Raw genomic sequence first — 72,089 nt, 5'->3', positions numbered from 1 at the left:
TTAGCTGAGAACTAATTGTTATGTGTAAGTATTCCGGGGCCACATTTCACTGTTGCCCTAGAGACTGATGTGATGTGCAACAGAACCAGTTCAAACCAGTCCTTCTTGTATAGAAGGCAGCATGGACGTTAAAGATATAGAGTTCTGATCTTTCCAAGCTTACAGTGGGATTATTGACAATATAAGGAAACGCAAAGTCAACAAGAACACATAGCACACAGTAAGGAACCTGATGGGAGGTTTGGAAGGGTTGGCTAATTGGACCAACAGTCTCCTGCTGCCTGAAACATTGGGATTTTACAGCTGATGAAGAGCTATTTGTTCTGCTGAAAAAGATCATACATGACACCTTACGTTACAGTTTCTGTAACAGTATCATGAGCAGCAGAAGTAGGAAATCAGGCGCTGCCGTTGGGTAAACACCCTAAGGGCTCAGTTGGTTGATGTGTTAATGTATTGTGGGATTGAATCATACAGCAAGGTACATAGGTGGATAACTAGCTAATGTTCACACCCCCAACCATTTAGTCCAAGTGAGTTCAGATGGAATCCTGCTGGAAAATCCATGGATATGATCATTGAGCTTGGCGGCGATGCCCCACATGGTCAAATAGCTATAGTCAACGCTCAATCTAAGCTCACCTGGGTAAAATGCCAGAGTTTTGTGGAATACTGATCCTGTGTGGATCAGTATATATTCTGAAGAAAATGGGAGAAAATTGATGTTAAAATCAGAAAAAAACAAATTTTCCATTGTCTTTGGTCTTCACGGTACAGAATACAAGAGTACGATACAAAAGCTCATTTAGATTAGGAGTTGGTTTTGATAACACTCAGTAGCTCATGAACTTCACAGACTCGGGCAACTCAACAGAGACATGGTTAAGAAAATTCAGACTCATTGTGCTTGTTCACAAATTGATCTCAAATACTGTCGAGTTTGCTGGTAAAAATGGAACAATCAAGTACCCAGTGAGTTTGCTGATTGTATCTGTGTTATCCATCAATAACATTCGATGAACACCATTTACAAAGTCTAGTGATCGCTGCAGATCTAGTTTTGTTGTCCACTACTAACAAGCTGGTGGGGTTTATGCCACATAATGCAAGACAGACACAGGCATATTCCTCCCTAGTTTTGCCCCTCCACACCTATCTGAAGGTCACTGAATCCTTACGGTGGGAGGGGGTGTGTGGTTGTCCTCTGGCTCCTTCCTCAAGGAGGTGTTGCTCCGGTGTGGGCATCGACAGTGATAGGGCTGCAAGGTTCATCGAAGCTCAGTCCTGTCCCCCTCATGGCTTGCCTCACACATGCGCTCCCACCAGGGGAGGCTGACAGCAGCTGGGACCTGGAACCCTGGCCGATTTCACCCTTACTAACTTGGGCCACAAAATGTGGAAGCGCGTACTAGGAGGGAAAAGACAGTTACCAATCAATGCCACCCAGTCTGCCTTGTCCTCTGTCTCTAACTCCTGTGGCTGCAGGTGCGCAACAGCAGCATCTATTCTTCCATTGTTGTGTGGAGCTCCTGATGGCTGACCTCCAGTTCTTTTCCCTCCTAGTATCCACTTGCACATTTAGTGGCCCAAGTTAGTAAGAATGAAATCGGCCAGGGTTCCAGGTCCCAGCTGATGTCAGTATCGATGGTGCAAGATAAATGACGATGATGATGATTTTCTTTTATTCATTCACAGGATGTGAGTGTGCTGGCCTAATTGCCCTTCAGAAGGTGGTGGTGAGCTGCCTTCTTGACCCGCTGCAGTCCCTGTGGTGTAGGGAGGGAGTTCCAGGATTGTAACCCAGCGACAGTGAAGGAATGGCGATATCGTTCCAAGGTCAGGATGGTGTGTGGTTTGGAGGGGAAATTGCATATGGTGGTGTTACCATGCACTATGCAGCCCTTGTCCTACCAGGTGGTAGTGGTCACTTGATAAATTTGAGCCAGGGAGGCTAATTGAAATGCTCCTTTCATTACCCTGATTGGGAGAAGTTAACTCAACAAAGAACCTGGCACCACAGAATCACAGAATGTTACAGCATATCTTGCTTCATTCTATATAAGAGGCTGTGACCACTAAGTGACATAGCTAGGGGAAAACATATCACACAATACAATCCTTGTATTTTATTCTTACCGCCTTATTCAGGTGCAGGAGAGAGAAATCAGGTGAGGTACATCATGGAAGTTGTGCACTATTTTACATGATCCTCCATCCCTCTCTGTTCAAATTAATGCATATATAATCTGGTCATTATTCAATTTATGTTCAACATGATCCCAGCACCGCTAACAGCAGGTAATATCACATAAATAATAGAGACCCTATTAACATGTCAGTCAAGGTTCAGTGGGTACCACTCTGAGTCAGAAAGTTCTGGATTCATTCATAATTTAAATTCTATAAATTAACAGGGAGAAACTTCCAGAAACACTTGTCTAACTGAAAAACCAGCACAAATTGCTTCCCTCTACCAGCAGTCATTAGGCTGTAGTCATAGAAACCAGAGCACAGCAAGGAGGGCTGAGAATATGAGCTAGGCGAGGACTGGGGGTGGGGGCATGGGGCTCCAAAGACTTGAGCGCATAATCAAGGCTGATGCTTCAATATTGAACCAAGAGAGTGCTGCACTGTCAGGGGTGTCGTCTTTCAGGTGAGAAATTAAATGGAATCCCCATCTGCTCGAAGTATAACAGATCCCAAGGTACTATGTGAGGAAGAACAGGTGAGTTCTCCCCAGGATTCTGGCCAATATTTATCCTTAAATTAACATCACCAAGGCTGATTACCTGGCCGTGGTCACATTTCTCTATGTGGGATCAAATTAGCTGCCATATTTCCTACGTTACAACAAAAACTTCACTTCAAAAACGACTAAAAATTGGTAATAAGGCACTTTGGGATGTCCTGAGGCTGTGAAAGGTGCTATGTAAATGCACGTCCTTTTATTTTGTTGGTTAGTTGTTGCATGGTGGCTGAGGAGGGACTGGAGGTTCAATGTTGAAGTGATTAAATAACAGATTCCCGAAGACTGGGTAGGAGGAAAAACCCGGAGGAGCGAACTATCCAGAAGGGAACTCCAAGGTGCAGCAGCGCTTATGAAAAGCTTTTGGGATTTATAGAGGGAGACAGCTGCCAGGAGAGCTGTGCAGAGATAGCCATGGAATGTGGTCCCACTGTCCAGTCCACTCCCATCGATAAATTGGTGTACGGCAGCTACTAGGCAACGAGATATTTGTTTTGATAACATTGCATCACTGAAGCATGTGGTGCAGCTGTTGATCCAGTAACCAACTGCTTCCAGCCACCATACCAGCTGTAACTATACTGCCAATTTCTGTATGTTATCAGGAGCCTGAACTACATCTGAGCAACGTCCCCTTACTCACAGACAGCTCCTCCTTGCTGGATAATCTCAATCATTTTGCTGACAAATGTCACATAAATAAGTTTATCAGACAAGTTCCTTTAATTAGAGGGTATGTTAATCAGAATTAAGTTCCAGCCTTTGGTTGCGGTTATTCAAGTGCATTATGGAAGCTGATGCAGTAACTACAGTATGTGAAAAAAGTGTGATATTTACTGTTGCTGTCTCTTCTGTCTTGTCCTGAAGGAGCTGGCTCTGGCTGCAGTTTAGAATTCATTGGTACATAGCACTTTGTAACTGTTAGCGAGTGGGCATTCTTCAGCTTTATGCATAGACACTGAGGATCAGGGGATTTCCTCATCGAAGGCTGGGCTCCTCACTGCCCAAGTCTGATCCTGTCTTTACCCGATATTTATAGACATATTTCCAATTGTATTCACCTAGCACTCTTGTCTGGTTCCTTTTTTTTCAGTTCCCATCAGTCTGCGACTTTGAGGCCCATTGTATCCACCCAGACTCCTGCCCCTGACTGAGGTCAGCAAACACAGCACAGACCAAAATTTAAACTCGAGATGGAGCATGATTCCTCTGAGCTCAGTTATGGTCTAAGCAGGGATGGTGGTAGGTGCAATATCGGCTGGACTCCTGTCTCTGACCATTATCCAGTAACTCTTCTCGCATATTCAGACAATGAAGCAGTCTGTGCCCACATGCAACAACAGCTGGCGAATATTCTGGCTAAGGATGATAATGGCAAGTAACATTTGCACAGCACAAGTGCCAAGCAATGATCATCTCCAACAAGACAGAAACTAACCTTCTCCCCTTGACATTCGATGGCATTACCTTCGCTGAATCTCCCATTATCACCATCCTGGGGGTTACCATTGACTAGAAACTGAACTGGACCAACCATATAAATACTGTGGTTATGAGAGCAGATCAGAGGCTGTGAATTCTGCAGTGAGTGACTCATTTTCTAACTCCCAAAGCCTGTCCACCATCTACAAGGCACAAGTCAGGAGTGTGATGGAATACTCTCCAATTGCCTGAATGAGTGCAGCTCCAACAACACTCAAGAAGCTCGACACCATCTAGGACAAATCAGACAATTGATCCATCACTTTAAACGTTCACTCCCCCCACCCTCCCACCACTGACACACAGTAGCAGCAGTGTGTACCATCTACAAGATGCACTGCAGCAACTCACCAAGGCTCCTTCGACAGAACCTTCCAAGCCCTACCACATCACTTTATAGGTGAAGAATGGATAATTGGGTATGCCACTAATGAACCAAGTCTAGAAGACAAGGGCAGCAGACATGTGGGAACACCATCACCTGCAAGTTCCCTTCCAAGTCACTCACCATCCTGACTTGGAATTATATTACCGTTCCTTCATGGTCACTGGATCAAAATCCTGGAAATCCCTTCCTTACAGCACTGTGGGTGTACCTACACCACAAGGACTGCAGTGGTTCAAGAAGGCAGCTCACCACTACTTCTCAAGGGCAATTAAGGGTGGATAATAAATGCTGGCCTAGCCACTGATGCCCACATACGCAGAATGAATTTTTTAAAAATTAAGAAAAGAAATTAAGAAAAATGTGGTGCATTCTCCATGGCAATGTCTTTACCAATCAAATTCCACTTGCCAACCGATCAGCCTCTCTTCTCATGAATTGTTGTTCCCTTTACATTGGTATGCTTGCAAATTGTCCTGATCAGTACAAGACAAAAAGCTTCCACAACATGTGTCTTTTTTCAGCAATGCTCAAGTTCTTACTACCAAATGACTAAAAGTAATTATGGGCATGAAGTAAGGGCAATCTTGCTCTGGGCTGTGATGCCACCCTTGGTTGAGTAGTCTGCTTGACATCACTTTACAGGTGAAGAATGGATAATTGGGTATGCCACTAATGAACCAAGTCTGACAAAAGCTAAGAGAGGAAAGATTTCCAGGTGTTGACAATAATTTTGTTTCGCCGGAAGGAAAGAGAAGCTGCTGGGATGAGTTCTAAATTATTTATTAACTGGTGCTCCAAAATAATCAAAATTTGATTCATGTTGGGCAATTTTCTGCATCAAAGAGAATTAATTGGAGGAAATGACAGCTGCAGAATCTGTCAGCTTTGTGATGGCAGAGGTAAAGTTTCCATGAAGGGAATGATGATGATGTGTCAGCTGGGAGTCTGTGGGCAGGACCTTGTGCTTTTGAGTCAAAACATTCCAGGGACTAGGCTGACACTTCAGTGCTATAAGTTGCTATAACAATCCACGTGGGGTATTTTCATGATTAGTGGTTCCTGTACTCAGCAATCTGCTCCTGCTTTTTAAAAGGACTGGAACATTAATAAGTTCTGCAACTGAGTTGCTTCAAGGCCCGAGGACACAGCCAACAACAAAGACTTTTGATAGCTAAGCTGATGAGGCACTCCCTGTGGCAATCAGCTGAAGTGTTATTCTGGGGAGGCAGGAACAGTAATCCACAGCCCCTGGTATTCAAACGGGTGAATTGAGGGCTCAGGGCACAGTGTCCTGTTCATGCAATCCATTCACCCTGGGTGGAGCAAGATCTTAGCAACTATAAACTATATTTTATATAACTAATTGATCCCCTGTGTCATAGCTCATGTTCAATCAGAGGATACTTGGTTTGTTAATGTCAGGAATGTTATACCATGTAACACACAATCCAATATGGTTGATTCTGCCAATAAAATGCATTTTCTGCCTGCAACTATCTCGCTAATTGTCTCCCACTGTCCAATTCCTTCTTCAAAAGCATCATGGGATCTTTTACATCCACCTGAGAGCAGAGAAGACCTCGGGTTAACGTTATACCCAAAAGACAGCACCTCCAGCAGTGCATCATCAGCCCGGGGTGCGTGACTTTGCAATATGCACTCCCAGCACGTGCTTGTTTTTACCCTTCAATTTATCTCATCAGTTGGTTCATGTGATATGATGAGCAGGCGCCTCCATGTTACATTGGGATAACATGCAATACACAATTTAAGAACCGTCATTCACTGCGTTTAAAACATGACATTGAAAGAAAGGCTCTTAACACAACACATCAGACCTAATTAAGCCTCTTATTTGTACGTATTTACATGTAGCTAAGGATATAGAGTTCCCAGTTGGTTGATCCCATCTGAAACACACTATATTTACCATTCATAGCCACCGGCTAAGGAAGGTAGATTAGAGTTTCTACACCTGATGGCTGTGTAGTGATGTCTGCAGGGAAATGTGTATGTACATAGGTACAATAGACCAGTCAGCCCATCAAGTCTGTTCCATCATTAATCAGAACAAGGGTAGGCCATTCAGCCCCTTGAGCCTGTTCCATCTTTAATTAGATCATGGCTGATTTGTATCTTAACTCCATTTACCCACCTTGTTTCCATGACACTTTATGCCCTTGGCCGACAGAATCCATCAATCTCAGTTTCAAAATTTTCAATTGACCCTTAACCTCAACAGTTTCTTGGGGGAGAGAGTTCCAGATTTCCATTGCCCTTTGTGTGAAGAAGTTCTTCCTGGCATCAACCCTTGTACTGCCTAACTCTAATTTTAAGGTTATATCCCCTTGCTCTTGACCTACCAGCCAGAGGAAATGGTTCTGTCAAGAGTAAATGAGGGGGAAAATCTACCCTGCACTATGTAGGCTCACACATGATGGTGCCAAAGAACTGCTGGACCCATAGAACTGGGTACAAGATAAATCAGGAGCATTTGCTAAAGCAGCTGTACATCAGTATAGAGTGCCTCTCATTTTCCCCCCTCCCTCCTTACACTGTCATTGGAGCAAGGGATGGAGAATAAGGAAGAGGGGAGAAAGCGGAAAGAGAAAGTCGGGGTGGGGATGAGGATGAGGAGGGAGGAAGGGAAACAAAGGGAAAGAAGCATCCCATGCTCTGCCTCCGATACTTGGCTTTCCAGGTAACAGGTTCTTTGCTGGTTGGTACCTCTACCAGTTTGTGTCTTTAGCTCATTGTCGGCCTTTGTGTTCACAGCAATCAGATGTATCACAGAGTAAATACACAAAGCCTGTTTGAAACAATATTAAACTGATGCGCAGACAAGCCCACTCTGGAGGCAGATAAATGTGTACGTCGGTCCTTTTTATGCTCGATATGACTTGCATACTTTCCTCTCAAAGGTGAACACTGTTCTTGACTGTTAAGTATATTCAATCTAAAATGTTCATATCTTCATCCCCATTAAGCTTTACATCTAAATCATTTTGTTTGGCAATTATCTTAGTTCCTTCTCTGAAGGCTCTTGCTGGGGTACAGTTCCACAGGTGCAGCTCCTTTTCTGCTACCTTTTCCAATTGGCCATTTTTCCTAAAGCCGTCAGCAGAGAACATCACACTGGAGCCCAATCACATCCTTGGCAGTTGTCACTGGATAGAGGTCAGGAGTGGAACCCTGCATAATTTCACCCCATCCTATGTTTGAGGCACTGAGGCTAATTCCTACAGTCACTCTGACTATCAGCTAATTCAGCATGGATTTAGGGCGGAACCTGGGACACTTTCTAGTTTGCGTAGATTTAGCCACTCACTGGATGAATTTGCTGACATCTTAAGGAAAGGCTGCACAGCGCTGGAATTCAGCAGGGAGAGTGACTATTCTGGAGAAACATTTGTGGTGCATTGTGCCCCCTAGTGATACCTTTGATATCGCACAAGGTGGTTCAGCATTGATCAATTTAAAACTTCCCATGCTCACATTTTATAAAAAGGACCTATCATCCATGACCTCCCTCTATCCTGTCCCTTTCTCACTCTTTCATGCCTCTTGGCTGGAGGCGAGCTTGGAGTGGAGGGGGAGGAACCCGTTATTGTGGTCCACATAGGTACCAACAACATAGGTAGAGCAAGGCATGATGATGCTGAGAGATTTGAGGAGGTAGGGTGAAAATTAAAAAGCAGAACCTCCAATAACCTCTGAATTGTTACCTATGAGCTATGCGCCAATTGACATAGGGTCAAGCAGATTGGTGTATTAAACGCGTGGCTAAAAGAGTGGTGTGGGAAGAAAGGGTTTCAATTTATGGGGCACCAGCTCCAGTACTGGCGGTAAAGGGAGCTGTTCCATTGGGATGGGCTCCACTTAAACTGGGCTGTGATTAGTGTCCCGGCGAATCATATAACCAGGGATCTACATCGGATTTTAAACTGAAAAAGTGTGGAGGGTGGGGGAAGATCCAAGCCAGTTGGTGAAGTTGAAACCAAGACACAGAGCTTTTCTTTATTGAGTTTATTGTCTTGTTCAGTCTCACAGGTCTCCTCCCACACAACCCAGTGTCCCAGCTATCACCTATTTATATGCTCTTCTGAAAACAAACAAAATAAACAAATTAACTAATAAACAAATTGAATGCCCCTTAAAAGACACTGTAACAAAAAGACAAAATCTTAAAGAAAACGTATCAAATTAAATTAATGTTCCCAGGGCTGATGATGCACTGCAGCCCCTGTGGTGTCCACTGGTCCTGGAAAGCCTTAGCGTACCATTAGACACCGCATCTCCATCTCCAGGGACACCCAGGTGTAAGGTAGCCGCAGAATAAGAGCAGTCAGATCTAGCAACCCCCTCCATGGCCCGGTGCCTGGACATGTTAAAGGCCACCTTGGCCAGGCTTGGGAGCAGACCCATGAGGTCCTCCATGGGCAAGAAAGCGGAGTTGATGCAGAAGATCAGTCATGAGCAGGCTCGATGGGCTTAATGCTCTACTCCTGCTCCTATTTCTTAGCCTCTTCCCAACTCTTCCTGTTATATCGCTCTTGCCCCTTCACTGCTCCCCTCTCTACACATCCCTCTCTCCTTTTCTTCCTCCTTATCTGTCCCCTCCCCACAACCCACTTCCCTCCCCCATTCCCCCCACCCCCTTCACCTGCAATCCTTCTCCCTTCCCCATTCCCTTTCCCCGCAACCCTTCTCCCTCCCCCCTCCACCACCCCCATTCCCCGCAACCCTTCTCCCTCCCCCCTCCACCACCCCCTTTCCCGCAACCCTTCTCCCTCCCCCCTCCACCACCCCCTTTCCCTGCAACCCTTCTCCTTCCCCCAATCCCAATTTCCCCATCCCCTCCTCAATCCCCTATTTCCCCATCTCAATCACCCATCCCCATTTTCCCCTGCTCCTCATCCCCCATTTCCCCTGCCTCAAATCCCGTCCCCCACCCTCCTGCATTTCCCCTCCCACTCATCCCCCTCCCTCAATTCCTTCCTCCCCTCCCTGATCCCCTCCTCCACATCTCCCCCCATCCATATCCTCCCCCATCCCCCTCATCCACCCAATCCCCCTCCATCCTGCCGACAGATCCCCATCCCCAACCTCCCATCCCCCTACATTCCCCCACCCCATTCCCCCCCTACATCCCCCCACCCCATTCCCCCCCTACATCCCCCACCCCATCCCACATCCCCCCACCCATTCCAGCCCCCCCTACATCCCCCCACCCATCCCATCCCCCCTACATCCCCCCTACCCCATCCCCCACTACATCTCCCCACCCCATCCCATCCCCCCCTACATCCCCCCACCCCACCCCCCTACATCCCCCCACCCCATCCCCCCTACATCCCCCCACCCCATCCCCCCTACATCCCCCCACCCCATCCCCCCTACCCCCCACACAATCCCCCCTACATCCCCCACCCCATCCCCCCCTACATCCCCCCATCCCATCCCCCCCTTCATCCCCACCCCATCCCCCCACACAATCCCCCCCTACATCCCCCCATCCCATCCCCCCCTACATCCCCCCACCCCATCTCCTACATCCCCCACCCCATTCCCCCCTACATCCTCTCATCCTATCCCCCCTACACCCCCTACTCCATCCCCCCTTACATCCCCCACCCCATCCCCCTACATCCGCCCATCCCATTCCCCCCTACACCCCCCCACCCCATCCCCCCCTACATCCCCCACCCCATTCCCCCCTACATCCCCTCATCCCATCCCCCCTACACCCCCTACCCCATCCCCCCTTACATCCCCCACCCCATTCCCCCTACATCCGCCCATCCCATTCCCCCTACACCCCCCCACCCCATCCCCCCCTACACCCCCCACTCCATCCCCCCCATAGTCCCCCCCACCCCATCCCCCCTACATCCCCCCACCCCACCCCCTACATCCCCCCACTCCCATCTCCCCTAAATCCCCCCATCCCATCCCCCCCTAAATACCCCCACCCCATCCCCCCTACATCCCCCACCCCCCTCCATCCCCCACCCCCTACATCCCCCCACCCCCACTACATCCCCCCACCCCCATCCCCCCCTAAATCCCCCCACCCCCACTACATCCCCCACCCCCACTACATCCCCCCACCCCCCTACATCCCCCCACCCCCACCCCCCTGCATCCCCCCCACTTTCCCCCCATCCCCCCCCACATTCCCCCCCCACACTTTCCCCCCATCCCCCCCCAACTTTGCCCCCCACCCCACCCCACTTTCCCCCCCACCCCACTTTTCCCCCCACCCCACCCCACCCCACTTTCCCCCCACCCCCCCACTTCCCCCCCGCTCCCCACTCCCCATCCCCCCACTTTCCCCCCACACTTTCCCCCCCATCGCCCCCCCACTTTCCCCCCCAACCCCCACTTTCCCCCCACCCCCCCACTTTCCCCCCATCCCCCCAACTCCCCCCCCACTTCCCCCCATCCCCCCCACTTTCCCCCCATCCCCCCCCCACTTTCCCCCCACCCCCCCCACTTTCCCCCCACCCCCCCACTTTCCCCCCCCACTTTCCCCCCCACCCCCCACTTTCCCCCCCCCACCCCCCCCACTTTCCCCCACCCCCCCCACTTTCCCCCCCCCACCCCCCACTCCCCCCCCCACCCCCCCCACCCCACTTTCCCCCCCGCCCACCCCCCCCACTTTCCCCCATCCCCCCCCACTTCCCCCCCATCCCCCCCCCACTTTCCCCCATCCCCCCCCCCACTTTCCCCCCTCATCCCCCCCCCACTTTCCCCCTCATCCCCCCCACTTTCCCCCCTCATCCCCCCCCCACTTTCCCCCCTCATCCCCCCCACCCCCACTTCCCCCCTCATCCCCCCCACCCCCACTTTCCCCCCTCATCCCCCCCACCCCCACTTTCCCCCTCATCCCCCCCACCCCCACTTTCCCCCCTCATCCCCCCCACCCCCACTTTCCCCCCTCATCCCCCCCACCCCCACTTTCCCCCCTCATCCCCCCCACCCCCACTTTCCCCCCTCATCCCCCCCACCCCCACTTTCCCCCCTCATCCCCCCACCCCCACTTTCCCCCCTCATCCCCCCACCCCCACTTTCCCCCCTCATCCCCCCCACCCCCACTTTCCCCCCTCATCCCCCCCCACCCCCACTTTCCCCCCTCATCCCCCCTCACCCCCCCCCCACTTTCCCCCCTCACCCCCCCCCCCACTTTCCCCCCTCACCCCCCCACTTTCCCCCCTCACCCCCCCACTTTCCCCCCTCACCCCCCCCCCCCCACTTTCCCCTCCCCCCCCCCCACTTCCCCCCTACCCCCCCCCACTTTCCCCCCTCATCCCCCCCCCACTTTCCCCCCTCATCCCCCCCCCACTTTCCCCCCTCATCCCCACCCCACTTTCCCCCCTCACCCCCCCCACTTCCCCCTCATCCCCCCCACTTTCCCCCCACACCCCCCCCCCACTTTCCCCCCTCACCCCCCCCCCACTTTCCCCCCTCACCCCCCCCCACTTTCCCCCCTCATCCCCCCCCCACTTTCCCCCCTCATCCCCCCCCACTTTCCCCCCTCATCCCCCCCCCACTTTCCCCCCTCATCCCCCCCCACTTTCCCCCCTCACCCCCCCCACTTTCCCCCCTCACCCCCCCCCCCACTTTCCCCCCTCACCCCCCCCACTTTCCCCCCTCATCCCCCCCCCACTTTCCCCCCTCATCCCCCCCCCACTTTCCCCCCTCATCCCCCCCCCACTTTCCCCCCTCATCCCCCCCCCACTTTCCCCCCTCATCCCCCCCCCACTTTCCCCCCTCATCCCCCCCCCACTTTCCCCCCTCATCCCCCCCCCACTTTCCCCCCTCATCCCCCCCCCACTTTCCCCCCTCATCCCCCCCCCACTTTCCCCCCTCAACTTTCCCCCCCTCCAACTTTCCCCCCCTCCAACTTTCCCCCCCTTATCCCCCCCTTCCCCCTCCCCCTCCCCCTCCCCCACTTTCCCCTCCCCCTATATCTCCCTCCCCCACTCGCGCTCTGACGGTTTAACCGGAAGTTGTTGCCGGTGCGCGAGGCGGTCCCGCGATGACGTCACCCCGGGGGCGGGCCTGTACCCGGGAGGGAGACGGAGAGATGAGCAGGTGAGAGAGTCCGGGACCTGGGGGGGGATAAACCAGCGGGAACCGGGAGTAAAAGCACCGGCGGGAAGTCAGCGGCCTCAGCGGGAGCCCGGCCTCAGCTCTGCGGGCCCGGTAACCCCCCGGTAAACACCGCCCCCCCCCCCCCCTCTCCCCCCGGCTCGGGCTCGGGTTCGGGTTCGGGCCGGATTTTGAGTCGGGAGAAAAACAATTAATTATCTCGGCGAAAACAGCGGCTCCATCCCGCTCGAAACCGGCAATTCCGGCCTGGAATCGCCCGCCCTCTTTACCCCCCCCCCCCCCCATTCCCCTTTGCAGCTTCATGTTCCCCATGGGGCTGGAAAGGTGGTGTTGTTATTATTATTTAGCAAATGCAGTTTCCCAAACCCAGCGTTAACCTCCTCATTTGCCCTATTTAAGGTGATTAATTGCCACTCTCTCTGCAGAGGGGGTCCCTCCTGGGTAATGTGCAGCATTGTTTGTGCCTCTCCACAAGTGCATGAGGGGTTTGTCCTGAAGCACCAGGGCTGGAGGTTGGCCGAATAGCGGCTCTGACCTGTCCTGAACCTATTTGGTGCTGTGTAAATGTGTCTTTCTTTTCTTTCTCTTCAATAGTTTCAGTGGGAGCAGCCACTGGGTTTCTCCCCCCCACCCCTGAAACATCCCTTTCTGCTTTGTGAAGTACCTTGGGATGTTTTTTGTTTGCCACATTAAGGCGCTGTATCAATGCAAGTTGTTTCTCGTGCTCGCCTATTGAGTTGGGCAATGAGTGCAAATGCCCTCAGTGAATGAGTGGGATGCTTTTGAGACTGAGTTGCTTGTGAATTGTGATAATCTACATTAATTTAATTTAAAACGCTGTTTGGAAGGTGGTCTTTCACAATGATGTCTGATAGCTGCTTTCTCATTTACAACTTTTGCAAGAGCCATGTCAGCAGCATTTGTTCAAAATTCAATGTTTTGCTATTAAAAATTATCCCATTCACCTCTTGAAGTACAGTAATGCAGACCACTGTTCATGACTATCCTTTTTGCATGAATTCTTTCTTAAGTCCTAGTTTTGTAAGCATGCACCACCTGTGACTGGGCTGGTAACTTGTTTCTATGGTTGTCGTTTGCTGCCAAGATTTGAGTCCATGATCCAGTGGTGATTTTTTTCCATCTGTCTCCAATTTAAAGGGAAGGCTGGACGAATTGTTTTTATGCATATGGTGATTAGAGTACAATATGCATTACCACTTGTGGCAGTTGAAGCCAGTGAGAACATTTAAGAGGGATCAGACACATGAAGAAAAAACTCAAAGCACATGGGGAAAGAGAAGGGAACTGCAATTTATCTGGATAGTTCTGATTCAGTGGCATGCTGGGCCAAATGCACTGCTGCATTGAAATCACGGCATTGTGACTTAAACTTGCAGCTGGTAATGTTCCCATGCGCCTGCTGCCCTTGTTCTGCTAGGTAGTAGAGTTTGTAGGTTTGGAAGGTGCTGTCAAAGTAGCCTTGGTGAGTTGGTGCACTGCATCTTGTAGATGGTACAACACTGCTGCCTCTGTATGTTGGTGGTGGAGGGAGTGAATGTTTAAGGTCGTGGATGGGGTGCCAGTTAAGCAGGCTGCTTTGTCCTGGATGGTGTTGAGCTTCTTGAGTATTGTTGGAGCTGCACTCGTCTGAGCAAGGGAGGAGTATTCCTTCATACTCCTGATTTGTGCCTTGTAGATGCTAGCTTTGAGAGTCAGGAGGTGAGTTACTTGCTGCAGAATTCCCATCTTCTGACCTTTTGCAGCCACAGAATTTACATGACTAGTCCAGTTAAGTTTCTGGTGGAGGATTCAGCAATGCTAATGCCATTGAATGTCAGAGGGACTCTTTAATTGGAGATGGTAATTTCCTTGCACTTGTGTTGCGTGAATATTAGTTTTAAGGGTTATGGGAAAATTGGGTTAGGCTGCAGATTAGCCAATGGCGGTACAGTTTTGGGGGATGGGGGTTCTTCCTATAAATCAGGTACATGGGAATGTGCCCCTCAATGCTGTAGTATCGTGTATTAGTTCCCCAACCTCATCTATCAGCAGTGCTCTTGGTCACTGTTGAGCTTTGTTCTGTCAGGTTTTTCCCCTCTAGTGGTCTCCCATTCAGCAAGGAAGTAGCTAACGTTGTGTCAGCAACACTCCATGGAAGCCAATTGTGCAGAGAAAATTGATCTCAAAATGGATGGTTTTGCCACTTGGATTTCACTGAAGCATAATGAGTATGTGAAATGTTCATACTTTATCCACTTTAGCTGTGACAGTACCCAGCAATTCAAAATCTATTTGTTGTTTTGAGACCATTTTGAGCAATGTTACACTGGCACTGGTGGCTAGCATGGTGGGGTGCAATTTGAGGGTGCGTTAAGTTACACAAGAAGTGTATTGACTTACCATATGCTGTAGGAGAAAAGTTAAGTAATCTGATTAAAGCTCTAGTTTTACAGGAAAAGGGTTACAAACACATATGTTTGTGTTTAATAAAAGATTGAAACTGACAAGCATATGGTATAGCTGGTATAATCAGTTCAGGGGCTCATTTTGGACTGTACTGTTCCTGGCATTCTGAATTTAGGCATTAGAATGTCTTTTCAGTGGTTAACAAGACAAAATGATTTAGCAATTCTACTTCCTTGTCGTCCTCCTCCACCTGTCCAATGCCACTGGTAAATTGTTTGCACCCTTTTTATTCTGAAGTATTTCACAAATCCTTTGTAATTACATTTTAGGCTATATTCAACTCAGATCCCCTCTACATACATAGGATATACTGCGCAGAAATAGGCCATTTGGCCCAACTAGTCCATGCTGGTGTTTATGTTCTACTCAAGCCTTCTCCCATCTTTTGTCACCTAAATCTACCTTTGTAACCCTCTTTTCCCTTCTCCCCCATAAGCTTATCTAGCTTCCCCTTAAAGGCATCTATGCTAATCACTTCAATCACTCTGTGGTAGCAGGTTCCACATTTTCGCCAATCTTTGGGTGAAGAAGTTTCTTGTTAGAGGAGCACCAAGAAACTGCTTAATTTTTATTCTCCCTATCTTGTTCCTTCCTCACATATTTCAGAATTTTGTATCCTTTCTGTATAATGTGTTCCCTAACCCTTCTTCACAAGGAAGTTGTGGTAAAGGATGGGTTAGACCTCAGCTAGATGATTGTTTTCAATTCTGGACACCACACGCTAGGAAGAATGCCAAGACCTTGGAGAAGGGGCAGCAGAGATTTACTTGAAATATTATCAAGGATGAGGGACTTCAGTTACATGGAGAGACTGGACAAGCTGGGAATCTTCTCCTTAGTTCAGAGAAGGCTAAGGGGAGGTATGGTAGAGATGTTCAAAATTATGAAGGGTTTTGTTAGAGTAGATAGGGAGAAATTGTTTCAGTTTCTGTGGCCAGAGGGTCTGTAACCAGAGAACACAGATTTAAAGTAATTGTCAGAAGAGTTAAAGGGAAGGTGAGAATTTTTTCTCATCCAGCAAGTTATGATCTAGAGTGCACTGCCTGAAAGGGTGGTGGAAGCAGATTCCGTAATAACTTGTAAAAGTAAATTAGATAATACTTGGAGGAGAGAATATTTTCAGGAAGGAGCAGTAATATGGGATGAAATGGAGAGCTCTGTCAAAGAGCTGGCACAGGCATGATGGGCTGATTGGCCTCTTTCTGTGCTGTATGATTCTACATTGATTTTACCTTCCAGTTTTGTTTCTGGGATAAGTGCATGCTAGATATATTAATAAAATTCCAATAAAACAAAAGGTAGGAAGGACTTCTCAAAATTTGAATTCATTGAGTTTATTGACAAGTCTTTGTTTTGACAACTGTTAAATTGAAGTATTTTTGCTATTCAAAAATAATGAGCCTGCAAAGCTTCAAGATGAAGACAGGCATACTGGACCAGATGTTGCTGTTTAAGATAAACTAACGGTGAAGGTAACAGTGTTTGCTGTTATTTGTGTGTAAATCAGGCAGCGACTCCTAGTGACTCCACAGGTCCAATTAAACACTGAAATCCTGAAGTTAGTGTGAGAGGCGCTGCTCCTGCAGAAGCTGAGGGGTGAATGGCATCTCGCTGTCTGGCTCATCATTAAAAGGCATTGAACAGTGTGAAGTTCCTGTACTTCTCAGGTGTAGCCTAAACTCCCCACAAAAAGTTAGGGCATGTGCATTCCAGCCTAAACATTGAACAGTGTGGCAAATCTTAATTACTGCTAACCAGCCTCTCTGGCACTGAGAATTAACTTTTATGAGTGTGAATTCTCATTTCTTCAGCTTCTAATTACTGTAGGAAATTTAAAAAGAAAAATGTTTAAATAAAAAAACACTTTTTTTCTGTTTCTTGCAACCCCCCCCCCCCCTTCTCTCTCTATCTAATTTTTTTCCTCTATTTTGCAGTCTATACCTGATTTATTGAATTCACTATTTTAACTGACACTTCCTGGTTAAGTCACTGTGGTGCTCATTAATTATCCTTTAATGTGAATGATTAAAGAAATACACAATTGCTTGCCCTGTTCACACAGGCCCCATATGCCCTGTGGCAAGTGCTGCATTTTTTGGGTAGATGACTGACAAGTTGCTGTGTGGGGAAGTGCAACTCTAACGAACGACTGGCACAGCTTGTACGTTGCTCGGCAAACCAGCTGCTTACTGCTCAGCTGCAAGTGTATGGATGGGATAAGCAGAAAGTAAAATAAACCCCTGTTCTGGGGACTTAATATGTGCCTCTCCCTGATCATTGTCAATTAACCACTTCCTAATAATGATAGCAAAGGTAGATAAGTAAGGGCATGTTCATGTCCTCAACGAGCTGACCTCTGAGCTTGCATTTCATGTCGGAAAGTGAAATTTTGATCTGTAGTTATTTGAATTCAAGTCTCAATCTTTCAATTTGAAGGCTAGAGCAAGTGCCAAGCTAGTAGTTTGTGTCTTTCGTATAATTGAGCTATTAATTGCATACATTTACAGCTACTTACCAAGTGCTCTGAGCTCATAAATCTAAGTAAGATGGTAAGCAGATTAATGCAACTCTGCAATGGTGCACTTCACCTAGTTGTGGTTTTTGTAGTAGGCAAGTGATGTGTTTGCTTGAATCAATTAATAGGCTTTTTCCATGTCATGTATCTGGTATCTAACCAGAGGCTTTAGGGTAAATGACATACAACAAGTTGAACAGAGAAAATTGGATATTACTGTGTGTGAATAAATTTCTTTCCATGGAACCCTGCTTTGTGCACTGTGGTAGTATGTTGCTATGGTGATGGGGAACAGGTTACTGGGGCTGCCTGTTTTAATTGTGGTTGAAAGGCGAATGCTTGAAGCAGTTAGTAATATCTGATGTGAATTTCTGGTAAGGAAGGAGCACTTTTTTTGGAAATGGGACTTTGCTGCCTATTCGCTATCTCCATTAACTTTAAGCTGACAAATCTGGATGAAAGAATGCACCATTTTAACATTTTGAGAAATGATAAGCTGAGTATTACAGGTTACTTTATTACAAATTACAGCACCATGTTCCCCTATCTCATTTTATTTGGAATGTCCAAATGTATAAGAATAGTAAGGATTATGCCAATGTGCCCCCATTTTGGAATTGCAAACCAAGGAAAGGTTTTGACCTCCAATGTTTGAATTGTATTTTTATCTGGAAACTTTGTATAGATGATGTATAATTTCAATGCTGGTTTTCTCATAAACTTACTCTAATAAACACCCAGTGTGTTTAACTGGTCCAGCAGAGAGTGCATTTTCAGCCTGACTGGTGTTTCTCTTCCTTTTGGGCGAGAGAACCTTACTGCATGTAGGCAGACAGCACTCCCTCCTTGCAATACCATGTCGCTCCTGTGTGTGTACAGAACAACAGTGTCTCTTGAAAAGAAATGTGACTTTGTTCTAAAGGTGGCCATTTTGTATTAAAGAAGATTTCAATTGGTTTGCAATCTGTCATGTATTTTCATTTCTTGTGATCTCAGCACAGGAACTTTGCAACACGCAAAAGATGGCAGCCAAATGCAAATATGCTGTATGGGGAACCTAACAAATGTCTTAGTTAAAAAATAAACAGACCCATAATCTAAAGGGGATGAATTTGGATTGCAACAACCACTTGTGTTTACATAGCACCTTTCACATAATAAAATGCTTCACAGGAGTGTTACCAAACAAAATTTGACACCGAGCCACTTAGAGATTCAGGTCAGGTCAAGCTTGGTCAAAGAAGTAGGTTTTAAGGAGTAAAGGACCAGCACGAGGTACAGAGATGTAGGGGTGTAGGGTTGGTATTCCAGAGCTTGGGGCCTAGGCAACTGATGGCATAGCCACTAATAATGGAGCGATTAAAATCATGGATGCTTAAGAGGCTAGAATTAGATGAGTGCAGATATCCTGGAGGGTTTTAGGGCTAGAGGAGATTATAGAGATGGGGAGAGGTGAGGCCACGGAGGAATCTGAAAACAGGGATGAGAATTTCAAAATAAAGATGTTGCTTGACCAGGAACCAATGTTGGTTGACGCGCACAGTGGGTGATAAGGGAGCAGGGCTTGGTGTGAGTTAAGACATGGGTATTTAGTATTACTAGAGTATGCAGTTCCATCCTTCCCAAACACCTAGAGAATTTAACTTTTTAATTTTGACTAAAATGTGATCTTATTTCCTCTCTTCTAGCTCACCTGCACCAAGGATTGTTTATAATGGCAAACGAAACAACGGACCACGTTCTCCAACTAACACTGCACCACAAGAGATTTATACTCCAGCACATGAAGAAAATGTCAGATTTATACATGAAGGTACATTGAGATTGATGTGAAGAAAAAATAAAATTCTCATCCCTGTTTTCAAATTCCTCCATGGTCTCGCTCCTCCCCATCTCTATAATCTCCTCTAGCCCTAAAACCCTCCGAGATACCTGCACTCATCTAATTCTAGCCTCTTGAGTATCCCTGATTTTAATCCCAGACAAACTTTCATTTACATGGCACCTTTCACAACCACAGGACATCCCAAAGCGCTTTACAGCTAGTAAAGTATTTTTGAAGTTTAGTCACTGGTATAATGCAGGAAATGTTGCAACCAAATTGTGCACAGCAAGCCCCCACAAATAGCGATATGCAAATAAGATAATTTTTTTTGTGATGTTGATTGGAGGATAAACATTGGCCAGTATACCATGGATAACTCCCCTCTTCTTTGAAATAGTGCCATGGGATCTTCTATATCCACCTGAGAAGGTAGAAGGGGCCTCATTTTAACATCTCTTCTGAAAGACAGAACCTCCACCATTGTAACACCCCCTCAGTACTGGCACTGGAGTGTCAGCTTTGATTATTGCACTCAACTCCTGGAGTGGGTCTCGAACTCACAACCTTGTGACTCAGAGGTGAATAATGCTGCCGAGCTACAGCTCCTGGCACAGAATGGTCATACAGTTATATTTCCACGAATGGTAGATCTATATCTCGGCCTGAAGTTGGGATTTTGCTTTCCTATGCTCCCCCCCCAACCACCCCGGCTTATTTTATTTTTATCTATAGGCTGCTCCTTGGAAACATAATGTAAAATCACAGCTTCTGTTGTCACACGCATGCTGCCGATACCCAGCTCTACCTTACAACCACCTCTCTCAACTCGTCTACTGTGCTTGTCCAACGTCCAGTACTGGATGAGCAGAAATTCCCCCCAATTGAATATTGGGAAGATCAAAGCCTTTGCCTTCAGTCCCCACTACAAACTCTGTTCCCTAGCTACCACTCCATCCCTCTCCCTGGCAACTGCCTGAGGCTAAACCAGACTTTTCACAACCTTGGTGGACTTCCAACCGCACGTTTGCCTTATAACTAAGACCGCTTACTTCCACCTCCATGATGTTGTCCGACTCTACCCCAACTTCAGCTGAAAGCCTCATCCATCCCTTTGTTATCTCTAAACTTGACTATTCCAAAACACTTCTGGTTGGTCTCCCACATTCCATAAACTTGACATTTGCACATCCCCAATTTTAACTGCTGCACCTTTGGTGGCTATGACTTCAGTTGCAGAGGGCTTGAGCTCTGAAATTCTTTTGCTAAACCCCTCTGCCTCTCTACCTTTCTTTCTTCTTTTAATATTACTCCTTAAAACCTGCCTCTTTAACCAAGCTTTTGGCCATCTGCCCTAATATCTCCTTATGTGGCTGTGTTTTATAACACTATGGGACAGACGTTTTATTACGTTGAAGGCACTATGTAAATACAAGTTGTTGTTACCATTTCCTGGCTTTCTTTAAACTTCAAAAGCAAAGTACATTAATCAGAATTGTCAAATAACCTTAAGACGTTACAAAACTTGTCATTTATTAATCCTTGAAGAGGGTGCTGATCATTCTCCATGTTTGACGCAATGGAACATCTTGATGTCAGTGTAGATACATGACGCAATTTGGGTCCTTTCTTGGAGCGTGCTTTTTGGAATTCCTTAAGTTTGTGAGCAGCAGGTTTAACTTTACCATAGTAACTAGTAGTTGGATTATTGACTTATGCGAACACTTAGGTTTTCTATTTAAAAAAGATTATTGGGTTTCTGATGAGGCTTGTGTGAGAAATAGTTATCACTGACCAGGCATGAGGTGGTGATAAACTGCAGTTTGAAAAGATTTCTGCTGTGCTAGGTGCAGCAAAATCATAAATCCATTCTTTCAAAGAGCAGCTGCAGTTTTTCAAGGTTTGGCACGTACAGGGCTCCTTCCCACTTCTGTGGTGTGGAGATTAAACGGAGAGCAGGAAGGGCCTAGGATTGTCCCACCAGAGAGGTAAATGAATGACTGGTACCATTGTTAAAGGCTTATGAGCAGTTGCCTGCACTCCTCTTCCGTCAGCCTTTGTGTGTGGCCTGGTTGTAAGTACTGGAAAGCAGATTTCCTTATTATCTACTAAAATTAAACATTTTAGTGCACTAATCCCTAGATAAAGTGGAGAGCCTTGTTCATTTGAATATTATAGGTATGAATAAACAGGTCAACACTAATCATTTATTTTTGCTTAGGTATATATTTTGCTCTGACATATTTTAGGGCTAGTTCTCAGCAATCTGGTAACTACACTAGTTCCCTGCTGTCAAACTGGAGGCAATTACTTGTGCCCAGGTCTAAGCTGACATGCACACTGTTTCCCAACAGGATGTGGCTGCCTTTGTTCCAGGATATCTGAATTTAAAACTACAGACATTTGAGTAAAATGTAAAGTTGTCTTTTTAATAGATAATCTGTGTTCTGATTGACTAGAGAATTGGTATTAATTTATTGCCAAGATCCCATGTTGCTTGAATCTCTGCTTTAAAATCCTGCTAACAGTACCCTGTGGTTTCGTCAACAATTGACAATAATAAACTAACAGCTGGGACCTTTTGCTTTAATCTGCTTTTTGTCCTCTTTTATTATAAATTTAATGCAAAAGATTTGAAGATGTGCATATGAAATCATGAACATGAAACATGTCAAGTTATGTTCTGGATGCATTACTGCAAAAAAAAAAAGTTTCACCTTCAGAGATCTGTTTTTACCCGGAATTCCAAGCAGATGTGTTTTGTGACACCTTTTTGAATTATCTTCTATTCATCAACTTTTGCATTCCAAGGGGTCTGCTTGGACTTTGAATGACTTCTGAGCTTGTAGTGCACCATCACAGCCTTATAATCTTACAGAGAACCCTATGAAGTTACGTCGCCTGTACTTGTCTAAGACCCTTGGGGCTTTGATCACTTTTAAGCTTTGATGCTTTCTGATAAAGCATCTTTGTGCTTCGGAGCATCTTGTGCAAGCACAGCCAATACATTTTAGGTTGACAGATGTACTACTCTGTTCCTCTGTTTTGTTTATATACCTCAGTTGAACAAAGATTAGTGATTAATAGTCCTGAAGCATGGAGCTGGGGCCCTGCCCTGGTAACACTGCTTCCCAACAGTGGAATTGTTTAACTCTGTGAAGCAGCTGGCAGTCGTGGCTTCTCAATACACATCTTGGGGTTTCAGTGGTTACCTAGTGCAGAAAGTTGAACTTTGCCAAAGGAATGACCTCCCTGTTTGAAATTGTAGGCTCAGAATTGTTGGTGGTGCAGGAATCCTACCAGACTGGCCCTTTAAAGTGAAAGCCTCACTTAAGTGGTTTTCATAATAGAACTTGACTATTCTTTAGCCAGGGCATTCTTTTAATGACATCCTCAGCTTGTAATCACAGGGTGAAGTAAGGCCACAAATCATTTTCAGTCAGATTTGAGACAAAAACAGTTGTAAAAGCTATTCTGTGGCTAGATCTCAGTTTAGGAAAATACATGACTATTCTTGTAATTAGAAATGTTTAAATCTACAGGGTTGTGTACAGTTAGGCAGTGACTGTAGACAGGCAAAAGATCAAGACTTTCTGGGGCTTGTAAAATTAATCTGAAATACTTTTGCTGTGAACAAAAGCTCTTGTTCATCTTTTTAAAATTTGGGGAAATAAAGTTGAAGGAAGAAGGGAGGGTGGACAGAGTTTTACCAAAGGCTGACTCTTGTCTTACTCCAGTCTGATCTCTGATTCTGGTTTGCAGCTTGGCAGTGTGTGGAGCGAGAGCTGAGGAGCCAGATGTCAGGAAACGAACGAGGCCCTGTCCAGTACGTAGAGAAGAATCCAAATCCCAATCTGAACAGTGAGTAATGGATGTTTGAGGCTGGTGTGGGAGGTCAGAGGGGAAATCTGCCAATATAATTTAAAAGTCTTTTGCAAAAGCCACTTGTTTTTAAATTGCAAAAGCTCTTAGAAATTTTTAAATTCCTCTCCATTGGAGGATAAATAAGTTTTGAAGAGGGTATTTCAGTATTGGCGGGTAATATGGTGCAACAAAGATTATGTTATGAAAGATGCAAGTTACCTACTTGCACACTGCAGCAAAAGACCAGCATTTGTTTCAAGCTGAGCTGCCTGTTTTCTCTATAGTGTGATAATTGTATGAATGTACCTGCTACAGTTTTTAAAAAAAAATGTTTGGCTCCAGGTCATTGACTGTAATCACCATCTTCAATATTCAGTGGTCCTTATGGTAGCTGGATTGGAGATGGTTCCAGATAACATGCTGAGTGATATTGGAATTGAGTCAGTGCTTTATGGCAGACTTAGTAATCAAATACCTGGGCCACAATGCAGAGTAGTCGATGGCATTGTTGACCAACTTCCCTGGAACCCAAGGGATAGACATAGTTGGGGCTGGGATTCTTCACCTTTGACTTCAGACAACCAAGCAGACCAATTCCCTGAAGGGTGGAATGGTCCTAGCTGCAAACTCTTAGTCCTCTGTGCTAATAAGCCATGCATTTAAGCTGGTTAAACCTAGCAGTATCTCCACATGCAGATTGGGAATCAGTTTTTACTTGTGGATTCCTGGAGGCTCTTAAGCAGGTTTCTAAAATAAAAGGGAAGAATTGTGAATACTGGAACTCTGAAGTAAAGACCATGCTGGAATTATACTGAAGCACAATCAGCTTCTGTGAGAGTGAGGACAGGTTATGATGAGCCGTATACACCTGAAAGGTTATATAACCTGTTCTTGTAACTTTACAGATACTGACCAACCCAAATAATTCCAGCATTTTTCTCTGGTTTCTACAAGTGTCATGCAGGGATGACAGATTATGTAGTCTAATTTCTTCAGGTTTTCTGAGCTATTCAAGACACTTAAGGTCCAATTTCTTGTTGTTGCACCTATTGGTAATTTACTCCAAAGTAATTTGACTGCTGTGTAGACAGGTTGGTGTTAAACTTTAACACTGATATTGTGAAAAATCTCTGTCCTCACACTAAAACAATTTCCTTGTTTTCTTTGCACAATGAGATCTTTATATTTACAAATAGTAATTAACAATTTGACATCAGTACTTGCACTGCCTCAAGTTGTGCACTCAAATTTTGTGAACACTTGGATTTTCACTGCTGGTTTCCAACATTTTAATTAAAAAACACATCAAAGCAGCTTTTTAAACTAGCACTCCTATCTTATCACCATTTGACCCCTGTCTGCCTCTCCACGATATTTAATTCAGATCCAGTTTATTTTTTCCCCTTTGCTAGATGTAGATCAGAGATAGGATGGTGGATTTTTGTTTTCCGAGTATATCAGTAGATAATCTGTATTCCTCCTTTGATCAGCTTTGAATGAGTATGTCGTAAAGGGCAACCTACATGGCTGCAAAGATAATGAGGAAAATTCAACTGTTGACAAATCTAAAATAAAGACCGAAAAGCTATATTTTGAGTTTTCGTTGCAACACAATCCATGTGCCTCTGGCTCCCCTTTCTCGGGCTACATAAGTTATCCAATGCCCCTCGCATGCCTCCTGCCCTGCCCCATACTCCGCTCATCCCTGTTACTCGTCCCGTCCTGTCCCCTACCCTGCCACGCGTCCCGCCTCCACCCACACGCACCCTGCACCCGCCGCCCCACCTCGCCCGCTCCCGCCTCCACCCACACGCACCCTGCACCCGCCGCCCCACCTCGCCCGCTCCCGCCGCCCCACCTCGCCCGCTCCCGCCGCCCCACCTCGCCCGCTCCCGCCGCCCCACCTCGCCCGCTCCCGCCGCCCCACCTCGCCCGCTCCCGCCGCCCCACCTCGCCCGCTCCCGCCGCCCCACCTCGCCCGCTCCCGCCGCCCCACCTCGCCCGCTCCCGCCGCCCCACCTCGCCCGCTCCCGCCGCCCCACCTCGCCCGCTCCCGCCGCCCCACCTCGCCCGCTCCCGCCGCCCCACCTCGCCCGCTCCCGCCGCCCCACCTCGCCCGCTCCCGCCGCCCCACCTCGCCCGCTCCCGCCGCCCCACCTCGCCCGCTCCCGCCGCCCCACCTCGCCCGCTCCCGCCGCCCCACCTCGCCCGCTCCCGCCGCCCCACCTCGCCCGCTCCCGCCGCCCCACCTCGCCCGCTCCCGCCGCCCCACCTCGCCCGCTCCCGCCGCCCCACCTCGCCCGCTCCCGCCGCCCCACCTCGCCCGCTCCCGCCGCCCCACCTCGCCCGCTCCCGCCGCCCCACCTCGCCCGCTCCCGCCGCGCACAATACCTCTCTCTCGTGCTCATGCACCCTGCACCGCGTGTACACACACACAGTTACTATTGGTTAAACACAGTCCAGGCTCTAAGTCAGTCTATTTGCTTTTCAGATTTCACACCCGTCGATTTGAGTGATTTAAAGAAGAGGGGTATGTCAGATGCTAAGAAGTCTTAAGGGCTGTTTTTGGCTGGATTTGATCTTTCCTTCAACATCCTCAGGAGCTTCCTTTTGAAGTTTGTTTTCTTTGATCTCTGGCTGGAGAGGAATCCAGAGCCGACCCACTTTCTTCCACCAGAATGGATGTCCTGTCAGTTACCTTTAACTGACCTGAGGATGCATGCAGTCAGCATGTGTACAAAAAACCGAAAGTTTGTAGATGGTGCTAATTTTAACTGATTTATTTTCCATCTGTTTCTTCTCCATTTCTGTCAAGAGCTGTGCTCCATTTGACATGTTATGGCCGCAATTCAGACTCCTTTCTGCCTTGAGGAGTGTAATGTCCTCAGGAGGCACGTTTTCGGAAACTCTTCACACTGGGCTCAGATTGTAAGTTTTCTCCGTCATTTTCTTGGTATCAGCAACCAAACACGATCTTCTGGATAGTCTTGTTCAGAAATGTTGGGTTGGGAGGGGACAAAAAAAAAATAGCCCATTGAATGATGCAGAAACCTCGATGACTAAGATTTGTTTGTTTAAAATTACCATTCCCATAGCTAGAGGTTGAGAACAGATTTGGTGAAACATTCTATTTGACTTGCACTGTATGCAGCCAGTACTCATGTGGGAAAACTAAAAGCCCATGCTAAATGATTGGACTAGAAGCAGTGAGCTGTGTGATGGGATCATAAACTGCTTTCTGCATACAGGCTACGAGTTTGAGTCATTTTAGGTTTGTATTCCAGATAAACTTCCAGCTTTCAAACGAGTCTTTCACTATTTTTAAAATGGGATGGGTTGGGGGTGCGGTTTGAGTGGGGGGGTAAGAATAATGTGTTTTTTAAATAAAGAATTGTATTTCTATGCTCTGGTTTTCTCCACAATGTCTGATGATAATTGTCAGGTTGGGTGGGAGGGAATGCAGACTTCGGGCTGTGCTTGGCCAGCAGATTTAGATGTCTGAAATCGTCACCACCTCCTCTGGCCTGGCACTGTGTGCTCTTCAGCCATCATTGATAAAGTGGCAGATCTCATACTGAATGTGACAGTGGACTGCTTAGAAACCTGGACTTCTCCCAGGAACCATCCAGCTTTCCAAACAGTGGGCGACTTTCATACAGTGCAAGTCTTTTTGCCAGAATCTAAGCTTCCAAAGTAGATTTTGTTCATCCCTTTCCTTCAGCAGCTGCATCCTGGGCACGAAAGGGTTAAGCGTTGTAACCATCACTGTGAGACGTAACTTTTTACTAACGTTGGCAACTTGTCTAATTGATGAGAAGGGATGTATCAGAGTCTGTACTCCATTGAGGTATGGACACGTCACACTCGAGAGCTAGAAGGATTGTATTCGTCAGAGGAATTGTACAATTTCGTGAACTTCCTGATGCATAAGTGGGGAAGTGTTGTAAATAAAACTTGACTTCATTTATGAGTCTGATGTTTCTGTCTGTTGTCCAATTCCTATTTGTGTGAATGTTCCAGACAATGTAGCAAAGCAATTTAAACAAACTCAAAGCTGGGATGTACAACAAATAGAACAGAGTTAACAGACTATCAACATCCTGGGGATTACCATTGGCCAGAAACCGAACTGGACCATCCATATAAATACTGTGGCTACAAGAGAAGGTCAGAGGCTGGGAATTCTGTGGCAAGTGACTCATCTTCTGACTCCCCAAAGCCTGCCCATCATCTACAAGGCTCAAGTCAGGAGTATGATGGAGTATGCTCCACTTGCCTTGATGAGTGCAGCTCCAACAACACTCAAGAAGCTCAATGTCATTCAGGACAAAGCAGCAGCCCGCTTGATTGGTACCCTATCCACCGCCTTAAACATTCACTCCCTCCACAGAGGTGCAGTGTGTCCCATCTACAAGATGCACTTTGGCAACTCAACAAGGCTTCTTTGACAGCACCTTCCAAACCCCTGACCTCTAAACCTAGAAGGACCAGGGCAGCAGATAGATGGGAACACCACCAACTGCAAGTTCCCCTCCAAGCCCCACACCATCCATACTTGGAAATATATCGCCATCCCTTCACTATTGCTGGGTTGAAATCCTGGAACTCCCTTCCAACAGCACTGTGGGTGCACCTACATCACATGGACTGCAGCGGTTCAAGAAGGCAGCTCACCACCACCTTCTCGAGGGCAATTAGTGATGGGCAACAAATGCTGGCCTAGCCAGAGACACCCACATCCTGTGAAAGAATAAATAAAAGAGAAAACTGCAACTGTTATGCTAGAGGATTTCTAAACCATGGAGTCAGGCTATAGTGATCATTTCATAGCAGACAGATGGCCAGGGCAGCAGTCAGGATGACACAATCCTAACCCATTTTCAGTGCTCGTGGAGATGACCACAACTACATTTTCAATAGAGAGAGGAGGTCAGGAAATAACATGGAGGCGATTGGCAGGATGGAGGCGCACCAGGTTCGCAAGAACTATGTGGGTATTTTAATATTTTTTTTACATAACCTCCTTGCTTTTGTTCCCCTTTCAATAAAGCCTAGGATGCTGTCTGCTTTATTAATCGTGCCCCCAATACCTTCTCTCACTTTCTTTCCCCTTTGGGGGATATTTGGGAGGCGGTGGAAGGATTCCCAGGCTGTTGATCAGCCCGTTGAACCGCATCGTGGACGTTCTTTCCGGGGCAACCAGCCCTAGCGTGGGACTTGAACCCAGAACTCCTGGCCCTGTCGCCACCACCTGGCCACATGGCTTCCATATAAACGGTAGTTTTTTCTTTAGTTCTGTGGGGCCGAGGGGAGCAGGAGTGCTGCCACAGTCTCCACAAGACAAACCTGGGTTGCTCTGTGTAGGCACGATTCCTGTTATCGGCGATTGCCGAGTGGCAATTTCTAAAAGGTGTAAAGATAACAGTGGCAACTACAAGCAAATGAGCCTGAAATTTGCTGGGGTAAAATGGGGGATCCCAAAGGAAGGGCAGATGATGCAGCTGAAGAAATGGGAATTAAAAAGCAGTCAACTTGGCTTAATGGGAGAGGGAACACATCTGACCAATCTCTGGACTTTGTGGAGATAACAGGAGAAGAGCAGAGCACTATTGGGATTTGAGAGCTTTTGCATAGGCAGTTGCTCCACCAATGCAGAGCCAGGGAGAGGAGGAGAGGATCTTCTGCAGTGATCAGAAAATGCCTGAAAAGAGGGAGCACAGATTAATTGTATGTGGAGCAGCAGCAGAATGGAAGATCGTGGTTAGATGGATATCTCAGGGAGTCATTGTTTACATGAAACACAGGGTTTCCCAGCGTTGACGATGGGCTGGCCTGGGGGAGGAGGTAGACCAAACTCTGTTACGAGGAATGTAGACGCGCTGAATGTAAATATGCTGAAAATTGAGATAACTCTACAATCTGTAAAGAGAGGCTATGGAGTTAGGGTCTGCAGAGGGAATGTGGTCAGACAGTTTAGCTTAAATTTCACAGTGATGAATGTTTAGGGGAGGTGGTGGCTTCGTGGTATTGCCACTGGACCTGGGTTCAAATCCCACCATGTCAGATGGTAGAATTTGAATTCAATAAAAATCTGGAATTAAAAATCTAACAATGACCATGAAAATGAAACCATTGTCGTAAAAACCCATCTGGTTCACTAATGCCCTTTAGGGAGGGAAATCTGCCATTCTTGCCTGGCCTACATGTGACTCCAGATCCACAGCAATGTGGTTGACTCTTAAATGCCCTCTGAAATGGCTTAGCAAGCCACTCATTTGTAATGAACCACTGCAAAGTCTATAAAGAACTGACAGCAGCAAACTCCGTTCTGTCAACTCTGCAAAGTCCTCCTTTCTAACAGCTGGGGGCTTGTGCCAAAATTGGGAGAGCTGTCTCTCAGACTAGTCAAGCAACAGCCTGACACAGTCCTGTTCACAGAACCATACCTTACAGATAATGTCCCAGACACCACCTTCACAATCCCTGGATATGTCCTGTCCCATCGGCAGGACAGACCCAGCAGAGATGGTGGCACAGTGGTATACAGTCAGGAGGGAGTTGCCTGGGAGTCCTCAATGTTGACTCCAGATGCTATCAAGTTTCATGGCATCAGGTCAAACCCGGGCAAGGAAACCTCCTGCTGATTACCACGTATCACCCTCCCTCGACTGATGAATCAGTGCTCCTCCATGTTAAACACCACTTGGAGGAAGCACTGAGGGTGGCAGGGGCACAGAATGTACTCTGGGTGGGGGACTTCAATGTCCATCACTAAGAGTGGCTCGGTAGCACCACTGTGACCAAGCTGGCTGAGTTCTAAAGGACATAGCTGCTAGACTGGGTTTGTGACAGGTGGCGAGGGAACCAACAGAAGGGAAAAACATACTTGACCTCATCCTCACCAATCTGCCTGTCACAGGTACATCTGTCTGAGACAGTATCGGTAGGAGTGACCACCACACAGTCATTGTGGAGACGAAGTTCCGTCTTCACATTGAGGATACCTTCCATTGTGTTGTGTGGCACTACCACCGTGCTAAAACAGATCTAGCAACTCAAGACTGGGCATCCATGAGGCACTGTGAGCCTCATCAGCAGCAGCAGCAGAATTGTACTCAAACACAACCTGCAATCTTGTGGCCCCACGGCATATCCCCAACTCTACCATTACCATCAAGCCAGAGGATCAACCCTGGTTCAGTGAAGAGTGCAGGAGGGCATGCCAGAATAAAGCAGCCTGCTTGATTTGCACCCCTTCTACAAACATTCACTCCCTCCACTACAAACGCACAGTGGCAGCAGTGAGTACCATCTACAAGATGCATTGCAGGAATTCACCAAGGCTCCTTAGACAGCACCTTCCAAACCCATGACTGCTACCACCTAGAAGGACAAGAGCAGCAGACACATGGGAACACCACCACCTGGAAGTTCCCCTCCAAATCATTCCCCATCCTGGGTCAAAATCCTGGAATTCCCTCCCTAACAGCACTGTGGGTGTACCTACCCCACATGGACTGCAGCGGTTCAAGAAGGCAGCTCACCACCACTTTCTCAAGGGACAGTTAGGGATGGGCAATAAATGCTGCCTAATCAGCGAGGTCCACATCCCATGAATGAATAAAAAAAAATGAAAAAAAGGACAGCAGTTCATTTGATAAATGCAGTCATCAATAATTGTGTTATTGAACATATTCAAGCTACCAAGTTCAAACAGTAAACAAAATATGACTTCTTTAAAAAAAAAGTATAAAGCCTCTGACTAATTTTGCAGTTAGTGGTGCAGTGTTTTGGCAGTAATTGTACACTCTGCCAGGGAGGATATGTAATGGTGCAGAAACTAAAATGAGATGGGAGTTGTGTGATTAGAGAGCGACACCCAGTGGTGGTTCAGGAAAATGCAGATTCACTGTGATAATGCAGTTACTGAAAATAATTTAAAACCTTTACTTACATAGAGTCTATACAGAAATAGGACATTCAGCCTAACAGGTTCATGCCTGCTCCCACCCTACTTCATATTACCCTCGAAGCATTTATTTTTTTTTGTCTCTTGTACTTATATAGTTTCCCTTTAAATCCATGCTATTTGCCACAACTACTCCTTGTGGTGAGTTCCACATTCTTATCTCACCAGAATTCCCTATTAAATTTATTAGTGACTGTCTTAGTAAAGCATTTAAAATGTCTAATTGCAGCTTCTAATCTTGTGTTGCTATTTCAATGCCATCTACTTTTACCTCTGTAATATCACCTACCTCTGATGTAAGCTCGGCCCATCTCCCTGTAAATGCTTCATCCTGATTCCATTATTCCAATTCTCTGCCAGCCAGCCTCCATCGACCTCCTTTTTCGTGTGTCCAGGAATCTGCAGCTAACGTCCTGCCCTGCACCAAGTCCCTCTCCTCTATCATCCCCCTGTCCTTGCTGACCTACATTGACTCTTCAGTCCCCCAATGCCTTGAAATTTAAAATTACCGTTCCGCATTTAAAGTGCTCCATGGCCTCATCTCTCCCTATCTCCAACCTCCTCAAGCTTTACAATCCCCTCGCTCCTTGTGAACTCTGTGTCCATAACTTTGACCTCTTCTGCGTTTCCCCCTCCCCCATTGGTAAGTGTACATTCAACTGCCTGTCACTTTCTCATCCTTGTGTAACAAATCCCTCCTGGCCCTTACACCTACGATTCTCCAAGAACTCCCCGTTCCTCCAACCCCGGCCTCTTATGCAACCTCACTCCCTTACTCCCACTGTTGGTGGCCACCCGGCTTTCCAAGCTCTTGAAAGTCCTCCCTAAACTTCTCTGTTTCTCCACCTCACTCTCTCCTTAGAACGTACCTCTTTGACCGAGCTTTGGAGTGCCTGCCCTAATATCCCCTCCTTTGGCTCTGTCCATTCTTGCCCGATTGCATTCCAGTGGACTGCCTTGTGATGTTTTACAACATTAACGGCGCCATATAAATGCAAGTTGCTGTTTCATAGAACTTTTGGTTGGCCCTCATAACCTCTCATCACTTTTTTCCTCCCCTTATACTACGTTTTATAAAAGTGGTAGCTGTTTATTCTGGTGCTGCTCTGAACTGCAGATTGTAGTTCAGGATTCTCCCTCCTGCCTCAAACCCAACTATACTCAGAGACTAGCTCCACAGAATGCTTTATGGTAAGGGTGTAACTGAACTAATTACCACAGCAACTAATTTGGATCTGTTTATTCATTTGCTGCTAAATGTGTAGTTTACCACTATAATTACTCCTCACCTTACTGAATAAAAACCCCCACTTACTTTCACATCAAATTTAGCTTTAAACTATTTAATTGGTGTGGTGTTGGAGCGGAGAGCAGCTATTATCATGCCTCCTGACTTAAAGGTTTTAATTAACACTGATTTCAGTCCAGGTACCAATGCATGATATTCAAAATAAATTTATTTTCTTCTGCCTCTTTAGCAACGTGGTCCTTTACAGTCTACTGGCGTTCAGATAATAGCAAAAACGTGGGAAGTACTCAGCAGGTCAGGCAGCATCTGTGGAGAGAAACAGGGTTAATGTTTCCGTTCGAGATGACCTTTCATCAGAACTGATGAAAGATGGGAAGGTAAGAGTTATTAAGCCAGGAGAAGGGACGATGGGGTGGAGGGGCAAGAAGAACAAAAGGGGAGGTTTGTGACAGGTTGGAAGACAGGAAGGATTAACTAACACAAGTTTAAATGATGCAAAAGCCAAAGAGATGGGTAGGGTGAAGAATCAAAGGTTGCGTCTAAATGAGGTGTGAATGGCTGTAGAGCAACTGTCTGAATGCAATATGAAGGGATAAAAGAAAGGAACCAGTTTAAAAAGAAAATACACACAGAACAAGATGGAGGCAGAGGTTTTGATTTAAAGTTGTGGAATTCTTATGTCGAGTCCAGAATGCTGTAGAGAGCCTAGTCGAAAGATGAGGTGCTGTTCCTTGTGCTTGCGTTAAGCTTCGTTGGAACACTGGAGCAGACCAAGGACAGAAAGGTCGGAGTGGGGAGCAAGATGGAGAATTAAAATGACAGGTGACCAGAAGCTTGGGATCATGCTCTTGTTCTTCCTGTCTCCTCTGAGTATACTTGCTGAGTATTTCCAGCATTATTTCAGTTTTCCTGCATCCACACTCTTTTGCTTTTGCGCTGATATTCAAAGTTGTTTTTGCAATAGTTTTGTTTGGTTAGCCATGGCTCTTTGGGTGGCACCCTCGCTTCGGAGTCCGAAGAATTTGGATTCAAGTCCTACCCCAGAAATTAGAGCACTAAAATCCAGGCTGACACTCCCGATGCAGCAGTGAGGGAGTGCTGCGCTGTCAGAGATGCTGTCTTCCGGATGTGATATTAAAAGGTTTGTATTCTCAGGTGTATGTAAAATATTCCATGATACTACTTCGATGAAGGGATGGGTAATTCTCTCCAATGTCCTGGCCAATATTTATTCCCCAATCAACATCATTAAAAAAACATTATCACATTGCTGTTTGTGAGGGCTTACTGTCACAAATTAGCTGCTGATTTCCTGCATTACAACTTCACAATGAGAGTCACTGGATCCCAATGAACCATGACTCAATTTTTCCTGTTCCCCCTCTCCTTAGCCTATTGTTGAGGCCAGCAGTAGGGAGCCCTTGCCTGTGACCTGACCTGGGAAGCCTGGCTCTTGCTGGCCTTTATATCACACCAGATGAGGTATTTATCTGCTGACTGATCCAATGAGCTTTGTTGGTTCTTGGAGAAGGTTTATATATTGAGGCTTGAGGAGCACAGAAGTAGGCACTAACCCACCGCCCAGCAAAGCTGAGATACTGTCACCATAGACTTGCCTCTTCCCGGTACGCAGAATTAACAGCACTGTAAGAGGCCATTCGGCCTGCTTGGTCTATGCTGGTGTTTATGCTCCACATGAGCCTCCTCCCACCCTATTTCATTAAACCCTATCAGCCTATTCTCCAATTCCTTTTCCCTCAAGTTCTTTCCCCTCGAATGTATTTATGTTATTCACTTCAACTACTCCACATGGTAGCAAGTTCCACATTGTAATTAACCTGTAGTTAAAGAAGTGCCACCCTAATTTTCACCACCCTCTCCCTGTACTATTCCTATAACTGTCTGAAGTAAACTGTGATTCCTTTGGTTAAGGAGATCAGAGGACAGGTGGCAGGTCGGGATGTTAGTTCAGAGCAATGAAAGGAACAAGCTGAAACATTTGGAACTCACTTTCATCTTCGACTTCGCAAGCAAGGTGAAAATTGTGGAGAAACTCTGTCCATTTTCTCTACTTGGCCAAAAATGGCCCCAGAAGAGGCAGGGCTCTTGGAAATGAACACTGCTTTGTTCATAGTGGGGGGAATTAATAAGCCAGAGTCAGAGATGTTGAGTGTTCAGGAAGATTATAGGGCTGGAAGAGCTCGCAGACTAAGCATATGAACGTACAAACACGTGAATATATGAATTAGGACCAGGAGTCGGCCACTTGCCCCCTTGAGCCTGTGCTGCCATTCAATAAGTTGGCTGATCAGATTGTAACCTCAACTCCACATTCCCATCTACCACTGATAACCTTTCACCCCCTTCCTTATCAAAAATATATCCAGCTCTGCCTTAAAAATATTCAAAGACTCTGCTTCCACTGCTTTTTGAAGAGAGTTCCAAAGACTCACGACCCTCCTCATCTCTGTCTTAAATGGGCGACCCCTTATTTTTAAACAGTGGCTCCTAGTTCTAGATTCTCCCACAAGAGGAAACATCCTCTCCACATCCACCCTGTCAAGACCCCTCAGGATCTTAAAGGTTTCAATCAAGTCGCATCTTATTCTAAACTCCAGTGGATACAAGCCTAGCCTGTCCAACCCTTCTTTATAAGGCAGCCTGCCCATTCCTGGTGTTAGTCTAGTAAATCTTCCCTGAACTGCTTCTAACGCATTTATATCCTTCCTTAAATAAGGAGACTAACACTGTACACAGTATTCCAGATGTGGACTCATCAATGCCCTGTATAACTGAAGCATAACCTCCCTACTTTTGTATTTAATTCCTTCGCAATGAGGGATAACATTCTATTAACTTTCCTAATTACTTGCTGAACCTGCATACTAGCCTTTTGTGATTCATGCACTAGGACACCCAGATCCCTCTGCACCTCAGAGCTCTGCAATCTCCCGCCATTTAGTTAATATGCTTCTTTTTTATTCTTCCTGCCAAAGTGGAGAATTTCATATCTACCTACATTGTACTCCATTTTCCAGATCTTTGCCCATTCACTTAACCTATCTATGCCCCTTTGTAGCCTCCTTACTCCTTCTTCACAACTTACTTTCCTACCTATCTTTGTGTCAACAGCAAACTTAGCAATCATACCTTTGGTCCCTTCATCCATGTCATTTATATAAGTCATAAAAAGTTGAGACCTCAGCATTGATCCCTGTGGGATGCCACTTGTTACATCCTGCCAACCAGAAAAAGGCCCATTTATGCCTACTCTCTGTTTCCTGTTAGCTAGCCAATCTTCTATCCACGCTAATATGTTACCCCCTACACCATGAGCTTTTATTTTCCACAATAACCTTTGATGTGACACCTTATCAAATGCTTTCTGGAAATCTAAGGACAGTACATCCACAGGTTCCCCTTTATCCACAGTACAAGTTACTCCTTCAAAGAACCCCAATAAAGTGGTTAAACATGATTTCCCTTTCACAAAACCACATTGATTCTGCCTGATTGCCTTGAATTTTTCTAAGTGCCCTAACATAACACCTTTAATAATAGCTTCTAACGTTTTCCCTATGGCAGATGTTAGGCTAACAGGCCTGTAGTTTCCTGCTCTCAGCCTCCCTCCCTTTGAATAAAGGAGTTACATTTGCTATTCCCCAATCTAATGAAACCTTCCCTGAATCTAGGAAGTTTTGGAAAATTACAAGAAGTGTATCAACTATCTCACTAGCCACTTCTTTCAAGACTTTTGGGTGCAGTCCATCCGGACCCGGGGATTTGTCAGCCCCACAGCCCAAACAATTTGTTCAATGCCACTTCCCTGGTGATTGTAATTTTCCTGAGCTCCTCCCTTCCTTCTGATTTACAGCTATTTCTGGAATGTTACTTGTTCTCTATAGTGAAGACTGAAGCCAAGTACCTGTTTAATTTGTCCTCCATCTCCCTACTTTCCATTATCAAATCCCCAGATGCACTCTCTATAGGACCAACGCTCAGTTTTCTAACTTTTCTTATTTAAATATCTGTACAAACTCTTAACTATCCATATCATATTTCTAGCTAGCTTTCTCTTGTACTCTAATTTTTCCCCCCTTATTAATCTTTTCGTCATTCTTTGCTGTTCTTTATATTCTGTACAATCTTCTGACCTGCCCACCCGCCTTTGTGCAATTATATGCTTTTTCGTTAAGTTTGATTCGTCTTTAGCTTTTTTAGTTAACCACAGATGGTGGGGTCTTCCCCTTGGAATTTTTCTTGCTCTAAACCATCGATGGATTTATAAATAGAGGTTTGAATAAAGACAAAAGTTTGAATTTAATAAATTGGAGTTTCTGGATCAAACTCTTCATCAATCTGGATTGCACCTAAGGAAGTTCAATACTGTAGTCACTTTCTTTAATTAGATGGTGCTTTCCATTTGTAGGGAGGTCATTAACGAGACACTGACTCATGCTACAGCTTGGCTGTCGTGGTATTAGTGGTTTATCCTTTATTCTTTCATGGGATGTCCAGCTGTTGTTGCCCGCTTCTAATTGCCCTTGAACTGAGTGGCTTGCTAGGCTATTTCAGAGGGCAGTTAAGAGTCAACCCCATTGCTGTCGGTCTGGAGTCACATGTAGGCCAGACCAGGGAAGGATGGCATAGCAATTGATGATAGTTGTCATGGTCACCATTACTGAGACTAGATTTATATTCCAGATTTACTAGTTGAATTTAAATTCCACCAGCTGCTGTGGTGGGATTTGAATCTCTGCCCCCAGAGCATTAGGCTGGGCCTCTGGATTATTCGTCCAGTGATATTACCACAACACCAACATTTCCAACCCCAACCCCGGTGCTCTGATATTCCCCCACAAGCGGCCAATACCTTACAGAAGCCGAGGCAGTGATTGTTGCCAGATTATTCGATGATGGATTTGAGGGTAAAATAGCAAAGACTGATCTTGTCCTCCGCAGACGCTTATCAGGGGAGCAGACATCTTCCTCCACCTAGCCCGGGGCACTGAGGGCAAATTTAGCGCTTGGCCAATATCCCAGCTGAGAGCATTTAACTCGTATCAACTGATTCCAGCTCTTGCATGGCTCTGACTCACACTGCTCAGGGCACATACCAACACATAGCGACAGCTCAAATTTTAGATTTGAGATTTTTTATTTCTTTCGTTACCAACTGGATTAAAAGTAGAAGAACCAAGATGATTGGCTGTCGCCAGGACATTGCTTTGTATCTTTATTTCATAAATACAGGACGCTGGATAATAAGGGAGCCTTTGCTGGCCAGTAAACTCATCAATAGGGTTGCATGATGTTATAAAGATTGAGAGCAAAGTTCTCGTGGTTTATAATTACTGTCTCAGGCCTGATATAAAATTACTGTCTTAAAATCACCATCACCTTTACCTTAGATGCATTCCTGCCCTCATTATCCCTGCCTCATTTTTTGTTATAATGCTGTCAGTGACAGGTGTTGTCTTTAATGTTCAGCGAACCAGTACCCTCAAATCTCTCTGCTCTTTCACAGCACTGTGGGGTTTCACAGTCAGATAGCTGCTGATGGGAGAATGTGGTTGCTTTAAACTGCTGGTGGTCGTAGGAGTCATAATTCCAACCGGGCTGTTAGTCCGAACTGTGTGGAATTAATTGCACATTTCACGGCAGCAATTTTTAAGTTGTAAGAGATGGAGGAAAGATTGGGACAGCTCACTGGGAGGTGTTGGGGGTGGGGGGGATGGTATTAGAGACAGTGAATAAGACGGGGAGGGTGTGAATGAGAGGGAGGGGGGTGTGAACAAACGAGAGAGAGTGTGAAAAAGAGGGAAAGGGTGACAGAGAGTGAGAGCACGAAAGAGAGGAAAACAGATTAAGACAAGAAAGTGAAAGAGAGAGTAAGAGGCAGAGAGAGACAGTACGAGATGGTGAGTGGGAAAAAGGGAGAGGGTGAAAGAGAGGGAGAAAGATGGACAGGGAGTTGAAGACGGGAGAGAGATAGTGATGGAGACAGAGAAAGGGAAAGATGAGAGAGCGCAAGAGGAAGAGAGAGAGGGAAGAGAAGAGAGTGAGAGGAATTATGGAGTAGAATCAATCTTGGGTCAGGGTGTTATGTTGAATGGCTTGAATTTGCAGAGCAGTATCTTAATCTGAATAAAACATTGTTCTGGTCTTGATCTATTTTCTGTTGGAGAAAAAGTGATTGACAGAATCAGAGACGGGGAATAATATGTTCATTCTGAACTTTATGATCAGATGGACAGGCCACAATAATGTGTTCCATTGCACATTCCTGCACATCTGAAGTGGTGTGAGAATTAGCTGTGGTCGCAGTACTGGAGACCTGCCTCAAGGTGGCAGGAGGTGGTTATTGTACACCAGCTATTGCTGGCTTCAAGCAGCATCAGGATTCAGGATGGTCCAGTGGCCTGTTCCAGACCAACTTTCAGCAAAAATAGGAAAAGGGCAAAGACGCGTCACATACAAACCTGCACCAAAATAAAATGGTGGGGTGGGGTGGTGGGGTTTACAGTGGCATAGCAGTAATGTCACTGGACTTAGTAATCCTGAGGCCCAGGCTAATGTCCTGGGGTCACGAGTTCGAATCTCGCCCGACACAGGGCAGCTGGTGGAATTTAAATTCAATTAAAAACTCTGGAATTCTCAGTAATGGGGACCATAAAACTACCGTCGATTGTCATAAAACCATCTGGTTCACTAACGTCCTTTGGGAGAGGAAATCTGCCATCCTTCCCTGGTCTGGCCTACATGTGATTCCAAACTCACAGTAATGGGGTTGACTCCTATCTGAACTGCTCCAGCCAGCCACTCACCTCAAGGACACGATTTCAAGGGACGGGCTGACCTTACCATGAGAGAATAAATTTTAAAGAAGCGTGTGGCAACCTGCCAAATGCACTAATTTTGTTTTAACAGTTATGAATTGCTGCCTGACTTCCTAATTCTGTTACTAATACCTTTGTATAAAGATTTGAAGGCATTTGCTAAACTGGACTGTGTCAGTTTATCCAAAGCCACAAATGCAAAAGCCTAATAATTGAAAACGCCTAGCAGAACATCATTCTCAATCCCTATAAGCCTCTACAAATGAGCTGGATGGCATCTGTATGTGACAGAACGATGACAGATGAAATTCAGCAATGAAATAATAATTTAGATAGTGCCTTTCACAGCTTCAGGACATCCCAAAACACTAGCCATACTTTTGAAGTGTGGGAAAGGCAGCAGCCAAATGTGTGCACAGCAAGCTCCCATAGTGAAAAAAAACTTTTCCTCAAATCCCCTCTAAACCACCTGCTCCTTACCTTAGATCTATGCCCCTTGGTTATTGGCATCTCCACCAAGGGGAGGTGCTGTTTTTCAAATGGAGACATCTGGGTGAAAGGTCCCAGAGCAGTGTTTTGAAGAGCATGGGAGCCCCTCTTAGTGCCTCGGCCAATATTTATCCCCTGGACCAAAATAGATTATCTGGTCACTCGGGGGTTCAATTACAGCCACGTGAAGCCGGTCCAGGGATCTAAACACCCTTTAACCCTCACTGACCCTTACAAGAGGAGATTTTCCATCCATTGGTTAGTTTTTGCTGCCTTGCTCTCTGTGCTTTCCTCTCTCTGCCATTTCTCAGTGTCTGGCAGCAAAAACAAATGTAACATTTCAAAAACAAGTCAATTTATGTCACAGATTGTCACATAAACTCCAGGCTTTTCGTAATGGCCACTTACTTGGGAACATTGCTGTCTCTTTGCAGTGCGTTAACACTGGAAGTTTCCCCAAGCTGTGTCCATTAATCACTGCAAATTGCCCAGAACATGTGTGTTTATCTAACCAAGTGAATGCTGGCCCGGCGCTCTTGTGCGTTATTAGCACTTGGATCGAATGAATTAATTGCTTCTATAAACAGTGGTTCGCAAAAAGTAATCTGTGCCTTCAGTGATGGGAGCTGCTGATGGTGCACAGAGTCCCAGCTCATTCCTACTCTACATTCTGCAGGATTCCCACAACGCTTAGAAACTGTGCACTCAACGTTAGCTGGCTGACAGGTACCCCTTGTAACTCCCCCCCCCCTTTCCATGTGCCTAAGGTGGTGGTGGGGGGTGTGTTTCTGCTCACTTCAGGGAGTCCGCGTTGCTATGGCAACATGCACGTTGTAGTACAGAGCTTCAGACAGTGATGGGGTAGAGGTTTCAACTTTCTTTCCAGCACATGGGCTGACCAGGAATCTCTCCCGATCACCATTGATACTCGACCTGTTTGGCCACGTTTTGAACGCACCTTCCTTGGCCATCGAGTCCTGGAGTGGGACTCGAACCCGGAGTGACTGTCTCAGAGGCAGGGACACTACCCACTGCACCACAAAACTTTGTGCTTAAAATGTTGATTCCCAATTGAGGGGGTGGGGGTGGAAGGTTTACATGCGTGCTGGAAATTAGTCGGGTGTGTGGTAAGGTGCGGCGGGAGAGAAAGGAGAGAGCTATTTGACCGTGCAGCCCAGCATCCACACAGCATCTAGCAAGAGTCACTAGTCAGGCACCAGAAACTTGAACCCCAGCCCTGATTGAGAGATGCTGTGGGCAAGTACAGCCAACCACCTAGAGTCCCTGAAGGGTTGCACTGGAGAGGGTGCAGAGGAGATTTACCAGGATGTTGCCTGGGCTGGAGCGTTTCAGCTATGAAGAGAGACTGGATAGGCTGGGGTGTTTTCCTTAGAGCAGAGAAGGCTGAGGGGGGCCTGATAGAGGTATACAAAATTATGAGGGGCATAGATAGGGTAGATAGGAAGAAACTTTTCCCCTCAGCGGAGGTGTCAATAACCAGGGGCATAGATCTAAGGTAAGGGGCAGGAGGTTTAGAGGGGATTTGAGGAAAGATTCTTTCACTCAGAGGGTGGTTGAAATCTGGAACACACTGCCCGAGGGGGTGGCAGAGGTAGGAACACTCACAACATTTAAGAATTATTTAGATGAGCACTTAAAATGCCATAGCATACAGGGCTATGGGCCAAGTGCTGGAAAATGGGATTAGAGTAGATAGGTGCTTGATGGCCGGCATGGACACGATGGGCTGAAGAGCCTGTTTATGTGCTGTATAACTCCATGACTCCATGACAGAACAGTGTGTGTGTAGCTCAGTTGCACATAGAGCAGTATATTTGCCATCAGGGAATAAACGCTTCAAATATCCTGATTACCTCGGAGCAATCCCTTCTGCGTAACTGAGCAGTGAAGATCCAGTGACTGATACATTACAGGATCAATAGTGATACCAATCACACTGTATTCACAGACCAGCTTTTAACTTGCATTCTTCACTAGACAAGATGGTTGCTTTTGAGATACCATCTGCTCCATGGTAACCTATTCTAATCAAGCGTAGGGGTAGGATATCTTAAACAAACAATTGTTTTCAGCTTAGGGTCAGTGGGTAGCCCCTTGCCTTGGAGTCAACAGTTGATTCAAGTCCCACTCTAGAGACTTGAGCACGTAATCTAGGAGATCTGAACTGTCGGAGGTGCCGTCTTTTCCATCAGTGTGTAAAAGATCCCTTGTTATTGGCAGAAGAGGAGGGAAGTGCTTCCCCAGTGACAGGTCCAATATTTAACCCTCAACCAATATGGGTCGAGTACCTTTTATCCGAAACCCTTTGGGCCGATTGCATTTTGGATTTCAGATAATTTTGGTTTTCGGACACTGCAAACAACAGCCTAAGCCTAGGCCAGCTATCGTCTAAAGCCAATAAAATGGATAGAAAAGTAAGATATATCACTGAATAATAAATACAGTAATATGTTTCTTTTTGACCTGTTCATTACAAAAATCATAAGATAAACCATGGACACAAACACTAGGGCTTCCGCGCTAAAGGATGATGAGGTTCAAAGGAAGTGCAGTTTTTGGATGCGTTTGGTTTTCAGATTTTATGGATAAAGGATGCGCGACTGCATCGCAAAACAGGTTATTTGGATCATCGTCAGGTTGCTGTTTGTGGGAGCTTGCTGTGCGCAAATTAACGGCCGCGTTTCCTACATTCTAACAGTGATTACACTTCAAAAAATACTTAGTTGGCTGTAAAGTGCTTTGAGATATCCTGAGGTTGTGAAAGGTGCTATATAAATGCAAGCCTTCCTTTTATTTGAAACCATTCTGATGAAGCGGGTATGGCATTGCCCAGTCTGCTGATGATATCCGGGACTTGGCTTCTTCTCTCAATTTGGAAACTGTGCTGAGGGCACAGCTCCAGGGTGATCCACAGGCCTCACACTTGGCTGGCAGTAGGAATGCAATCATTGCGCTCAGCTTCTTGGAGAGAGGGCTCAGGTCAGGGATAAACCAGAAAGGGCAACCTGACCTGTCACCTGGGTCAGAAATTTCTACACAGACACTGGGCTCACTATCCTGCAGCCTGGGTGAGGAACCTGTGGGTGTTCAATGTCTGAATCCAAGTGCCAGTGCCCCAAATGCCAGTGCTGAAACTCAGTGCCCAAACCCCAGTGCCAGTGCCCCAAATGCCAGTGCTGAAACATAGTGCCCAAACCCTAGTGCCAGTGCGCCAAATGCCAGTGCTGAAACTCAGTGCCCAAACCCCAGTGCCAGTGCTCCAAATGCCAGTGCTGAAACATAGTGCCCAAACTCCAGTGCCAGTGCCAAACTCCAGTGTCATGCCAAGTTCTAGCACCAGAACCACAGTGCTCATTCCCCAGCGCCAGTGCCCAAACCCCAGTGCCATGCCAAGCGCTAGCGCCCGAACCACAGTGCTCGTTCCCCAGCGCCAGTGCCCAAACCCCAGTGCCATGCCAAGCGCTAGCACCAGAACCACAGTGCTCGTTCCCCAGCGCCAGTGCCCAAACCCCAGTGCCATGCCAAGCGCTAGCGCCCGAACCACAGTGCTCATTCCCCAGCGCCAGTGGTGAACCCCAGTGCCAGTACCCAATCTCCAGTGCCTGAGCCCCAGTGGGGGTCAGTGCAATCAGCAAGGCTGTTGGGGAGACAGAGCAACACCACCATAAATTGCCTCCCCCCGCCCCACCCACCGAGCTGCAGCATTTGGTTGAATTTTGTTGGAGGGCCTTTGGACCTCGTGATTTTGACGTGTTACACGGGTGGACTTTTTTAACCAGGGCAATGGAAACAGATTCAATAGTAACTTTCAAAAGAGAATTGGATAAAAACTCAAAGAAAGAAATTGCGGGGCGATGGGGAGAGAGCAGGGGAGTGGGGCTAATTGGATATTTCTCTCAAAGAGTGAGCACGGGCTCTTCGAGGGGCCAAATGGCTTTGTCCTGAGCTGTAATATTCTCTGGTTCTCTGTTGTATAGCCAGCTCAGGATTACTTTCCTGTTGAAGCTGCTCTGTCTGGGAGTTGGAACCAATCTTTGTAATAGAATGTAAGGTTATATAGCTGTTGAAGTGTGGAGGTGTCTGGGCGGTGGGGAGGGGCGTTTGCAGGGAGAAGCTTTACAGAAATCAGTCAGGAAATTGAGGGTAGAATCCAGGATTGTACATGGATTGTGGGAGGTATGGGTTTGATGGGCCTTTCTCATCTTATGCATTCTCTCTATTGTTAGAATCACAAAACAATGCAGCACAGGAGGCCATTCAGCCCATCGGACAGGCAGAGCTAAATGTCAAAGTTATCTGACTCTGGTGTTCCTACTTCTGCGAGGAACTGCACCCTCTGTTACATAAACTCCTTTAATTAGGCCACCACTAACTGACAGTAAGTCCGACAACTCGATCTGAATCACAGTGCAGTATGAGGCTTGCAGTAACTGCAGACAGTCACTGTGTGGCAGGAGGTTCATGTTCCTGTCTTACACGTTACTACCTGTACACATTCCTGCCTGAACATGTTCCTACCTGTCCACGTTCTGCCGGAAGACATTACCGCCTGTACATGTTCTGCCTGTACACGTTCCTGCCTTTACACGTTCCTGCCTGAACACGTTCCTGCCTGAACACGTTCCTGCCTGTACATGTTCTGCCTGTACACGTTCCTGCCTGAACATGGTCCTACTGTACACGGTCCTGCCTGAACACGGTCCTGCCTGTACATGGTCCTGCCTGAACATGTTCCTACCTGCATCTTTAAGCTATTTTCTTTGAGGAAAATCATTGGGGTTGATTTTAAGTGGGAGTAGTTGTTGTGTTCAGGGGACAGGCAGGTGCGTACCAGAAAAGAATATTTTCTAAATGGTGAGAAGCTCGGAACTGTGGAGGAAGCGAGGGACGTAGGGGTCCAAGTATTGAAAACACTAAAAACAAGTGGCCAGGAACAAGGAGTAATTTAAAAGGCAAATGGAAAGTTAACCTTCATCTCTAGAGAGCTGGAATACAAAGGGATAGAAGTTACTTGTAGTCATATAGAGACTGGTTAGGCTGCACCTGGAAGATAGTGTTCAGTTCTTGGAACAGTATCCCAGGAAGGATATACTGGTCTTGGAGGGGGAGCAGCAGCACAAATTCACCAGATTATACCAGGGTTAAAAAGGGTTAAATCATGAAGACAGGTTGCATAAATAAGCTTGTGTTCCATTGAGTTTAGATAAGAGATGATCTAATTGAGGTATTTAAAATGATTGGGGTATTTAATAGGTTATATGGAGAGAAACTATTTCCTCTGGCACGGGAGTCCAGAACAAGAGGATATATTGGTGCTAGGCCACTCAGGGATGATGTCTGGAAGCACTTGTTCACACAAAAGGCAGTGGAAACTTGGAACTCTCTCTCATTCCCAAAAAGCTGCTGAGCCTGAGGGTCAGTTGAAAATTTCAAACTGAGATTGATTTTTGTTAGGCAAGAATGTTAAAGGGTTACAGAAACAAAGTGGGTAAAGGGAGTTAAGAAACACAGCAGCTGTGATCTAACTGAGTGGCAGAAAGACTGAGTGGCCTTCTCCTGTTCTTGTGTTAGTGTCAGCCGCCTGAATCCAGAATGTAATTTGCTGTCACGGCATCCATCATGCCATTGTTGGATTTAGATTTGGCCTTCGCCAGCCTGCAGCAGCAGCAGCCTATTTGCTAGCCTGAAGCAGGTGCTTCGGCCTATATGCCAGCCTGCAGCAGGACCACGGCCTACTCACCAGCCTGCAGCAGGAGCCTCGGCCTACTCACCAGCCTGCAGCAGGAGCCTCGGCCTACTCACCAGCCTGCAGCAGGAGCCTCGGCCTACTCACCAGCCTGCAGCAGGAGCCTCGGCCTACTCACCAGCCTGCAGCAGGAGCCTCGGCCTACTCGCCAGCCTGCAGCAGGAGCCTCGGCCTACTCGCCAGCCTGCTGTAGGAGCCTTGGCCTACTCGCCAGCCTGCAGCAGCAGGAAACTCGGCCTACTCGCCAGCCTGCAGCAGGAGCCTCGGCCTACTCGCCAGCCTGCAGCAGGAGCCTCGGCCTACTCGCCAGCATGCAGCAGGAGCCTCGGCCTACTCGCCAGCATGCAGCAGGAGCCTCGGCCTACTCGCCAGCCTGCAGCAGGAGCCTCGACCTACTCGCCAGCATGCAGCAGGAGCCTCGGCCTACTCGCCAGCATGCAGCAGGAGCCTCGGCCTACTCGCCAGCCTGCAGCAGCAGGAGCCTTGGCCTATTTCACACTCAGTGAAAATAATCTCAGGGAACAGTGAGGCTTCAGGCTGGCAACTGGACTCTGGGAGTAAGGGTTAAAATCAACTCCATTGTTGTCACTTCACAGATTCGTAAACCTACATAATGAAAATTAATTTGTGTGTGCGCGCATCAGTATTTATTTGCGAAGACCATTTAAACAACATTCACATAAATGTAGCTTGTTAACCATACATTAGTTCCCTTTCCCCTTCTCTCTTCCCCTTGCCCCTTCTTTCCATTATCCCCTTCCCAAGGCTCCTCCCCACTGCTTCTTTCTCCTTCCTTACCTCCCCCTCCCCTTCTTCCCACTTTCCTTATCCTCCCATCTTCTCTCTTTCCCTCCCTCCACCCCCCCTTCCTCCTTCCCTCCCATTTGCCCTCCCTCTTCCCTTCCATCTCTCCACCTCCACTGGCCTTCCCCTTCCCTCCTCTTCTCTCCATCCCTCCTCTTTCATTTCCCTCGCCCTCCCCTCTTCCCCATTTCCAGTAAGCACAACGTGTAAAATGGCAGATTGTTTTTAACAATGAGCGACCAAGGCACCCTTTCTTTCGCACCTTGTTTTCTCTCAGCCCTTAAGTGATTAACTACTCCCCAGCCTCTCTCTCTTTCTCCCTCTCTCTCTCCCTGCCACTGTCCATCCAATCCTTGTAGACCCCATTAGCTTTTACCACTTTTCTATCTGTCCTTGGAGATTGTCCATTAACCTGAAGACTGTCTGAAGAGCTCCCAGTCTCTTTGGTCCCAAGGCCCAGTCCTGTCAGCTCCCCTGTTATGATCTCTCCATCAGAGTGAATGGAGAATTAGCAGGATCTCTAAAGGCTGCATACCTTTGCTGCCTAAAAGACGTCAACTAGCATCATTACCTTCCTCCCCTCAACAGCAATCGCTCTTAGCTGCAAAAAGTGGCTTGTTGCCCAACTGTAAGACGAAGGAAATCTCTTCATTCCCTGAATACAGAACAGGAGCCATTCAGTGATGGGATTAGAGGCCGCGCTGTGGAATAAGGCCATCAACTCTAGTTGAACATATTCCTGGAATATCATCACATGACTTCTTGTTTCCAACTGCCCCACCCCTACTCTCCCACCATTGTTCACCAAACACGTTGACCCTGGCGATTACCCCACCTTCCATGACCAATTGGAAGCAGAAGGACTCTTCATTACCCAATTGAATGATCTCTGACTATTGATCGAACAGCTTTCCCATTTCCAATATTATTGTAATGAATAAACAGAACCGTGCAAATTAAATGGGAATAAAACTTGCTATTCTTTTGGATGCCTTTATAATTTTTCTCCTGGGTTTTTGCTTACAGCAGTGTCCTAGAGATTAATCTTTAATTCCTAGAGACTCCTGGACAATCTAATAGAGGTTCTCAAGAGGATGATGCAGTAGAGGGAGAAAAACCATTCTGTCTGGTGAGTGCATCGACAACTAGAGATCATAGATTCAAAATCATTGGCAAAAGATGGGAGCTGAGGAGATTTTTTTTTCCACTGAGAGAGTTTTCGGGATCTGGAATGCTTGCTCTGAAAAGCTGGTGGAGGCAGATTCCATAAATAATTTGAAAAGGGAGTTGGACAGGGTCTTGAGGATGAGGAACCTACAAGGTTATGGACAAAGTGGGGATGGGAGACTTTCAAAGAGCCAGTATAGGAATGATGGGATGAAAGGCCTCTTTCTGTGCTGTAATTTTCTATGATTCTATGGTTATTCAACAAAAGGAAGGGAAATTTACCACAGTGTCCTGACCAATATCCCTCAACCAGCGCGACTGAAAAGAGGATTATCACCTTGCTATGTGTGTGAGTTTGCTGTGTGTAAATTGGCTGCTGTGTTTTCTATATTACAACAGTGACTTCACATCAAAAGTAACTTCATTGGCTGTAAAGCACTTTGGGACATCTTGAGGTTGTGAAAGGTGCTGAATAGATCTTTCTTTTCCTCCAACTTAATTATTCCCTTTATTTTAAAACTGAAAACCTACAGAATTGGGTCATCAGTTACTAGGAAAACAGGGGAATAAAGAACTGATGGAATTTTGGAGAAATCTGTTCCGTTCGCCTCTGTGTGATGCTTTGAGTTTTAATTTGACAAGCAAACAGCTCTTGCAAGGCAGGGTCAATCCAATCCCCAGAAAGAAGGAAAACACTCTGCCCAACAGTCTCATAGTCCTGACTGAGACCAGAGGAAGGACTTCATACCTGCTACTGCTGAGCCAGCAAGATTTATTTACTGTCAATGAGGGTGCCAGTGAATCTAACACCTTCCAATACAGCCACTCTGGCACTGGACTGACTCTTGCACTGACTTATTGCTGATCTCTATCCACTAGTACTGAATTATAGGCTCTCGGGAAAACACCCGCTTTCAATTGTGTCTAGTTAATGCATTGAACGCTCTTCTGAGGTGGAGGGAATGTTCAATACAGCAGACAGGTCATAATGGGTTTCCAATTGTTGTACCGCCTTTGTTGGTGTAGAGAGCTTGTCTGTTTTTTCACTTGCACCATTTACTCCCCCTCTCCCTCCAGGAGCCAGGAGACTGAGTGGGGTCCATTTCAATAAAAGGGATGTTCTGCAGAGGGTCCTGTGAGAGGGGCAATGAAACATATGGAGGGAGCAGGTGGGGGAGTGGAGGCATGGCGAAGGTGGAGGGGTGGAATGGGGAGTGTAGGAGTGAAGGGGAGTAAGTGGGTGGAGAGTGGGGAAGGAAATGTGAGGGAGTGGAGGTGATGTGGAAAATGGTGATATGGGCAGTGTGGAGGGGCTCAAGGGAGTGGCAATATAGAGGTGAGGGTGGGGAACCCTCTCACCCAATAGCTCAGGAGGTAATGCACCATGTGATGCTGTCCTTTACTGTACTGACTGGGTTCACCCAGAACCTTCTCTGGCCAAACACTGGAAATGACACTGTTCAGTATTCACCAGGAGCCCAGTACCATAGCCCCCGACTCTGTTCCCAACCCTAACCCCAACCCCAACAGGGTGCGTCTCCTCAGCTTTGCTCAGCCTTAAGGTGAATTGCACACTCAGACCATCGTATTCTTGTGTCCTCAGTATCACCCACCTGGGTCCCGAAAACAACCATCATCCACCCCCATCATCCGTCACCTCCAGGCTTGATTTCTTCAAGACTCCCCTTGGGGGTCTCCCACGGTGCAGCCTATACAAGCCCCGTCTCATGGAGATCCTGTTGCCTTCACTCTATGCCATGCTTAGTCTTGCTCACCCTCCTGGCCAATCCCCAATGCACATGAGTATGGTGGTGTAGTGGACTAGTAATATGGAGAATTCAGACACCACCATAGCAGCTTGAACATTTTAATTCAGTTGTTAAAAAATTTGGAAATGGTAAAAGTGACCCTAAAGCTTTTGGCTTAAATGAGAAGAAAGAAAATGCAGCAAACTGTGTCTATGCAGCACATTCAGCTCCCTGAACTCAACAAACATCGGTCCCCAGATATCATTTTTTCTTATATTTCACCCTGGACATTTCATCCCACCCTTGGATGAGGATTCGTTAAAAATGGGCTGCCCGCCTGCCTGTGTGATAAGTGTGAAATCACACAGGCAATGTAAAATCGTGGACAATAGGGTTTTTAATGGCCTTAATTGGCCCTTTAATTGTTGGTGAGGGTGGCTCCGACTACCGTGCGTGCCCACTGACCTCAGTGTTACTTGCGTGCGTGATGGTGTCGGGATGCACGCCCGATGTCATTTCGTGCAATTTCACGGTGCGTTGGGGTTGGGTGCGTGTCCGCCCGACCAACGTAAGATTAAACCTTGATTAACAAAGGAGTGAAAGGTTATCGGGGATTGAGGCTGCGTTCAGATCAGCCATGATCTTACTGAATGGCAGAGCAGGCTCGAGGGGCCGAGTGGCCTACTCCTGCTCCTAATTCGTACGTTCAGTTCGGTTTGGTTTTATTTCAAGTTCCTGTCACCCTGCTGTGTTTGTGTGCCCTTGAGCTGCGAGCAGTTCTTCACCGACTCCTGACGGTAAAATTGAATCTCCACAGGGACTTGTGTTTTCATATCAATGCCTGTTATCTGAGGGTGAAGGGAAGAGGAGAACTAATTTGCAGGGTTACTGGGAGAAGGTTGGGAAGTGGCTGGGATTAAATTGGACAAATCAAAGAGCTGGCACAGGCATAATCCACCGAGTGGCCCATTCTTCACTGTAAGATTCAATAAAGGATTCAAGACAGCCCCCTTGTCGAATGACCCCAGTTTCATTTGTATCTTTTTATTCATTCTGTGGATGTGGGCACCGCAGGAGAGACTGTCACTTATTGCCCATCCCTAGACGCTCTGAGAAAGTGGTGGTGGGCCACCTTCTTGAATCACACTTGTAGCAGTTTGATACTGAGTGGCTTGCTCAATGCTACTTCAGAGAGTGGTTAAGTTAATCACTTTGATGTGGCCACTCGAGTCACATATTGGCCAGACCAGTTAAGGGCGGCAGATTTCCTTCCCTAAAGGACATTTGGAACAAATTGGGATTTTGGAACAATTTAGGTCACTTCTATGTTTTATTTAAACTGAATTCCAATTTTTAAACTGATTTGGTGGGATTTAAACTTGCTTTCTTCTGGATTGTTAGTTCAGGCCCCTGAATGCCTCATCCAGTAACATAATCATTACACTACAATCCCTGAGCTCTTGTTTAAAGTCAGCGACAACCACTAATTGCTCTGATGAAGGGTCATCGGCCTGAAGCATTAACTCTGTTTCTCTCTCCACAGATGCTGCCGGACCTGCTGAGTATTTCCGGCATTTTCTGTTTTTAATTTTTTTAAATTTTAGATGTCCGACATTTGCTTTTGGGCTTAGCTGCAGAATCCAATGTTCTGATCTGGGGATGGAACAGCAGTCTGAATCCAGTATCTGCTCAAGGCGTCATGAAACTTTCTGAAGTTGGCAAAGACAAAATATCTCAAGAGGAGAGAAGACAGTACAAGGACACTGGGATGCTGTAAAGGACAAATATATTTTGGATTAATAGGTAATCATAACCACCATAGAAACCTGTGCACAGTGTGGATGAGTAGGGGACCCAGGGGCACTGTTACCTCACTCTAGGGGCAATACTCTCTCACCCCAGGGAAGTATTCCCTCACCCAAGTGGCCATTCTTTGTGTGTGAGCCTGCCTGCTCAGTGAGTGGCTGCATTAGACCATCCTGTAAATGATCCTCATGGACTGTGTTTCCCAGCTTATCACCATTACACTCGCACATCCTGCTCCGGAACATCTCCAGCTGTCTCTCCTTCGCAGAGAACCCAGGCACACGGACAAACTTGTCCCACCAGTCTGCACTGCGCTGGGTGACAGATTGTCCCTGCTCCATTCCCCCTGTGAACCTTCAGCAATCTCCCCAGGTTCCTCGATCAGTGTTGGAGAGTGACAGCCGTGATTGCAAAGATTGAGACAGATTTAAAGACTCAAACAAATGGTGTTGTTCTCATTTTAAAATCCAATGTGCATAAGAATAGATCAGGTTCGTAAACCAAAATAACCAAGAATTCTGCCTATCCGTTCCTTCTCTCCTCATGGACAATTCAAATTTAATATTCTCTTCCTCGTGTACAAATCGCTCCAGGGCCTTTCATCTCCCTACCTGTGTTATCTCCTCTGTAGGGTTTCCAGCTGTGACTAAATGTGTCCCTGGAGGTTTCGTCACATGACTTGGCCCCACACTCCCGCCATTAGTCGGCCAACACATCCATCCTTGTGATGCGCTGCCTTCCCATACCAACTGGAAAACAAAAAGACTCATCACCCAATTGGATGATGTTTGACTGTCAGCCAAACAGCCATTTTCCCCCATTTTCAATATTTTTGTATCTGGTAAAGAGAAATGTTCAAAGAAAATGAGAAGAAAAACCCCATCTTTTTTAATGTCCCGATGATTTTTCTCCAGGGTAGCACACAGCACAGTCCTGGAGATTGGTCTTCAACCCCTGGAGACTCCAGTCTAATCCTGGAGGCTTGGCAACCCTATGCCTCCAGTCCTGCCACCCTCCCAAGATTTCTGTGCTCCTCTATTTCAGGCTTCTTGTGCTTCTATAATTTTAATCACACCACAATCGGTGCTCGGGCCTTTAGTTGCCAAGGCCCAATGCCCTGGAATTCCTTCCCTAAACCTCTCCCCCTCTCTACCCCTCTCACCTCCTTTAAGATGCTCCTTGAAACCTATTTTTTTCCCAAGCTTTTGACCATCTGACCCTAATATCTCCTTAAGTGACTTGTCAAATTTTGTCTGATAATTCTTCTGTGAAGCATCTGGGGGGCATTTTACTGCTAAACTATCCCAGCCTTGATCCCAAGTCTGAACTGAATTGGCTGGGAACATCCTTGGACTACAGAGGAGGGAAGTTGGTCGCAGTTCCTGTTCCTTGTCCTCCAGCTGCCTTTTCTACAGGATCTGAAATGGGCCTGATTTTAACTGTGTGTGAGTGAATGGGTTTTGAGTGAGTTATGTATGTCTGAATAGAATGAGACTCAGCTGGAACAAAATGCAGTGCCCAACTTCATGTGGACCAGTTGGATGAATTAGGAAAAGGCTAGTAGCCCCTGTAGAGACGTAATGTACCCCAACCATGGTCTGTACTTGAGGGAGAGGAAGTGAAGAATGAACATGGGGCAAGAACCAGGTAAAAAGTAACGATGAGCTGAATCTTATTGTTTGATCCCCCCCCAGGTCATACTGCGCTGTGGAGCACACCCCACAGGGGCTGCTGAGATCGGTGGTTAAATCACCTCCCCTACACCCAGCCCTGCCTCTTTCACCCCTCAGGTCGCATGGATGGTGAATCATTTATCCCTGTCCTGATCCTAATGGGAAACGGAGAGAAATCCACTGTAGGGGAATGAGGATAAGCCCATCGAGTTAGGGTTAAAGAGGTTGTACCTCTAAAGAGGTTGAGGGCAGGATGTCCATATGTCCTTGAGTATAGAAGGTTAAGAGACGGTCTAAGGGAGATGTTTAACAGGTTAAAGGATTTGACAGAGCAGATCGAGAGAAATGATTTCCTTTGGCTAAAGAATTCCACACAAGTCGATGTAACCCGAATTAAAATTAGAGCCAGGCTGTTCAAGGGTGATGTCAGGAAGCATTTCTTCACACAAAGGGTAGTTGAAATCTAGAACATTCTCCCCACAAAAGTATAACCAGTGAATAAACGCCTCTCTCTCTCTGTCTCTCTCCTTGGTAACCTTCTCATCTAATGCACGATCCAGATGGCTGCCCGCCTGATGATGATAATAGGCATTCCTAAAATTGTTAGGAATAAGATGGTTAAATATAGTTATGGCATTTTCAAAGTCGTTCAGTCTTCTGCTGCCTCAAATATTTTTAAGGACATAGGCCAGAATTTTCCAGCGCCTCACGCTGGTGGGATATTCCGGTCCCGGTGATGTGAACGGAGATTTCAATGGCTCACCGGCCCTGCTGTTGGAGGTGGGGGGTGCTGGAAGATTCCAGCCATTATCAAGCTTTTTTCATTTTTCTCCTTACACTGAGTGACTGGAGGGAGGCTGCTTTTTAATCAAAAAAAAAAAGACATTTTAAGCTCCTCACAATGGCCCAGAGTTTGCAGGAATAGGGAATCTCACCGTGTGTTCTGCTGGTTGGACTTTGTCCTCACCCACAGCTCAAACATTTGATGCACTACCTGCTGGAAGTGCGAGCTGATAACAATGCAGTGGTGGCGTGGGACATCTGGGACCTCTGTGATTGACAGGACTGACAGTCTGTCTCCTTAAGCAAGGAGATTTAAGGTCAGAGAAATAAACAGAGGAGCATTGAAGAAAGGAATAGGGTGAATTAGAGTCAAATCAGATGCAGAAAGAGAGGGAAAGAAAGATTGAATTAAGAAGAAGAAAGGAAAGGGACAGAGTGGATAGGACAGGGAAAATTAAAAATATAAAAATCCTCTAAAACAGATGACTACTTGCAGGAGTGAGAATCCACAGTTTCAATAGTCAGGGTCAGAGAGGTTGAGTGGAATTATAGAAACATAAACCTCATCATTAAAAGGTTTCTTACTTGGTTAAATACCAGCCTTAACTTTCTGTAATGAACTTCACTTGATTTAACAGCATAAATGCAGAAGTTTCACATGGTGAAAAGATAAAGAAGGACTGCATTTATCTAGTGCTTTTTGTGACCACTGGATGCCTCAAAATGCTTTGCAGCCAATGAAGTCCTTTCAGAGTGTAGTCACTGTTGTAATGTAGGAAATGCAGCAGCCAATTTGTGCACAGAAAGCTCCTACAAAAAGCAATGTGGTAATGACCAGATAATTTGTTTTTCCTATGTTAATTGAGAGATTAATATCGTCGAGGATACCAGGGGTAACTCACCTGCCCTTCTTCGAAATAATGCCATGGCATCTGTTACATCTGCCTTCAACGGTGCAGTGTTTCCTCAGCACTGCAGTGGAGTGGCAGCCTTGATTTTTGTGCTCAAGCCCTTGAAGTGAGACTTGATCCTGGAACCTTGTGACTCAGAGGCAAGAGTGTTGCCTACCAACCAATTCTCGCTCTCTTTTCATTTCTGTTTAATTCCAAGTTTCAGTTTTCCCACTGGCTCTGAGAGATCCCTGGGTACATTTGAGAGATTATTAACAAGTGTTACTCACCAGATGGTGTCAGGAGATTGCCTGCTTTGTGACTGACATTCAAAGGGGGAAAATAACTAGTTGCACTGTTTGGACTTTTCAGGACTTGTGAAACCGATAAGAGCATGTAGCAACAGGGCCAGAAATTTCCACTTGCTATACAGTCAGGAACAAACTTATTTCAGTTTACACAAGACTAAAAATTAAAAACAAGTCCTATCACACTGACACAGTTCAAATATTCCCTTGGCCTGATACAGAATCTATAATAATAATTGTCAGATTTTTGTCTTTCTGGACTGTTTGGATTGGCCAGTTTAAGGGCTGTGCCTGTTGGTGGGTTTATTTGGTGGGCACAGCCAGCCCCATGGGGAGACATATGCGAAGCATGGAGGACTAGAGCATGTGACGCAACCTAACCTTGTAGCTAAATTTCCTTCTCCCTGGAACTATTACAGCAAAAACCTCCTCTGCACTCTCTCAAGGACTTTCACATCTGGATTCAGCCACTTGCTATTCATCCCTCCCGATTGGAATTCCTGGAGATGAAAGCCAGGAGAGATTTATAACGGACAGCTGAATTAATAACTCGTGCTTTTCGTTGCCATCCAAAGCCTAAATTGTATCGGATGACATTTTCCTGTTCCAAAATGGTTTCTCTTGCAGCTGGGAGCGTTGGGGGGTAGTCTACACCGTTCGTCCATCGGTAACCAGCTGCCCGGGTGACGAACCAATACCATCGCCAGTGCTAGTGCCTTCTGACGTTCCTCTTTGAAGCTCTCCCTCTGGATAAAACTGAGGCACCAAGTCAGATCTCTGATGTGTGAGCCTCTTCCCCAGGCACAGCCAGCAATTATTAATGGGTCATAGCTGCTTCAGTTTAACCAAGTGTGCAGAAATCCAATTATAAAATGGCTACGTTCAAGCACCTCAGCTTAATGGAGTTGTCGGTTGGCCAAACCAAAAAAGGAGATGATGGAGGGGAGGGATGATGAGCACAGGAGTGTGGAGGAGTAGGGGTGGAGGGGGGACTGGCGGCATGAGTGGTTAGGATGTCAGCACACGGGTTCTTTGCAAGTTTCATTTTACCATTCCAGAAATCTTTACCTCAGCATTTATATTGCAAAAAAAATTTATATTGCAAGCAGGGAACAGTGGCATGAAGCTCCAAATACCAGAAGTGCCCAAATATAAAACTCTGCTCATGGAATCCTGAAAGCCTAGCTTTCAAAAAGGCTTTTTGCTTTTGGATAACCATTCTCCCGCTGAATAAACCGTTAACTTTTTAAGGCAGAAACATAAGTTGAGTTTCAAATAAAACCAAACTCACCTCACTGAGTTTCCTATTTTGGACTCCAAGGGGGGGGCGATTTCAGCCCTTATCTGGCCGACCTTAAAACCGGGCGGAGGTCAGTTAGAATTGACCGAGAGACGTACCCCGTCCTCATCCTCTCCGGAGTCAGCCCACCGCCTTGAATTTGAACCTGCTCTTTTGAGCGGGCGGCAAGAATGGACGCCTGAAGCCTGCAGGGGTCTTTTTTTTTTTACATACGTAGATGGCGGTCAGTCTGAAGGTGTCATTAGGCCACGACTGCAAGTTTAACCCAATGGCTTTCCCACCAAGTGAATATGATGGGATTGAGGATCAGGGCCAGTAGAGGGCCAAACTGGCACGTTGTTTAACTTTATTTTACACGTGAGCCCAGATTGAACAGAAGTCCCCCCCTCTGGGCCTCCACATACAGATTGAGCCTAGCCCAGCTTTTCTTACAGTTTACAGAATTGAAAAAAACAAAATGTGTTTTAGTTATAAAACCATAACGAGTGATTGAAGATGGGCATATTTGGATCTTTTACTGATCTGTTGGAATGCCTGCAGTTCTTGATTGATATACACTGCACCGGCCAGTTTACTCCTTTGGGAGTTCATCCAATTAAAACAATCCCAGCTTTAAATAATAAGTTCAGGATATCAGGTGCTTCTCAAGGAAAATCTCAGAAAAATTTGGAGAAACATTGAGTCATGAGAATTAGATCACAAATAAAGCGGTCTTGAATAAGTGTTTAACAAAGCTTTTATTTACATTTTCAAAACATCCGATCCAATTAGGTAAGCCTTGCTGAGGTGCTCCAGTGAGTTGTTACCATGGTGAAAATAATCAGTCCTTCCGTCTCGTGTCTCTCCCCAAGGGTTACGTCAAGGTTAAGCCCATCTTCTCCGCTTTAGGGGAACCACAGTCGGTCCCAGTAACCCTGGTTTGACAAAAGGGAAGAATCAGCCAGGATTCTTGCTCCACAGCGCTCTCTGCTGGCATCTGATGGAGAGTGAGTGAATGAGTGTGTGTGTGTACATGTGGTGTGTGTGAATGTTGGCCATTGGGTATTGGCAGAATCGGGTTGTGAGGCCCCCATGGACAAATAGCCTTTGATATTCAATGTCTGTGCTCGCAGTTGAAAATGGCTACATGAGTGGGGTACTAGGGGATGGGGAGTTTGTGGGAGGGCATGGTGGTACCCCAGATGAGGCAGGGGAGTAGGAGAGAAAATTAGAGGCAGCGGGAAATTGGGGGTGGAGGTGGGGGGGTGGGGTGGGGGGTGATGGAGCAGGGGGAAGGAAACCTGTCATACAACTACTCATAATAAAGATGTTGCTTTTAAATCCCTGAGTGGGTACAGAGAACTGATGAAAGACAGAGAGTGGATGAAGTTTGAAGGGGGCAACACTTTTTTTAAGCCCCAAGAAGTTTTAATTAAACAAAGGATTCCCGTTGAGAACAGGTTGAATTTAATGGAAAATGTTTGTTCTTGTCAGGAATGCCTCTGGTGAAGAAAACTTCACTGAATCGTCTGCGTCATCCCAAATCAGGCAGGTGGACACAAACTGTTAGTGAAACCAGAAAACCATGAGCCCTAACTCCCTAAATTAGTACCTGTAGTTAGACAACTGACCAGAACATCCCAACACAGCAGGAACTGACACTGAGAGTTCCCCAAAAGGAGATTGTTCTACTGAAGCAAGTCCGGAATGCAGATTTACTCAGAATGTTTGACTCAATCGGTGATCGTGGTCTGTGAATGAGATTTAAGGGGCTGAATAATACATTCTGCAATCGGGAGCATTCCCTGCTTCAGAGAACATATTATGAGGCGTGTTGACGTCAGGTGCTGTTCATGGTATCATCGCGCTGGTTTCCGATAATGCCATACAAGGGCGGGTCAAAAAGTTGGGCACTCGCTCGTGTTATTTAAATGGCAATTTAAAACCCGGTTGAGCCAATCAACTCCCAATCATCTCATCGGAATAATCCAGTCAGAAGGCAATAATACACCTTCAGGGTGAGATTTACAGCAAGTGGGGAATCCGTTTTTTTTTAAGGGCAAGCTTGCCTGGGCGGGTTTTTAAACTGCAGATGAGACCAGAGTCTCAGTTTTGCAGTTCAAAATCCATTGATTGCAGGAACTGCTCATTTCAGTGGGCAGAGTCCCATTTTAGATATCTTCTCATTAGAAGGTCTCTCTTCACAATCAGGGGGCTCTTTTGATTGTTCGTTGAATATTTTCCTGTCCGTAACCCAGGGGTGAGGGGTGACAGATGGCGACTGTGGTCTCTGTTGCAGACACAACCTCCAGTGAGGAAGATCAGGAGGAGAAGGAGGAGGAGGAGGCAAAGGGCTAGAGGAATAAGGGATCACAGGGAGGCTGTGGGTCCTCAGGAAGGGGACAGAGCAGCGCCAGACCTGATGGTCAGGAAGAGCCTAGGAACCCTCATCGGAGGTGCAGATGGCCTTATGCTGCCCGAAGGGTATACAGGCAGTGATTCAGTTACCCTCAACTCAGTGCAGAAGACGACTCAGGCTTTCAAGGGCAATAATGGGTTTAGTGAAATATTTTCCCTTCATCTCCCAGTTGCAATGAGTCCTGAAGCTCTTACATCCAAACCTTCTCTATCAACCCACATGTTTACATGATTCCTTCTGCCCTCCCTCAACCTTTGATTTCACTGCTCTGGCGCAGTGATTCCCCCCTCGCTTGCAGCAGTGCTGGAAAGAGGCATCTGACCTGCCACCTCTCTTGCCTGGATTACTTTGGTGGGCATCCTCTGTGCGACTGTGGCCTTGAGCAGCCGGCCACTCCAAGAGACTCTTGCTGAGATGTACGCGAGTCCTGAGTCACCGCGGCAATGGTTGAGGCCTGTGTCAATAACCAATGAGCGGAGGAGATGCTGCCTTCGTCAGAAATGCCTTGAGAGGAACTTCCAGATGGAGGAAGCTGCTGCTCATCCCCCACGACCAGGACTGGTTGGTGCACCCTGCCATCCAGTGAGGTTCCAGGAGCTGCGTGGGCGACCAAGCTCCCAGTTCTCTTGTCGCTCTGTGCCTGAGTCTGAGCTCAGAGTCAGGGCGATGGCGTGCAGGCCAGAGCATATCCCAACGATCGTGTCTGCAATGGGCTCGGTTTGCCCCTCCAGGACAGTCACCAGTTTGTCCATGGAGGAAGCTTGGCGCTCCGAAGAGTGGGTGATCGCCAGGCTCATGGTCTGGATGGACACCTTCACAGACCGGCCCAGAGCACGCAACCTCTATGGTACACCAGCCAAATCTTCATAGACCTCGCACTAAGCATCCAGCATCTGCCGCCGTATAGACGACTCCAGAGACTCATCATGCGACTCGGAATCAGACTCTGGATCACTCCGATACTCCCCAGACTGCCTGTGCCCTGCTCCACCACACTCTCTGGCAGCTGCACATGCGAATATGAATCTGTGTCAAATCTTTTCAGGAGAAGCGAGCCCACAACATTCGAGAGCAAGCCCGTACAGGTGGGCGCATACCCAACATGAAAGTCCTGACTACTTCTCAGGAGCAAGTGCTGGCCCTGTTGGAGCCCAACATATCCGGGAGTATAGGCAGTGGTGAGATTGGAGGGAAACCTGTTTCTGGTGAGATGGAAAAAGTATCAGACTGGTTGATAAGAGCTGATGGCTAGTGTTGGTTTAAAGGAAGTTAGGAAATATGCTATGTGTTTGGTGAATAGAGTTCAGGCATTGTAAGTTTAACAAGGTTCATGATCAGAAGCTTCACATCAGCATGCAAGGTTTCATAGTGTCTGAGCAGTTCATTCATGCATGTCAGGCCGTGAAAAGGCCTCTCCTGTGTGTGCGTGACCCCTGTCTGACACACAGAACCCTGCCTAAATGCCAGTATCTGCGATGGTGCTGGGTGCGGAGAGAGGATGTGATGCTGCACCGTTCGAGGCTTCCTCGGAAGAGGAGGAAGATTGCTGCATAGCTTCTGCTACAGCCTGCACTGAAGAGTCTTCTCCTGTAACAGAGAGAGATCAGTGAGTAACCAGGTATCAGATTACTTGATGCATCACCTCTATCACATGACTGACATAGACCTTTTCACTAGCCATCGCCTCTTATCAACCAGTCTGATACCTTTGCCATCTCACCAGAAGCAGGTCTCACCACTGTCTATACTCCTGGACATGTTGGGCTCCAACAGGCCAGCACTTGCTCCTCAAAAGGAGTCAGGACTTCCACGTTGGGTATAACCCCACCTGTACAGGCTTACTCTCGGGCATTGTGGGCTCACTTCTCCTGAAAAGATTTGACACAGGTTTCATCAACAATTTCAAACTATCGCATGTGATGTCTCAATCCCATTATCAGATCAGTGTGTGCCTGACTGAATCCTATGCTCTGGCGTCATAAGGTGATCCTGCCGACTACCTGCTGTTTAACTAGATCATTGCATCATTGCTTGGAATGCACGATGGCATGGTCTAGGACAGCTGTGCCCTTGTGGAAACATGCAACTTCTGATGAGCAGCTAATCTCGAATACCTACTGCGTTCGCTTGTGAGATCTCTGTCACAATGGACCGATATGGCTCATACTGATGTCATACTCGCCCTTGCCAACCTTAAGAGGTCATTGGGCCCTTTGTGGCTCTGGGACCAGGTCCCCCTCACAACGTCAACACTGTTGACCTCGTTGGCCACCCCCTCTCATGCAGCATTAGTCTGCCTGCTGCCTGGGCTTTCTCCTCTTCCCAGCACTTGGAATTAGCCGATCACGTCTATCCTCAAGAGCGTGCAGGAAAGCACCAAGGGTGGCCTCACTGAATCTGGGGGCAGCTTTGCCCCTTTTGGAGCACCTGTCCCCGTGCTCCAATGGCACAGACATCTATGCATGGAAATATGTTATTAATATACAACTCCTCAATGTCTAAAGGTGGGAGACTTGCTGATTTATAAAAAATGTTGCCACCTATGAAGGTTGAGATGTTTGGCAGACATAAGCTCAAATTAAAATAGACTTACCTGGATAGACTGCAAAACTCAGAAATCTTCACAATAAGCAGGTTCTCCCCTTCAATGAGCACATGATGGGGCACCTGACAATGACCTATGCCAGGGGGCCCTTTAAGAGTTGGCTGTGACCATGTTCCGGGTCACGACCTGCAGCTTCCGAGACCGGGCATCCCGCCCTCCAGCACACAGTGGGTGGGATCACGGTCTGTATCCCGCCCTTGCTGCTAATTGGCAGCAATTAGAGTAATAATCGGGCATAAGACTATGGTGGGCCTGGAATTCAGAAGGCTGCTGATTTCAGGTTGGGGAATTGGCTGTGGTTGCCAGGACCATTTTATTCAGCCCAAGGTGTGGGTTAGAATCAATGCAATGGATTGTACATGGTCCATGAATGGATACTAAATGAGCTGGCTGGATGGGTATGGTAGGCATAGCGGTTATGCCACTTGACTTGTAATCCAAGCAATGTGGCCTAATGATCCAGAGACATGATTTCAAATCCCACCATGATAGACAGTAAGTAAAAAATCAAATTGAATAAAGTAAAAATTAAAAATCTGGAATGTTAAAGTTAGTCTCAGTAACAGTGACGATGATTACCATCTGGTTCACTAATGTCCTTTAGGGAAGGAAATCTGCCATCCTTACCCGGTCTGGCCTACATGTGACTCCAGACCCACAGCAATGTGGGTGACTCTTAACTGCCCCGTGAAATGGCCAAGAAAGCCATTACGTTGTTTGATGGGCAACAAATGCTGTCAGTGATGTCCACATCCAATCAATATGTTGTATTGTTACATTATTCGTGAAGCATTAGGAACTCATTGTTATGCGCACGTCCTGATTCCACATTTAGCACTGCAGTCAGGGGCCAAGCAACAACGCATCAGTCCACCAGCCACGAAGAGCTGTAAGAAATACACTCGATGAAACTCCAACATTTTGACTCTAAAAGTGTGATTATTTCAAACTCCTGGGAACCTACAGGCATAACTTGGTAGCAGCAGGTGTCTGTAAGTACATTTTAAACAGAATTAATGTTGAATCAATTGAGAAAACTCAACCCATGTTAGTGCAAGAGAGAGAGAAAAACTGAGTAAATCATATAAAAATCGATAGCAGTGAACGTGCAGCTCCACAGCCCATAATAAATTGGGAAGTTGATGATATTGTTGAGGCATTTGGGAAGTTTAAACAAAAGTGCAGACTGGCGTTCAACAGCTTTCTAAAAAGCACCAGTGAAGAGGAAAGTGTCAGCTACATCCTTTTGTGAGCCTGAGAGAAGGTGTTAAATTTATTTAATAGCTGGGAGCTGAATGAGGATGACATGAAGAAACCCAAACAAAATTTTTGAAATATTCAACACCACATCTCCAGCCAAAGTTAAATCATCGGATCCATGATATGATTTTCAAAGCCTGAGGCAGGAACCTGGTGAGCCTGTTGACAATTTCTTGACAAGATTGAAAAATGCAGCCAGAAAATGAAAATTCAAGGAAACAGAAAAGGCTGACAGATCAGCTCATATGCGGTTCTGCACACCCTGAAGCACTAAGAGATTCGATTGCAAAGGACAAGCTCACAATGTTGCAGGCTGTAGACATTGCCAGAGCACATGAAGCCAAGAGTAGACGCGAAGACGCTGACTATCCAACCGACTAGCTTTCAGTTGTCAAGAGAAAGGCAGCAGTGAATACAGTGAAACAGCAACAAAATAATGCACACCAGCTGGAGAGAAAGAGCAAGAGCTGTGGATGATCACATGGGTTCACAGGCAGAAGGAAATATCCCGCACAGGGGCCAAACTGCAGGTTTTGTGGAAAGTCAAATTACTGGGAAAAGATGTGCAGAACAAGGAAAGAAGATGGTAAATGAGTTATCAGTGACAGAGCAACAGGATGAATGTGAAAGAAATGAAACCAAAACATCCATACCCTGGAAGATGACGATGAGTTTGAGAGCACAATAGGCATAGGGATCCGAAATCGGCATGTTTTGGTTGGATGGGACAGTTCCCAGAGAGAAGGGATTCACACAGCCATTCAGATCAAGAAGAGGGTGAGCAATAAGCCCACTACCATAAATCTGAAGCTGAAACTTGATACCAGGGCACAGAGTAACATCATCCCACTCAAACTATACCCGAAGATTTTTCCTGAAAATTTGAAAGAAAATGGTCACCCAAGAAAAGATGCTCTGAAACCGAGAAATGTCAGGCTAACAGCAAACAGAGGAACTGAGATTCAACAGCTCGGAGCAACCCAAATCATAAGGACACACAAAGGAAAGGATGTTAACTGTATGTTCTACATCATTGAAACAGCTGGTCCTGCTATCCTGGGGTTGAGCAGTTCCAGAGAGCTGCAGCTTATCTCAGCGAACCATGAGGTGAAGGAGATGGCCCTCAGGGTCGAAGGTAGTGCTCCCACTGCAAAGTGCCAACCCCGATCAGAAGCAAGGAAGTAATTGCCAGAGTCACAGACTGGGTAAGTTCCATCACTGTGAGAAATAACATGCAAAGCCAAATGAACGGGTTGTAGTCAGATATTGAAATTCTCAAAGCCAATATTGAAAGGCACGACAAACTCTTGACAGCAAAGGAAGGAGAGCTCATTTGGAAAGTTCAGGTAGCTAAAGAAGAAGTTTTCCAGCAACTTACGGCACTCCAAGATGAAAAGTTTGAAGTAGAGATTAAAGCCACTGACCTGCAAAGACTGAAAGCTGAGCAGGACATGATGTAGCATGCTGAGAAGGAGTATAAGGAAGAAAAACTGCAAGCTATACAGTTAGCAGAGGGGGCATCCAAGAGAGAGATCCTGAACTTCAGGTCAAATCTTCAACAGCACATGCTTCAAACTGAAGAACTTGAAAAAGAAAAGAATGACAATGTTGAGTTCAGACAGCAAATTAGTGAATTACATGTAGTGTATTGAAAATTGCATTGTGCATTTTGCCCACTTGAGGCTACCATACACACATGTACCAGCAGAACGAGTCTGCTAGGAAGAGAATAATAAATAAAACAGAATTCATGTTTAACAGCTCGTGCTGTTCTAATTCTAAATGTCTCTGACTGAATATATAAATGTTTCTGTCCCAAGAACTTCATACCGCAGATGTGCCTTAACACTATTCACAGATGGGGAATGATTTACTAGAGACCAATAACACACTGCAAGGAATGCTGGAGAGTTTAAAAGCGGAAATAAGAAATGCAAGAAGCCAAGCAGAGCAGGCACTGCAGGAATCTGAAACACTGGCGGAAGACAGGCAGATAGAGTGGTTGGAAGAGAAACATACGTGGCAGAATGGTAACGTAGAGCTTGAGGGGAAATACTGCCAGGCAAAAGACTGACTATAGCATGTTCCTGTAGCTCAGAAGAAGAGGCACGTTTCACTACCTAAGGGATACTCCAAATAATGTTTTTGAGAGAAGAAAACAAGCTATGAAAGACCCTACAGATGTTCAGTTTAATTAAAAAATCGATTGTTAATGTTATAGAGTCATAGAGGTCTACAGCACAAAAAAAGGCCCTTTGGCCCATTGAGTCTGTGCCAGTCAAACAAGTACCTAACTATTCTAATCCCATTTTCCAGCACTAGGACCATAGCCTTGTATGCCACGGCATCACAAGTGCACATCCAAATACTTCTTAAATGTTATGAGGGTTTCTGCCTCTACCACCCTTTCAGGCAGTGAGTTCCAGATTCCCACCACCCTCTGGGTGAAAAAATTCTTCCTCACATCCCCTCTAAACCTCCTGCCCCTTCCCTTAAATCTATGCCCCCTGGTTATTGATCCCTCCACCAAGGGGGAAAGTTCCTTCCTGTCTACCCTTTAGTTATATGTAATATTTTTTAAAGTTAATGATCAGAACAGTTATATTGATATATAGGCAATTTTTTTATAAAGAAAGAGATGCTATATTTATATTCTACGTAAAGAGTTAGGGACTAATTGTTATGTGACTGTACACCCGGGTGCCACATTTACTGCTCCACTACAGTCAGGCAGTGAGTAACAATGGCCCAAGTCTTCCGATATGGGAAGAGGCCTCTCTTAAACGTTATGAGGGCTTGCGTCAGACCCTGAAGAAGTCCCGATATACGCACATCCACGGTGCTTACCTGTGAAATTTAAACTTCCGATTGCCACTTTTACGCTGCCTGGATTGCTCTGTGATTCCTAAGATGGTGGGTCAGATGGCTGGAACTACACAAACCTGGACTGTTTGCTCTACATTTACCCTGGGTTTTACATGGATTTACTTGGAGCTTTCCAAAGCAGATATACAACCAGTGAAACTTTTGAGTCAATCAACATCCTGGGGATTACCATTGACCAGAATCTGAACTGGACTAGCCAATAAATACTGTGGCTACAAGAGCAGGTCAGAGGTTGGGAATTCTGTGGAGAGTAACTCACCTCCTGACTGCCCAAACCTGTCCACCATCTACAAGGCACAAGTCAGGAGTGTGATGGAATACTTTCCATTTGCCTGGATGAATGCAGCTCCCACAACACTCAAGAAGCTCAACACCATTCAGGACAAAGCAGCCTGCTTGATTGGCACCCCATCCACCTCTTTAAACATTCACTCTCTCCACCACCAATGCATTGTGACAGCAGTGTGTACTATCTACAAGGTGCAGCAACTCACCAAGGCTCCTTTGACAGCACCTTCCAAACCCACAACTTCTACCACCTAGAAGGACAAGGGCAGCAGATGCATGGGCACAGCACCACGTGCAAGTTCCCCTCCAAACCACACAGCATCCTGACTTGGAACTTCATCGCTTCGTTGTTGGTGGGTCAAAATCATGAAATTCCCTTCCTAATAGCACTGCGGGTGTACCTACACCATGCGGACTGCAGCGGTTCAAGAAGGCGGCTCACCACCACCTTCTCAAGGACAATTAGGCATGGGCAATAAATTCGGGCCTAGCCGGCAATGGCCACATCCCATGAATTAATAAATTTTAAAAAATATGGAGTATCAAAGCATCTCAGCACCCCCCCCCCAGCAATGGTTCATCCCCCATTCCCGCAATGTTCAACGCCCCCCTCCCGCAGCAATGTTCACTCCCGACCCCCTGCAATGCTCACCACCCCCTTCCCAGCAATCCTTCCCCTACTGCTTGGCAATGTTTAACCCCCCCAACACCCAGCAATGTCCTACCTCTGCTTTAGTTCCAATCCTAACTGTATCTTTGGAAAGCCTTTCTGCATTTTTTTTAGGAATACAGGAATAAAAGCAAGGAAAGGCCTAACAAATTCACCCCTTGCTTTTGGCCTCAATCTCACCTCTTCACCTTCTCATTTTTAATATAATCTTTAATGGGATGTGGGCATCGCTGGCAAGGCTAGTATTTGTTGCCCATCCCTAATTGCCCTTGACCTGAGTGGCTTGCTCGGTCATTTCAGTCAAGAGTCAATCACATTACTGTGGGTCTGGAGTCACATGTAGGCCAGACCTGGTAAGGATGGCAGATTTCCTTCCCTAAAGGACATTAGTGAACCAGATGGGTTTTTATGACAATCAATGGTAGTTTTATGGTCACCATTACTGAGACTAACTTTGAATTCCAGGTTTTAAAAAAAATAGTTTAATAGTCCAGCACCACCGTCTCTGCTAGGGCATTGGCACTCAATCCTTTCTCCAGAAACACAGAAAGCTGCCTCTAAAACATATCTGGAGTGCCTGACTGGCCCTCCCTGCCTACTTATTCCACATCTAATTACCATTTAGGTGAAATAATTTGCTGGGAAAATGTTGGTGAGGCAACTCTCATCCCTCTTTTTCTCCAAAAAAAACCCCCCACAGGAGTGTCCTCCTTATCCTTCCCTTGTTACTAAGACTTGGGAATCATCTTCGCTACTTCCTCCGCTCTGTAGTTTCTCCAAGGCAATGAATGACCTCACAGGACTCCAGGCCCCATCTGACCCCGTCACTCCCTCTGCAGCAACATTACCAGTGCTTGTGATTTGATGGCATGAACTTGATGAGTGTCTGTAGGGGAAAAAAATAAAACCCAGCAGAAAACAGATGGTGTCGCTCTTAGTGAAATGCTTCATTCTGTATCTGTCTGACAGGCATCCAGCTCTCTTGGAAATAAGGCATGACTCTCTCCCCAGGTTCAGTGAAGCATTGATGTTTCTTGAGTTGTAAATTTGTAAAATAGTTATTTGTACACCAACTAATAGCGGGTAGCCCACATGCAGAGGCAAATGCAGTGTGACTGCTTGAACAGACCCTGCTTGACAAGACAGCAGGGCGACTGCACCTGAGCTTCTGTTATGGATTTTCCACTCATCGCTTTCCATACATCAACTCTGCCAGTTTGTTTGAAATTGAAGGCGAAATCTGACCCAGAATGGTGTGGTGATAGGATTGTAATACTTAGTTTCTGTACCTCTGGGCTAAGGAGGGGATGGGATGCTAAGGGGAGTGGGGGGTGGGGGGTGGGGGGTGCGTTGGTAGGGACAATGGGCCAGAGTTTCCACCAACCAGTAAGGCGTGTGGCAAAGTGTGATGGTCGGGTACGAGGACAGAAGCAAGCGTGGCTGATGCACACCACCAACCCTGAGCCAAATATCTTGTGTCACTCACTCTCCAACCCTAGGGAGTGGTCCCCAGCCCCATGAGCTTAGCAACTGGGAGCAAGGTCCTGAGCAGATTGGACACAGATGTTCCATTGCTAAAATCGGCATGCCCTGTGTTTCAGGTATGTTAAACACGCTGACAACAGGCTCTCAGCCGCCATTTCAGGAACATGGAGGAATCCTGCTCACTGTGGTCAGGTTAGCTTCCTCTTCAATTTCCCATTCGTTCCGCGTAGTTCTCCAACCGTCCCTTCTCCGGTTCACTGCAGAGGGTCATTTCCTCTCCTACCACCAGATCCAAGTAAACAATCCACTCCCGCCGCTCAGTGTGGGGGCACTGCCCGTCACCTGTTGCAGTTATGTTGCTAAGGAATCCCAGAGCTCTTGTGGCTGTGTGGAAACAAACACGTTGTGTATAATGTATAAGCAGGGTCAGAGATAGGGGAACTAGATAACATTTGCTGGAGAGTAATGTTACATATCACAAGACACATTTGTTGCCATTCTATAAATACTCATTTAATTATGGGGGAAACAAATATGATTTCATACAGATTAGCAACATGATTATCCTGCACTCCATTTTGTGTGTGTTTTTTTGGGATATGTTTCCATGGGTGACACAAGCCCTTAAGGATCCTTTGGCATGTGTGAGTATTGGTGAAAGACACAAAGAAAGATCCACATTTATATAGCACCTTTCACAACCTTAGGATGACCCAAAGTGCTTCACAGCCAATGAGGTACTTTCGAAGTGTTGCCACTGTTGCCATGTAACAGTGCACAGCAAGATCACAAAAACAGCATTTAGGTAATTGATCAGATAATCTGTTTGTCTTTTTAGAGGTTTTGGTTTCGGGATAAACACTGGCCAGGACACCGAGGACAGCTTCCCTGCTGTTCTTCAGTAAAATGTCACAGGATCCTTACACCCATCTGAGAGCAAATGGTGATTTGGTTAATGTCTGAATGAAATGATGACACCTCCAACATTGCAGCGCTCCCTCTGTAATTAGGGGTAATGACTGTCTGTCCAGTACCTCATTATGAAAAGTGGGGTGGTGAGCAAATAACATTTGATTAAAAAATTACTTTGTAGCCAATTCCTTCCTGACTCGATTTTCCAATGGGCTCCCTGATAGCTGGGGGCTTCTTCCCGAAGCTATCAGGAACTTTATTCACCGTCAACTCCCGTCTTTTGCGATCCCATCATTCGCAACCACCCTCTGTCGTGAGCTCGTTTACCTGCACGAATGGGTATGTGCACCAAATTGCGGCCCCGAAACTTTGCTTATCCGCGATTTCGAATGTCAAACGCTCTCTTTTCCCACGTAGGAAGCACACACTGCGCGTGTGCCGTCTCTGCTCCTGCGCAAGTTCGCCGTGCGCAATTTCACCTTTCACGAGATTTCGCGGGAACGGAGCCTCCCCCCCCCCCGTGAGCAATGGGAGCCGACTTGCATTGAAATCAGGGTCCCATGCTGCTCGTGGGAATTCCTGAGTCCCAAGGTTGGAAGTGAAATCAGGAGCAAGAACCTGGGCTGATTTCCAATCCAGGAAGGGCAGACAGCTTGACCCCAGTTGCTGCATTATCAGCCCCTGGCTCAACAAACTCAATGCAGTCTACGGATGAAACCCAGGGCCTTCCCAGTCACTGCATCATCGTCAGCCGTTGCATTCCTATATAAGTCGCCGGAGTTGCCACCACTGATTTTGAAAGGACCTCTTGGTTCATGATGCTTCGGTGGTTGCCTTGAGAATCAAAAGTAACAAAACCAACACACCTGGGCTGAGGGTATTTGAAACATGGAAATGCTAGTGAATTAAGAAAACTGTAAGTGTCTATTAGTTGCTCTCGAAAAAGCTCTGGCGAATAAAAGGGGTTATATTTATCCCTGCTTATAGATAGATGTAGTAAGTTTGATTAAGACTGGTTTCCTAAGTGGCCTTTTGCATGGCGTGTTGCACTGATACGACAAGGGATGCCGAATGCTATTATGTACTTATGAGGATATGTTAAATGTTGGAAACCTGTAACTCTACAGGCAACGTGTATTTGCTAATGTGTTACATTAAAACAGTGTCAACACTTAAAACATACTACATTGGTTGTGGAGAGTCCTGCAACATCCTGAAAGACTCAGAAGTCTTTTTTTTGACAACAAATCATACCCCTTAAATATAATTAATCAAAACAGAAAAAAGCGCTAAATACAGAATCGTGGAATTGTAACAGTGCAGATAGAGGCCATTCAGCCCATCATGTCTGCACCATCTCCACCCCACTCTCAGGCATGTGTTTTCCAGACCCTAACCATTCACTGTGTGAAAAAGCTTTTTCTCATATCGCTTTTGCTTCTTTTGCTAATTATATTTTAAATCTCTGCTTCCTCGTTCTCGATCTTTCTGCTAAACGGAACAGTTTCTCCCTATCTATTTGTCCACACCCCTCATGATTTTGAATACCTCTAACAAATCTCCTCTCAGCCTTCTTTTCTCCAAGGAAAACAGTCCTAACTTCTCCAAACCATCTTTATAACTGAAGTTCCTCACCCCTGGAAGCATTTTTGTGAATCTTTTCTGCACTGTCTCCAATGCCTTCATATCCTTCTTAAAAATCCCCCACAGGCAACTGTTGGCTTCGGTTGTCTATTGCTCGATTCAGATAGAAAGACTGCTTGGGTCTGCTAATATTGATAAAGGCTTTGTCAGCCTCCAATGCAATTAAAATTTCCTTGGAAAATAAAGAGATGTTTTGCGAATTTCCATTACAGCAGTTCCTTGGATTTTCAACTCATGAATCCTTCTAATGCGGGCATCAAGGCCTGTTTAACTTTTGGCTTTTTCCCGTTTGTGGAATGCTAGCATTGTGACACCTCCAGTTTTTCTACCTGTTTTTGCATGTCTCCCTGGAGTGAGATTGCTACATTAGCGCAGATTTATGGGTTGTTGTGTTTTGGGATCAATGCCCACTCCTGCTGTCTTGAGATGCTGGGCAATAGAATTGGATTGGATAGTGATTTAATTTATGACTTGGATTGGCTGCAGTCTGCCCATGCAGTTGGACATCATTCGATGCGGCTTTCGCCAGGTAGCTGGTCCCCAGAGAGTTTGTCAAAGTGTGGTAGAGGAATGGTTAGTTTTTGATCAGTTGAAAGTTTCAATGCCCAACCACCCATCGATTGATAAGAGGACAGAAGCCCCAATTCCCTCTGGCAAGAGGGTCATCAGAATCCTGGAGGCTGATTCATCTGTCACTGACACCCGGGTCATCCAGCTGCCCCAGATGAGAATGACTAGTGCATCTCCTCTCCTTTCTGTAGCCTCACCGCTGCAGATAACACACTGGGGCTCAAAACATAACCAACACCATTATAGAAACACTACAAAAACAAGAAGGGATACATGGCACCCAATAATGTTTGTAAGTAAACACAATGATGCCGAACATAGAAACTCTGTATTTGTTATACAGTATGTATTTGATACAGTTTGCACAGGATATTTTTATATCAACACAACTCAGTACATGCCAGCCTCAGTTATGTAAATCACGTGCAAAGCATCAAGTGCCTTTATTTCAAGGTCATTCTTCACTGAATATCAGAGTTGTTTTTATTTTTCCTTGCTCCTTCCCTGGAAGCTTTTGAAATTAAGTACCAGGCTGTGAGCATTCCTGACAAGATTGCCGTTTATTACCCACCCTTAGAATACCTCCGAAGGTGCTGGTGAGTCCACTTGAACCACTGCTAATGGTTTACATACATTGGGAGGGTCTTGCTGGGCCTTTTCTGAGGTCAGCACATCCATGTGGCACTGGAGTCATATATGGGCCAGACTAGCTAATGACAGCAGGCATTAGTGAACAAGTTGGGTTTGCACAACAATCCAACGGCATCATGATTACTTTAACTGTTATCCAGATTCGTGTCCATCCATCCATAATTAACCATAGCCTACAAGGGATCGTCGGTATCTCTCTTTTAGAGAGAGACAAGTGGTTATAGCTCAAGGGGAGCCACTCTGCATCAAGCATGACTGACCAGGAATCATATATATTTATATATCTGAATCAGTACAGCCAAGGTTCACTAAATTGGTCCCTGGGATGAGGGGGTTGTCCTATGATGAGAGGCTGAGTAAATTGGGCTAATAGTCTCTGGATTTTAGAAGAATGAGAGGCGATCTCATTGAAACACACAAAATTCTGAAGGGGCTTGATAGGGTGGACGCTGAGAGATTGTTTCCATTGGTCGGGGAGTCTAAAACACAGGGGCACAGTCTCAGGATAAGGGGTGGGTCATTTAGGACTA

The 72,089-nt window shown here is 46.3% G+C and overlaps 1 protein-coding gene across 1 annotated transcript; it reads left to right on the top strand.

The window, feature by feature from the left end:
* Positions 1 to 12,580: 12,580 nt before the first annotated feature.
* On the top strand, positions 12,581 to 27,369 carry mcrip1 (MAPK regulated corepressor interacting protein 1). The gene is made up of 4 exons (XM_078571225.1): positions 12,581 to 12,713; positions 19,401 to 19,525; positions 23,297 to 23,395; positions 25,890 to 27,369. The coding sequence occupies exons 1-4, from the start codon at positions 12,658 to 12,660 to the stop codon at positions 25,952 to 25,954; spliced, it is 345 nt and encodes a 114-aa protein (XP_078427351.1). The 5' UTR covers positions 12,581 to 12,657; the 3' UTR covers positions 25,955 to 27,369.
* Positions 27,370 to 72,089: the final 44,720 nt, after the last annotated feature.

The sequence above is a fragment of the Cetorhinus maximus genome, chromosome 24 (genome assembly GCF_964194155.1).
Source record: "Cetorhinus maximus chromosome 24, sCetMax3.hap1.1, whole genome shotgun sequence".
NCBI lineage: Eukaryota > Metazoa > Chordata > Chondrichthyes > Lamniformes > Cetorhinidae > Cetorhinus > Cetorhinus maximus.
Note: the sequence above shows the minus strand (reverse complement) of the source record. Positions and strands in the feature narration are given on the sequence as shown.

Excerpts from the sequence above, each read along its gene's own strand:
- mcrip1 (XM_078571225.1), top strand. The coding sequence starts at position 12,658 with ATGACGTCACCCCGGGGGCGGGCCTGTACCCGGGAGGGAGACGGAGAG. Across the intron at positions 19,526-23,296 it reads TGTCAGATTTATACATGAAG|CTTGGCAGTGTGTGGAGCGA; the intron begins GTACATTGAGAT and ends TCTGGTTTGCAG. Across the intron at positions 23,396-25,889 it reads TCCAAATCCCAATCTGAACA|ATTTCACACCCGTCGATTTG; the intron begins GTGAGTAATGGA and ends TTTGCTTTTCAG.